General features: G+C 47.4%; 3 protein-coding genes and 1 non-coding gene across 6 annotated transcripts in view; 2 read left to right on the top strand and 2 right to left on the bottom strand.

The window, feature by feature from the left end:
- LOC149358182 (uncharacterized) overlaps positions 1-1,376 on the bottom strand; it is a 37,672-nt gene extending 36,296 nt beyond the window's left edge. For all 3 annotated transcript variants that reach the window (XM_089585098.1, XM_089585099.1, XM_089585097.1), the window contains exon 1: positions 1,074-1,376. The gene's annotated coding sequence lies outside the window, so the exon portion shown is untranslated. The remainder of the gene's footprint in view (positions 1-1,073) is intronic.
- Positions 1,377-15,759: 14,383 nt separating this feature from the next.
- LOC149358181 (uncharacterized) lies at positions 15,760-26,442 on the top strand. Its single transcript, XM_089585096.1, has 5 exons — positions 15,760-15,962; positions 16,844-16,879; positions 18,555-18,695; positions 23,256-23,398; positions 24,423-26,442. The coding sequence occupies exons 1-5, from the start codon at positions 15,848-15,850 to the stop codon at positions 24,531-24,533; spliced, it is 546 nt and encodes a 181-aa protein (XP_089441222.1). The 5' UTR covers positions 15,760-15,847; the 3' UTR covers positions 24,534-26,442.
- A 3,814-nt stretch (positions 26,443-30,256) lies between these two features.
- Positions 30,257-37,218, bottom strand: Ggamma30A (guanine nucleotide-binding protein subunit gamma-e). Its single transcript, XM_089585095.1, has 2 exons — positions 36,844-37,218; positions 30,257-34,181 (listed from the first exon to the last, which is right to left on the bottom strand). The coding sequence occupies exons 1-2, from the start codon at positions 36,930-36,932 to the stop codon at positions 34,076-34,078; spliced, it is 195 nt and encodes a 64-aa protein (XP_089441221.1). The 5' UTR covers positions 36,933-37,218; the 3' UTR covers positions 30,257-34,075.
- Positions 37,219-41,962: 4,744 nt separating this feature from the next.
- Positions 41,963-42,104, top strand: LOC149358179 (U4 spliceosomal RNA). Its single transcript, XR_016291955.1, has one exon. It is a non-coding gene; the product is annotated as a U4 spliceosomal RNA (small nuclear RNA).
- The last annotated feature ends 29,276 nt before the right edge of the window (positions 42,105-71,380 follow it).

Here is a 71,380-nt window from a genome sequence, read left to right as displayed (position 1 = left end):
TGTAAACGACACCGTTTTCCCATTTTGAGGCGAAAGCCTTGTCTCATGAGTGTGCGCAAGATCTGTGGGCAGGAAGTGTCCGCTCCACCTGTTAATCAAATCAGAGGTCACCCAAGGTCACCATTAAACACCAATTAATCAATCAATAATCAATCAACAGTGATTTGATGGTAGTCAATTAAACATCCAGTTAATTATAATTAATAATTAACTGTACAATGGTGCATGTCGTAACTCGAAATCGGTTATAACGAACACACCGGATATAAAGAAGCTGCAGAATGTCGTAACTCGAAATTAACCACAAATTTCACCCACCAAGTCAAGAACGCGGAGTGGATGCATCAGAAGAGACTCCGACATCAAGAAGAAGCGTCTGGGAGTCAACCACGAAAGCCAGACTGACCCAACACAAAGCCAAGAACGCAGAGCGGCTGGCACAAAGGCTTTCGCCTTGCTGGACGTCAGGTGAAAAGTGCTCCCCCTGAATTTTTTCCGGGGCTATGGAGCATGCCATAAGCTTCAGATAATTTCGACCATCTGAGGTTCATTAAGTATGACATCTCTGACCGCACAGAAACCTTTTCTTGTACTCACATTCCTGGACCTGTGTGCGGAACTCCGCGAGTCGAAGTTATCAGGCCCGAGAGGCACAGAAAGCCCCACAATTTCGTCGCCACAGTACGCAGCGTGGTCAAACGCAGCGTCCAGCAGCGACCCCGCGAACGCCCAGAAACGCGTCCGTACAAGCCACGGCGGACAAAGGTCAAGAAGCTGCAGTGGTCGGATAATGTAGCCCGGATGCGCCGTGCAGTGTTCCGTAGGGTATTCCAGAATAGCATACACACGGTCATAAACGCGATGTCCTGCGGGAACTGAAGGAGGAGTGTCAGCCAGCCACGAAGACTGGCGCTGCGCGTGGCTTCTAGAAGAGTGCTAATGCACGTATCTCAAGACGCTTGCAGACGGTGCATTGCAACACCAGTGCTGGCACGAAGAGCTTCAGTGCTTCTGCCAAAGGCTACATTACGGTGCAGGCAGAGTGCCACGTGGGAGGCATGAGCGCCGCTTACCCTTGAGTGAAGCCTCAGGTTGTGGTCTTGAACGCCGATGCGAAAGCCCAGGAGAACAGATGCCGAGCCAAGGATGTGGTGTCCCTTTCTTGTTAGTGTCCTTGTTGCGCCAGCGTTCATTTCAACATGCACCAACTCGCCCCCCAGGCGATTCTTCTGTAGACAGACGACGTTATACGGAGACTGACGTTCGCTTTCTGGCAGCGATGATCATACCATGACCGACCTCTAGCGCGGACTCGCCTTCGTGGTCACACAGGATTGGTCCGGTAGTTCTTGATCTCCCTGCCAATGGGGTTGCCTTTGTTCTTGTTTTCTTGATTTCCTGACGATTTTAAGGCGAAAGCCTTTAATGGCTCATGCTCGCGATGTCCATCCGTGCGCTGGAATCGTGCAAGCCTCTCCTCCGCGCAGTGGCGCAACCTCCTCTCCTCCTAAATTTCCTCCCCTCAAATTCATTTTCTTCATTACGGCCCCTCTTTCTGTTTCTTCTTTCACTCCCACTTCATCTACAAACGGATGAAGGATGTCCACCGAGGTATGCGAGACACTTACTGCATAATTTTCTTTCCTCAAATACAATTTTCATTTTCTTCACTACGGACCCTCTTTGTCTTTCTTCTTTCACTCCCACTTCCTCCCTTCCTGCACAGTGCGGTTCGGGTGTCCACCGCGACGGTTGCTAGGCAACGGCTCATACAGCCGCATCAACAACACAGCAGCGCGATTCAGGGAGCCCACTGACCCAGGGAGCCATTTTGTGCACCTCCTTTACTTAAATGATTGGAGAGTAAAACGCCAACGCCAATGAACACAATGGACGCCGGACGGGCAACGGCGACGCCGCGAAACGGGCGCCAAAGAGCTGCGCTCTCAAACACTGCAAAAAAATGCCCAGGCTTAACTTGGTTAAGCCAAGAATGCGTTGCATATTGCGCGGTCTTTTTGCGGCACTCGATTTTCTCAGCAGCTTTTCCTTCGTGACGTATGGATGGCTGGATGGATGGATAGGAGCGCCCCCTTTGAAACGGGGCGGTGGCAACCGCCACCATGCTCAGCTGTCCTTTTCTTGTTTTTCTTTTTTTTGTTTTTTTTTTTGTTTTTTCCTTTTTGTGGTTTGGTGACGTCACGTCACCACCACGTGACGTGACGTCACGTCACGTGGTTTGGTGGCTGCCCGGCCGCGCCCAAGGGCTGAACTGAGTGATTGCAATATGCTACGCATAAAAAAAAATTGGCGGTGGCTTAGGTAAGGTTAAGGCTGGATATCTCGAAGCGAAAAGCTGCGGCGTGGAATACGTTTATTTGCTCTATTTTACAGTATTTTTTTTTTTGCGGCTTCAGATCGAGTCTTCCATCTTCTCTTCAGGGTCGGTTCCCCTAGTCCAGGGCTCCGCTGAGGGTAGCTACCCTGCGTGCACGCCTTACTAGTCCTTGTTGGGCTTTCAGGATGTCGCTGGATAGCATCCTCTCCCACTGTTCCGCACTCGGGTTTTCTATTATGGCTAGCTCGTCTATTTTCTGTCAAGCCCATGTGGTATTGTATAGGGTTGGTTTGTCTCCGCACCACGGGCACTCGCTCTTGTACTGCGTGGGGTAGATTTTACTTAGCATGTTTAGGCACGGAAATGGTTTGAGTGTGCACCGAGATATGTGTGTTTCCTGGCGCACTGTTTGTCTTTGCTTGTTTTTTTTTTGCGCCTCTCCTGTGACGTCCCTAGGTTCTGGGCATGCGCAGCTGGGGCTAATTCTGATCACGGAGCATACGCCAGACTCGAGTTTGACTAGCCTAGTGAAGCTTTTCGCTTAAAAAAAAAAACGACCGCATTCGCCAAAGACAATAAAAAACGCACATATGCGAGCAGCCCGCCACACGCCAAGCGGTTCGGGGAAGCGGCAGTGGGTTGACCACAAGGCTTTCGCCAAGCACACTTTTCAACTTCCAAAGTGTCTTCGGTAATTTTTAAACGGTCTGCTCGAAAAATTGTTGTTATTGCGACTGAAGGAAGGATGAAAAGTAAAGTACACGTGCCTGCCCATTGGCTCAGCTGAGCCACAGTCGCTGCCACGTGCAGACAGAAGAGTGTTGAAAGATGCGAGAGGAACGATATTTGGCGTATTGGTTTGTTGGGGTCTAACGTCCCAAGGCGACTCAGGCTATGAGGGACGCCGTAGTGAAGGGCTCAGTATAATTTCGACCACCTGGGGTTCTTTAACGTGCACTGACATCGCACAGCACACGGGCCTCTAGAATTTCGCCTCCATCGAAATTCAGCCGCCGCGGCTGGGATCGCACACGCGTCTTTCGGGTCAGCAGCCGAGCGCCGTAACCACTGAGCCACCGCGGCGGGGCAGAGGAAAGATAGAAAGAACAGACGCACGTCGGAAAAACCGCGTCCGCCGAAGCGACGACGCCGTTTTCGAAAAAAATTCAGAGGGCACTTTGGCTCTCTAAAGTGCTGCAGGGCGAAAGCCTTTCCTGGCGCACTGTTTTTTTTTCATATTTTGTTTCTTTTTATTTTATTTTCTTTTATTTTGTTCCTTTGCTTATTTTTATTATTTTTTCTTTTATTTCATTTATGAAACCCATGCATTCACTAGATGCGCCTTTATTCATGCTTTAACCCTGAGCCTTTGTGGCGGAGTGGTAGCGTCTCCACTTCAAATGCCGAAGGCCTTGGTTCGATTCCCAACCTCAAAACAGTTTTTTTAAAGCAGTGACGCCGAAACGCGGACAAACTTGCTAACACAAATTGGTCACGACAATATGAGGCATAAAAGGCTTTCGCCTTAAAACTGAGTCGTACTGTTCGTGGATACAAAATGAGGTGACGATGAAGGGATCAGATTAAGGGAGTGGGTTTATTGATAAGTAAGTTTCTCCAGTACCCCTCATGCGCAGGTAACCGTGCTCTTGGCTGGATGACGACAAAAAAAAATCTCTGCCTCTCACGTAAACGAAAGTAGAGTAAGCATGAAATGTTTACGGGCCTAATGTCATCTCGGTGGACACCCGAACCGCACCGTACAGGAAGGGAGGAACGCCACCACCCGTTCAGCGCAATGCCTTGCCATTTGAACGCAAGGTTTTTTGAGGAAAGGAAATGGCGCAGTAATTCTCTGCCATCTCGGTGGACACCCGAACCGCACCGTAAAGGAAGGGAGGAACGCCACCACCCGTTCGGCGCGATGCCTTGCCCTTTGAACGCAGCGCTTCTCCCCCGGATCACGTATGACAACGAAGTGTAACGTGGCATTTATGTGCTTTTTGCACGCGTTATTAGAAATCGGAAATTATAATTCCGTGCATTATCAAACCCACAGCTCCACTGATATCTTGATAAACATTGAGAAGGCACTGACAGCAGTTATTTTTTGTCTCATTTGGAGACCAACTGGCGCATGCATGCCGGTCGCGTAGGAGGGCTTAGAGAGTCTCGTTAAATCTCGTTAAGTCTCGTACGGTGCCCGGATGTTCTCGTTTCAGTGCCCGGATGACTGGAATTCAGTGCCCGGATGAGTGGATTTCAGTGCCCGGATGACTGGAATTCAGTGCCCGGATGAGTGGATTTCAGTGCCCGGATGAATGGAATTCAGTGCCCGGATGACTGGAATTCAGTGCCCGGATGAGTGGATTTCAGTGCCCGGATGACTGGAATTCAGTGCCCGGATGAGTGGATTTCAGTGCCCGGATGATGGCTCTCGGTCTCGGCGTGACGTCACCACACTGCCGACAACGGGAGCTAAAAGCATTTCATGCTTAAAAAAAATTCGCTGCCTCTCCCGTAACCGAGAGTAGAGTAAGCATGAAATGTTTACGGGCCTAATGTCATCTCGGTGGACACCCGAACCGCACCGTACAGGAAGGGAGGAACGCCACCACCCGTTCAGCGCGATGCCTTGCCATTTTTGAACGCAAGGTTTTAAGCATGAAATGCTTTTAGCTCCCGTTGTCGGCAGTGTGGTGACGTCACGCCGAGACCGAGATCCACTCATCCGGGCACTGAAATCCACTCATCCGGGCACTGAATTCCAGTTATCCGGGCACTGAAATCCACTCATCCGGGCACTGAATTCCAGTCATCCGGGCACTGAATTCCAGTTATCCGGGCACTGAAATCCACTCATCCGGGCACTGAAATCCACTCATCCGGGCACTGAAATCCACTCATCCGGGCTCTGAAACGAGAACATCCGGGCACCGTACGAGACTTAACGAGATTTAACGAGACTCTCTAAGCCCTCCTACGCGACCGGCATGCAAGCGCCGGTTGGTCTCCAAACGAGACAAAAAATAACGGCTGCCATTGCCTTCTCAATGTTTATCAAGATATCAGTGGAGCTGTGGGTTTGATAATGCACGGAATTATAATTTCCGATTTCTAATAACGCGTGCAAAAAGCACATAAATGCCACGTTACACTTCGTTGTCATACGTGATCCGGGGGAGAAGCGCTGCGTTCAAAGGGCAAGGCATCGCGCCGAACGGGTAGTGGCGTTCCTCCCTTCCATTACGGCGCGGTTCAGGTGTCCACCGAGATGGCAGAGAATTACTGCGCCATTTCCTTTCCTCAAAAAACCTTGCGTTCAAAAATGGCAAGGCATCGCGCTGAACGGGTGGTGGCGTTCCTCCCTTCCTGTACGGTGCGGTTCGGGTGTCCACCGAGATGACATTAGGCCCGTAAACATTTCATGCTTACTCTACTCTCGGTTACGGGAGAGGCAGCGAATTTTTTGAGGAAAGGAAATGGCGCAGTAATTCTCTGCCATCTCGGTGGACACCCGAACCGCGCCGTAATGGAAGGGAGGAACGCCACTACCCGTTCGGCGCGATGCCTTGCCCTTTGAACGCAGCGCTTCTCCCCCGGATCACGTATGACAACGAAGTGTAACGTGGCATTTATGTGCTTTTTGCACGCGTTATTAGAAATCGGAAATTATAATTCCGTGCATTATCAAACCCACAGCTCCACTGATATCTTGATAAACATTGAGAAGGCACTGGCAGCCGTTATTTTTTGTCTCGTTTGGAGACCAACCGGCGCTTGCATGGCGGTCGCGTAGGAGGGCTTAGAGAGTCTCGTTAAATCTCGTTAAGTCTCGTACGGTGCCCGGATGTTCTCGTTTCAGAGCCCGGATGACTGGAATTCAGTGCCCGGATGAGTGGATTTCAGTGCCCGGATGAGTGGATTTCAGTGCCCGGATGAGTGGATTTCAGTGCCCGGATAACTGGAATTCAGTGCCCGGATGACTGGAATTCAGTGCCCGGATGAGTGGATTTCAGTGCCCGGATAACTGGAATTCAGTGCCCGGATGAGTGGATTTCAGTGCCCGGATGAGTGGATCTCGGTCTCGGCGTGACGTCACCACACTGCCGACAACGGGAGCTAAAAGCATTTCATGCTTAAAAATCTCTGCCTCTCCCGTAAACGAGAGTAGAGTAAGCATGAAATGTTTACGGGCCTAATGTCATCTCGGTGGACACCCGAACCGCACCGTACAGGAAGGGAGGAACGCCACCACCCGTTCAGCGCAATGCCTTGCCATTTGAACGCAAGGTTTTTTGAGGAAAGGAAATGGCGCAGTAATTCTCTGCCATCTCGGTGGACACCCGAACCGCACCGTAAAGGAAGGGAGGAACGCCACCACCCGTTCGGCGCGATGCCTTGCCCTTTGAACGCAGCGCTTCTCCCCCGGATCACGTATGACAACGAAGTGTAACGTGGCATTTATGTGCTTTTTGCACGCGTTATTAGAAATCGGAAATTATAATTCCGTGCATTATCAAACCCACAGCTCCACTGATATCTTGATAAACATTGAGAAGGCACTGGCAGCAGTTATTTTTTGTCTCATTTGGAGACCAACCGGCGCATGCATGCCGGTCGCGTAGGAGGGCTTAGAGAGTCTCGTTAAATCTCGTTAAGTCTCGTACGGTGCCCGGATGTTCTCGTTTCAGTGCCCGGATGACTGGAATTCAGTGCCCGGATGACTGGAATTCAGTGCCCGGATGAGTGGATTTCAGTGCCCGGATGAATGGAATTCAGTGCCCGGATGACTGGAATTCAGTGCCCGGATGACTGGAATTCAGTGCCCGGATGAGTGGATTTCAGTGCCCGGATGATGGCTCTCGGTCTCGGCGTGACGTCACCACACTGCCGACAACGGGAGCTAAAAGCATTTCATGCTTAAAAATCTCTGCCTCTCCCGTAAACGAGAGTAGAGTAAGCATGAAATGTTTACGGGCCTAATGTCATCTCGGTGGACACCCGAACCGCACCGTACAGGAAGGGAGGAACCACCCGTTCAGCGCAATGCCTTGCCATTTGAACGCAGGTTTTTTGAGGAAAGGAAATGGCGCAGTAATTCTCTGCCATCTAGGTGGACACCCGAACCGCACCGTAAAGGAAGGGAGGAACGCCACCACCCGTTCGGCGCGATGCCTTGCCCTTTGAACGCAGCGCTTCTCCCCCGGATCACGTATGGCAACGAAGTGTAACGTGGCATTTATGTGCTTTTGCACGCGTTATTAGAAATCGGAAATTATAATTCCGTGCATTATCAAACCCACAGCTCCATTGATATCTTGATAAACATTGAGAAGGCACTGGCAGCAGTTATTTTTTGTCTCGTTTGGAGACCAACCGGCGCTTGCATGCCGGTCGCGTAGGAGGGCTTAGAGAGTCTCGTTAAATCTCGTTAAGTCTCGTACGGTGCCCGGATGTTCTCGTTTCAGAGCCCGGATGACTGGAATTCAGTGCCCGGATGAGTGGATTTCAGTGCCCGGATGACTGGAATTCAGTGCCCGGATGAGTGGATTTCAGTGCCCGGATGACTGGAATTCAGTGCCCGGATGAGTGGATTTCAGTGCCCGGATGAGTGGATTTTAGTGCCCGGATGACTGGAATTCAGTGCCCGGATGAGTGGATTTCAGTGCCCGGATGATGGCTCTCGGTCTCGGCGTGACGTCACCACACTGCCGACAACGGGAGCTAAAAGCAATTCATGCTTAAAAACAGAATTGTTTTATTGTTTTAAAAACAATTCTGTTTTTAAGCATTTCATGCTTAAAAACAGAATTGTTTTAAGCATGAAATGCTTTTAGCTCCCGTTGTCGGCAGTGTGGTGACGTCACGCCGAGACCGAGAGCCATCATCCGGGCACTGAAATCCACTCATCCGGGCACTGAATTCCAGTCATCCGGGCACTGAAATCCACTCATCCGGGCACTGAATTCCAGTCATCCGGGCACTGAAATCCACTCATCCGGGCACTGAATTCCAGTCATCCGGGCTCTGAAACGAGAACATCCGGGCACCGTACGAGACTTAGCGAGATTTAACGAGACTCCGTAAGCCCTCCTACGCGACCGGCATGCATGCGCCGGTTGGTCTCCAAATGAGACAAAAAATAACTGCTGCCAGTGCCTTCTCAATGTTTATCAAGATATCAGTGGAGCTGTGGGTTTGATAATGCACGGAATTATAATTTCCGATTTCTAATAACGCGTGCAAAAAGCACATAAATGCCACGTTACACTTCGTTGTCATACGTGATCCGGGGGAGAAGCGCTGCGTTCAAAGGGCAAGGCATCGCGCCGAACGGGTAGTGGCGTTCCTCCCTTCCATTACGGCGCGGTTCAGGTGTCCACCGAGATGGCAGAGAATTACTGCGCCATTTCCTTTCCTCAAAAAACCTTGCGTTCAAAAATGGCAAGGCATCGCGCTGAACGGGTGGTGGCGTTCCTCCCTTCCTGTACGGTGCGGTTCGGGTGTCCACCGAGATGACATTAGGCCCGTAAACATTTCATGCTTACTCTACTCTCGGTTACGGGAGAGGCAGCGAATTTTTTGAGGAAAGGAAATGGCGCAGTAATTCTCTGCCATCTCGGTGGACACCCGAACCGCGCCGTAATGGAAGGGAGGAACGCCACTACCCGTTCGGCGCGATGCCTTGCCCTTTGAACGCAGCGCTTCTCCCCCGGATCACGTATGACAACGAAGTGTAACGTGGCATTTATGTGCTTTTTGCACGCGTTATTAGAAATCGGAAATTATAATTCCGTGCATTATCAAACCCACAGCTCCACTGATATCTTGATAAACATTGAGAAGGCACTGGCAGCCGTTATTTTTTGTCTCGTTTGGAGACCAACCGGCGCTTGCATGGCGGTCGCGTAGGAGGGCTTAGAGAGTCTCGTTAAATCTCGTTAAGTCTCGTACGGTGCCCGGATGTTCTCGTTTCAGAGCCCGGATGACTGGAATTCAGTGCCCGGATGAGTGGATTTCAGTGCCCGGATGAGTGGATTTCAGTGCCCGGATGAGTGGATTTCAGTGCCCGGATAACTGGAATTCAGTGCCCGGATGACTGGAATTCAGTGCCCGGATGAGTGGATTTCAGTGCCCGGATAACTGGAATTCAGTGCCCGGATGAGTGGATTTCAGTGCCCGGATGAGTGGATCTCGGTCTCGGCGTGACGTCACCACACTGCCGACAACGGGAGCTAAAAGCATTTCATGCTTAAAAATCTCTGCCTCTCCCGTAAACGAGAGTAGAGTAAGCATGAAATGTTTACGGGCCTAATGTCATCTCGGTGGACACCCGAACCGCACCGTACAGGAAGGGAGGAACGCCACCACCCGTTCAGCGCAATGCCTTGCCATTTGAACGCAAGGTTTTTTGAGGAAAGGAAATGGCGCAGTAATTCTCTGCCATCTCGGTGGACACCCGAACCGCACCGTAAAGGAAGGGAGGAACGCCACCACCCGTTCGGCGCGATGCCTTGCCCTTTGAACGCAGCGCTTCTCCCCCGGATCACGTATGACAACGAAGTGTAACGTGGCATTTATGTGCTTTTTGCACGCGTTATTAGAAATCGGAAATTATAATTCCGTGCATTATCAAACCCACAGCTCCACTGATATCTTGATAAACATTGAGAAGGCACTGGCAGCAGTTATTTTTTGTCTCATTTGGAGACCAACCGGCGCATGCATGCCGGTCGCGTAGGAGGGCTTAGAGAGTCTCGTTAAATCTCGTTAAGTCTCGTACGGTGCCCGGATGTTCTCGTTTCAGTGCCCGGATGACTGGAATTCAGTGCCCGGATGACTGGAATTCAGTGCCCGGATGAGTGGATTTCAGTGCCCGGATGAATGGAATTCAGTGCCCGGATGACTGGAATTCAGTGCCCGGATGACTGGAATTCAGTGCCCGGATGAGTGGATTTCAGTGCCCGGATGATGGCTCTCGGTCTCGGCGTGACGTCACCACACTGCCGACAACGGGAGCTAAAAGCATTTCATGCTTAAAAATCTCTGCCTCTCCCGTAAACGAGAGTAGAGTAAGCATGAAATGTTTACGGGCCTAATGTCATCTCGGTGGACACCCGAACCGCACCGTACAGGAAGGGAGGAACCACCCGTTCAGCGCAATGCCTTGCCATTTGAACGCAGGTTTTTTGAGGAAAGGAAATGGCGCAGTAATTCTCTGCCATCTAGGTGGACACCCGAACCGCACCGTAAAGGAAGGGAGGAACGCCACCACCCGTTCGGCGCGATGCCTTGCCCTTTGAACGCAGCGCTTCTCCCCCGGATCACGTATGGCAACGAAGTGTAACGTGGCATTTATGTGCTTTTGCACGCGTTATTAGAAATCGGAAATTATAATTCCGTGCATTATCAAACCCACAGCTCCATTGATATCTTGATAAACATTGAGAAGGCACTGGCAGCAGTTATTTTTTGTCTCGTTTGGAGACCAACCGGCGCTTGCATGCCGGTCGCGTAGGAGGGCTTAGAGAGTCTCGTTAAATCTCGTTAAGTCTCGTACGGTGCCCGGATGTTCTCGTTTCAGAGCCCGGATGACTGGAATTCAGTGCCCGGATGAGTGGATTTCAGTGCCCGGATGACTGGAATTCAGTGCCCGGATGAGTGGATTTCAGTGCCCGGATGACTGGAATTCAGTGCCCGGATGAGTGGATTTCAGTGCCCGGATGAGTGGATTTTAGTGCCCGGATGACTGGAATTCAGTGCCCGGATGAGTGGATTTCAGTGCCCGGATGATGGCTCTCGGTCTCGGCGTGACGTCACCACACTGCCGACAACGGGAGCTAAAAGCAATTCATGCTTAAAAACAGAATTGTTTTATTGTTTTAAAAACAATTCTGTTTTTAAGCATTTCATGCTTAAAAACAGAATTGTTTTAAGCATGAAATGCTTTTAGCTCCCGTTGTCGGCAGTGTGGTGACGTCACGCCGAGACCGAGAGCCATCATCCGGGCACTGAAATCCACTCATCCGGGCACTGAATTCCAGTCATCCGGGCACTGAAATCCACTCATCCGGGCACTGAATTCCAGTCATCCGGGCACTGAAATCCACTCATCCGGGCACTGAATTCCAGTCATCCGGGCTCTGAAACGAGAACATCCGGGCACCGTACGAGACTTAGCGAGATTTAACGAGACTCCGTAAGCCCTCCTACGCGACCGGCATGCATGCGCCGGTTGGTCTCCAAATGAGACAAAAAATAACTGCTGCCAGTGCCTTCTCAATGTTTATCAAGATATCAGTCGAGCTGTGGGTTTGATAATGCAAGGAATTATAATTTCCGATTTCTAATAACGCGTGCAAAAAGCACATAAATGCCACGTTACACTTCGTTGTCATACGTGATCCGGGGGAGAAGCGCTGCGTTCAAAGGGCAAGGCATCGCGCCGAACGGGTGGTGGCGTTCCTCCCTTCCTTTACGGTGCGGTTCGGGTGTCCACCGAGATGGCAGAGAATTACTGCGCCATTTCCTTTCCTCAAAAAACCTTGCGTTCAAATGGCAAGGCATTGCGCTGAACGGGTGGTGGCGTTCCTCCCTTCCTGTACGGTGCGGTTCGGGTGTCCACCGAGATGACATTAGGCCCGTAAACATTTCATGCTTACTCTACTCTCGTTTACGGGAGAGGCAGAGATTTTTTATGACGATGATGCTCGAGGGGATACCCTTTGGGACTGGGCAGCTATATAGGGTGGCTCGATCCCAAGCCAGTGTTTTCAGTGGCGCCATAGAATGGACCAGTAATTTCACTCGACACCCCCTTGTTTTGGGATCTATGGATGTATGGATCTATGGATGTAAATCGAGCTGCCTTTCAAGCATTATGTCCCACCTGCTAGTCAAGTCGTTAGAACTAGCTACCTTTACTTATCAGTCATGGTAGCCAACCATAGGTAAAGCCTGCTGACTTCCTTACCCTTTCTTTCTCCTCTTGCATGTGTATTTTACAAAATTTTTTCAGCATTTTTTTAAAGGAAATGCTAGTTGGTGTTGAATAGACAAAATTTTTAGCATTTGACAATGTTCTATACTCATTTAAAGCGTGCATCGAAATGCATGTTCTCAAGTAGCTTAAGTTTTTTCATTTGTTTTCGTGGCATCTTGTCAACTCCTCTCAGTGATCAGTACTTCTGGCGTTTTGTTGTTTTTTTTTTTTGCTTTCACTCGCTTTAGTTTTCCTTTTGCTTTGGTCTGCTTTACGTTACATTTTGCACTTGCCTTCTATTGACTTTTCAAGCTACGATGAACTTTCTCCGGTTTTCCTTCGTGTAATGCCTTCGGGCAAAAGTCAACTAAAAGTGTATGACCATAAATCTATGTATTGTCTATAGACTGTAAGGCGTAAGGTTTGTATTGCCTATAGACTAGTCTATAGGATTTGTCTGTATAAAGTGTATAGAGTTTATAGGCAAGTCTATGGATACTGTATAGACAGTCTGAAGAAATTTTCTTTTGGGAGTGGTTATGGCGCTCGGCTGCTGACTGAAAGGCGCTGGTTCGATCCCGGGCGCGGCGGCCGAATTTCGATGAAGGCGAAATATGCCCGTGTACTGTGCGATGTCAATGCACGTTAAAGAACCCCAGGTGGTCGAAATTTCCGGAGCCCTTCACTACGGCGTCTCTCATAGCCTGAGTTGCTTTGGGACGTTAAACCGCAATAAACTAAACCAAACTAATTTCGTGGAATTTGAAACTCTGCCGAACACAATGCCGGTAGGGCCAGCTTTTCATCCCGTGTGAAAACCCGCCCGAACGGAATCAGAAGGTATTCTTGCGGCTCCATCCTGTGTCTGGAAAGCAGACTGGCCACAATGTCACTCCCACAAACAATGTGTCCGTGGCTGTTGATGTTTTTCAACGAGATTGTTTGCATCGCAGGAGCGCCGTTAGAGAGGAATAAAATGATGAGTTAGACTGGCACTTCTTCGAAAAATAGGGCTTTACGCGAAATCGTAAAGGACTCGTGTTGCAGAAAAGCCGGTGTCGGCGTTGCCGTCGGCGTGACGGAAAAATCCAGACTGGTCGAAAAGGTGGCTGTTACAAGAGGCTCCCATAGATGGCGCCAGCCACACCATCGGCGCATCGGAAACTCCTGAACCTTGGGTTGCGAGTCGACACGCTGCCGCTCACCTCGCAGACACGTTCATACGGCTTAGTTAAAGCGGGGCTTTATTGCATATATGTCGTGTGGTCTTTCACGTATTGATTGTAAAAGAGGAAACAGTGGCCAGGTCTGTCCCTGTCGCGTCATACCCTTGAAGGCGGAGCTTAAGTGTCCCTCCAATTTTTTGACACGCAGGCAAGCCTTTGGAACGTTGGGTTTAACGGTCCGGCCTGGGCCGCTGCTCGTAGCCAAGCAGCTAGGACAGGACACAGAAGGTCACATGACACGAGCACCGTCGATTGTCATGTAGTGGTGGGCATTCCTGCGTATGCAACACCGGAGAGCGCTTCGAATGGAGAATGCGATGGCCAGAATACGTTGTGCTATGCCGCCGATCGTAATCGCCTTTTCGAGATTCTAAAGACTGTTATATGGCTACTGCTAACGGTGAGCTCCAAATCTTGATTTACAACCAGGTATCTGATTTTACTAGTTTTGGATTTTAGAATTTAGTTAGCCAGCTCGCTGATTATGATGATTCATCGGTTCTCTTACTATGCCGAAAAGCTATCTTTGCAGTTTATACCTCAAAACATAAATTTTAAAATATTACTTGCAGGCTTCGCTGAAGCACCCGGCATGCATGTCTTGTAGCCAGCCATGACCCCGAAAGATGCGAGTTCTATCCCGGCTGCGACGGTCGAATTTCAATGGAGACCAAATTCTAGAGGACCGTGTACTGTACGATGTCAGTGCACGTTAAAGAACCCCACGTGGTCGAAATTTCCGGAGACCTTCACTACGGCTTCCCTCATAGCCTCAGTCGCTTTGGTACGTTACCCCCCCCCCACGCACCACGCGCGCGCGCACGCACACACACACACACACACACACACACACACACACACACACACACACACACACACACACACACACACGCACGCACGCACACGCACACGCACACGCACACACACGGACACGAACACACACACGCACACACACACGCACACACACGTACACACACACGCACGCACACACACGCACACGCACACACACACACGCACGCACGCACGCACACACACGCACACGCACGCACACACACACACACACACGCACGCACACGCACACACACACACGCACGCACGCACGCACACACACGCACACACACACACACACACGCACGCACACGCACACACACGGACACGAACACACACACACGCACACACACGCACACACACGCACGCACACACATTCACTAATTCAGCCAAAGGCATGAGGCACGTGACGGAACGTAACGAGGTTTGTCATGGGACAGCAAGACGTTTTCATACGCTGGATAATGGATATAACGCATGGATGAAAATTTCCGCGTACTTGTTCCTGGGCAGACGAAAAAATAATCGAATGCTTTCTAAGAAAACCACTTCTTGACACTCTGCTGGCCTAGAGGCGTTATAACGGCGCTGCCCTTTAAGCGTGTTGCATTTGAGTGGACCTCTCGTAACTTTCACTCCGCGACTGCCCGCCTGTCGATGGGCGCAGCAATGTGCTTTCTAGATCGCATGCGAGAGCATTTACACAAAAGGTACATTATCTAATCCGAGCTCTCACATAGACTTCAACGTGCCCAATTCCCCCCCCCCCCCCCTCGTCTCATCGGCTTTTCCGTTTGTCTTATCGAAGGCAAAAACAATAGATGATAGAAAGACCATTTCGTGGAAGTTGCGTGCAGTACAACGAAGGCCAGGATCGCTCCACGTCTATATAATGGCGAACATTGATAAAAAGCCATACTGCGTTCGAGGAAGTTGCGTGCAGTACCACGGCCGCTAGATACAAAGCGCAAAGCGCCTCGCTTTGCGCTTTGCATCAAACGGCCGTGGCAGTACAGTGAATTCCAAGATCGCTTCCTGTCTATATATACGGCGAACATTATTAAGATATATCGAAGGCTCTCCCACCAGCCACCCGGCCAGGTCTTTCTCCTCTCTCTTTTTGTGTTTATTTTGCCTCGGAAGGAATAAGCCTCTTGTGTCGCACTTGACAAGCGGGGACGGGAAACGGTCTCGTCCGGTCGCGGTCTCTCCTTCAGACAGACAGGCTCTCTACACAAGCAACTACAGCCTTTATCGTACGGAGGGCTGCATTTCCTCTCGAAACAGCGATTGTGACACATTTCGCGTTTGCAGTAATTGCCTCTGCTGCACGCTACTTACGGCGAGGTGGAGCTTTGACGTACCTTAGGCCACGTTGCAGTCGAAAAGGTATAGGCTGGACAACTCCTGCGGACAGTGGACGCAGAAAGCATAGCTCGCACGGACTGCAAACGCGTGCAGCTACGAGTCATGGCATCGTCGGTGATTTGTTCCTCCGCTGTGCGAGGATTTATATTGGGAGTGATCTTAGTCGTTGCCTGTCACCTGTCTGCCACGGATGCCGCGGAAAAGCCACCAGGCCAAGGTGAGATTACAAGGACGTGCGTAGGCGAGAACGAAGCCATTGGTTGCTTAGTGGAATTTTGGTTTGGTTTGGCTTGGTTCAGGGGGTTTAACGTCCCAAAGCGACTCAGGCTATGAGGGACGCCGTAGTGGAGGGCTCCGGAAATTTCGATCGGATGTCTTCCGGCCGCGGTGCGACAGACTGCCTCCCCGGACGCCTGCGTGCGGACCCGGATGTGGCTGCCGCGCCATATTCGGCGGAAATAAATGTTCTTCCTCCTCCTACGACCACCTGGGGTTCTTTAACGTGCACTGACATCGCACAGTACACGGGAATTTTGCCTAGGGTTATGTGGTATGATAGTAGTGGAGTACCGCGGTTTAATTTCGACCACATGGAGTGTTCTTACATGCGCCAAAGCATTATTAGTGCACGGCACTTTTTCATTGAAAATTTGAAAATTGGTTTTGGGGAATGGAAAGGACGCAGTAACTGTCCCACATATCTCGGTGGACAACCGAACAGCGCCGTAAAGGAAGGGAGAAAGGTGGGATTAAAAGAAACGAAGAAATGGTTGCCAGTGAAGGGCTCCGGAATAATTTCGACCGCCAGGGGATCTTTAGCTTGCACTTACATCGCACAGCACACGGGCACCTTTTGCGTTTCGCCTCAGTGAAAATGCGGCTGCTACAATCGCTATCGAGTCCGCCAGCTCGGGTTCAGCAGCCGAACATCATGGAGACTGATCCTTTTTAGTGGGCAGAAAAAGGCAATGATTTTTTGTCTATGTTGTATACTATAGTCATTGAGGCTTACCAGGTGCCTTCAAATAGTAGTCGCTGGAAGTTGCTAAAAATGTGTAAGAGTCGCTTCTACTTTCTAATACGAAGCCTTACTTACAGGTCTCCAGTGCGATGGGTGTGTGGCTATCCTGCAACGTAAGTCTTGCAGCGTCTTGATAATCTGCTTCTGTTCCGAGAAAATTGCTTGGAAAGTTAATGACGATCTACACAGGGATAAATTATGCGCAGCTTTCTTAGTAGCGATGCCTTGCGTAAAAAGCAAAGAACATAATTTAAAATACAAAAACAAAAAACAAGTTGAACCAACAACTAGCAAGAAAAAAACAGTAGGCAGGACTAGCGCTATAAGTGGGCATCCATTCGTGAGCAAAACTATCCTGTACTCTGCTTCACTTGTTTTTAGACGGTAATATCGATCTTCTGTGATGGATAGAGATTGGTGCATTTATTCGGCTTGATACCATTTTGTCCGTGGGCTTTAACGTTTATCTTCTTTCGTGTTTTCTAAAAAAAATGGTCACTGGCGATATGTAAGTTATGTGCGTCGATAATGGAATAAACGAAGGGGGCTCGCCCAATTCATGAAATATACTCGCTAAAAGATGTGCAGTCGCCCGCCAACCTTGTGCAAACACGAAATACTTGCTTTTAGCGTGAGCTATGGGCCCAGGATGTGACAGGCAAACGTAGATGACTTCGCCATGACGAGCCAGCCATAGCCCGCGCTCTGCACTGTCCCAGAAGAAATCCGGAACTCTCGCCAACGCGTTTAACGAAAAGTTCCTGAAATTGTGATGTTAAGAACGTGGTCGGCCCTATACGGGCGAGGCCAGCATATAGTGAAACCATTTCACAACTCACTTTAGGAATGTTCGGAAGTCTCTTCTATTTGTACGTTACCAGACTTGCAAGTAATTGATTACTTGTAATTAATTACATGTTCTTAACATTTTATACTTCTTTGATTGTTAAGGAAGGGAAAAGTAGGGGTCTATTGATACATGGAAAGAATTCCCCAACTTGAGCCTCCCTTTCGAAATAAACAGCTCATTCATTCATTCATTCATTCATTCATTCATTCATTCATTCATTCATTCATTCATTCATTCATTCATTCATTCATACTGCTTTGATGATTTTTGTAAGAGGTATTGTTCTCTGTAATTTAGCTACTTTTTTCAGTAACTGATACTAATAATGTGTTACTTTTTGTTCCAGAAACAAGTTGTAACCACTAGCATAACGTCGAGAACTCTAACTGGGTGCCAAACACTGCTTCTATAGAGTAGAAGCTTCCTGCGAGAGAGCGTCATTGGTCTGGCTGTGGAGAACCCGTGCGCACTGTAGGATATCTGGGCATGCAAGGCCGATATATGCCTGCATTTAGCTGGGCCCGTGTTCCGTGGTACAGAAATCGCATTTCATCATGGCGGCAGAACAGAATGACGCGCTTAGCTAGCGTGGATCTTGTCGCCTCAGAACGCGAACAGCAAAGCGCGGTCTCTTTTCACCGCGTACACCATGTACTCTTCAGTGTCGTTGCTTATGTGTCCACAAGGAAACGTAGAGAAAGTACGGACGAAAGTTTCTGAGAAAAAAAATATATATACTGACAGTGAAAATTAGCAACCTATAAGCTGCAATGAGCTATACATCAAGCAAGCCGCACTAACTCATCCTAGTCTGTGTATATCTGGGTCATTTTAATTAATGTTGGAATTAATACGATGTATATCGCACTGTGCTAAAATGATCTCGCGCACCAGCAGGCTTAGACTTCTGACTTTGCCTCTGTGGCTCGTATGCGTAGAGCTGCACCCGAAGCTGTCTGAGAGCCAGGGACGCAAGCGACTCATCGAGGGTGCGCTCAAGGGTCTGTGCAACGCCGACAACTTCGTCGTGTACAGGCACAGCCCACCCAAGATGCTCAAGGCCTGCAACTACATACTCGGTGAGCGACACTCTGATACTGCGCACAGCCGCAGCAAGGTTTAGGTTGTAGCTATAGTAGATGACGTTTCTTGTGTCGGAAAGTCTCCAGACCGGCTTAATTTGTGAATACATGCAGTGTTTTGCTATTATGGGACCCTGAGAATGTCGCCATGGGTACCGCCAATCGCACGGCATGAACCACCGGATTTGCTGCTGCTAAAATAATGTTCAAGCTCTCATGTTACGCATTCTACACAGTATTTCTGGTTGACCCCACCTACAAACTGTCATTGTTTGAATGCCTTGTGCTGTGTCGTTAGGATTTGTTCGCTTTTCACTTAGTAATTCAGCTAGTCAGCCAGCCATGCAGTCGGTCTTTTCTCAATCAATCAATCAATCAATCAATCAATCAATCAATCAATCAATCAATCAATCAATCAATCAATCAATCAATCAATCAATCAATCAATCAATCAATCAATCAATCAATCAATCAATCAATCAATCAATCAATCAGTCGATCAATCAATCAAACGATCGATCGACCAATCGATCAATTTTCACCAGGGATGATTGAAGATATCGTGCAGAAATACATTTTAGGAGTGTTATGACTTAATATGCGCTTGCCTGTCGGGAGCAAACGAGCTAGGGACGTTGAAGTTCGAAGTTAATAAACAACAAAAACTACTTAGCAGCGCCTGAAGCCGCATATATCATGACACGTACGACTTCTAATGCCATTACAACTGCACTAAAAGACTAAAAACAACGGGATAAAACCCTTGACGTTTACGGTCTCTCTTAACACCAAACATTAAATAATTTTTTTCTTATTATAATACGATGACGCCTCGGCACTTCAGCTTATTACGAATTCAAAGAAAATGAGGCACTGAAGGTTAGCAGTGAATAAAATATGGCAAAAGAAGAAAAAAATTGCAAATTAGGCGAAGGGCTTTATAGACCACGCACGCATGACCCTGACTGGCTGTTACAAAATTTGATAAAACAAAAAGAGCGAATGCCGTTTATACGCAAAATAAGTTATAAAACGCGCTGCAGGCGCGTAAGCAGTGTACCGACGGGACATGAAAATGCAGCATGGAAAGGCTTAGGTGTACCGAGCGATAAAAACTTGCGAGCTACCTCTTCTTTGTGCACATTAGGGTACCATATCTCGCTGGCGCAATATCACGTTTCATTCCTCTCGCTTTGCTCTGTTTCCACCATGTCTTTTAGCCTTCCATTCGGCTCGGAAGGTTTATGCCGGCCGCTCTCGTCCAAATTGCACTTAGCGTATAATAGAGGCTCTCCGAGCCTGCACTATGCCTTAATTCACTCACGTACCGCCTTTCGGGAAGGAGCGCTTATAGACTCAATGTCCTATGAGATAGCAGCACGACTTGGATAATAAGCTGGCTTGAAGAAGAGCGTTTGTCGGAGAACGAGGGACGGAGGACACGTACTTGTACAAAGCTATCTTGCGGAGGTTTGGACAAACATTCGGCAAGAGGAATGTCAATTTCCGCCTATGTTCACTCTGCGCGATAAAAGGGTATGGATCGGAGCTACATGGAGGTGCTGCAACCGATAAGCACGAAAGGATGTATAATACTCGCTTGTGATGCATTGGAAATAGTCTCGCCTACGATCTCTACAAGCGTTGTGTTCGTCCTTTCCGCCCTTCTTTCTGTGTGTTTTCATTTGCCTGGAGCCGTTGCGCTGTTATTCTATGAATGTGTCCCAACTACAGTCCCAGTTATCCCAACAATTAAAGGTGCACTGGAGAGGAATCTGAACTCGTATTTTTACCGCTGGAACTCGATCTACGCGTTCCTGGCGTTCTTAGAAACTTCGAATCATTGCCCTGTGCGGTCGGTTTCCCTAATTTAAATCCGATTAAACGCGCCGGCTTTCGCGTTTATTTTTTTTAATTCCCCGCAGGCGGTAGGAGGAGTCAGGCAACCTTTCAACCAGTCCCGTGGCGGCTTGCCGCTCTGCCATCGGCGGAGTGATACGTAGTTATCGGCAAAAGAAAAGAATCCACACGTATTTTTATTTCCGTGGACCTAATTTGCAGCAATGTAGTCTCTGACTACACCTATTTATTCACGGAAACCTAAAAAACAAGATAAAAGCGAAAGCAAAGCCGCTATGCGACTGCCTGAAAGGCACTCCATGCGTTGGTCGTCCCCCTCCCACCGTCTGCGGGGAATTAAAAAAAAGGCAGGAGCCGGACTTTAATCTGATTTAAATTAGGAAAATCGGCCGCACATGGCTATAATTCGCAGTTTCTAAGCATGCTCGGAACGTGTAGACCGAGTTACCGCTGTAAAAAAGATGAGTTCAGATTCCTCTTTAGTGCACCTTTAACACTTCCGAAGCACAATCTCTTTTATTGTTTTATTTTTATTTAAGAAGGAGGCGGGGGGTACACGGATGTGGTTAAGATGACCGAGAAACGTGCTTGTTAGTGTGCTGTTAATTTGGTGTGCGATTAACACCTCAGATTTTGATCAAAGGACTGATAAACAGAGACAAAAGTATGCATGTACTGGAAAGTGCGCATAGCTGTCTGTAGTTACCTTGTTTTGCTTGCAGTTAGAAATAGGAAGGTTAACAGACAGCGAGATAGGCTGGGCGTGCCTCATGTGTTTGACTGCTACGTGTTGGTCTAAACGACCGGGGTAATTAATGGCGCTCTCTCATGACACTTAGCGCAAGTGTTCTTTTTTTATGTTTTTACCGTGCACTGTTTCGGGTACTCGTATATAGTTCTTTTAACCTGTTATACATTGCTTTATGCTCTCTTAGAGCGCTCACGTACGCAATTGCATCCTTTAGGCCCGACATGGCTATGATCTCGGATCCGTTGCCGAAATGTATCCGTAGACGGAGCTAAACGCAGTAAAAATAGACAGTATAGCCATTTTTTTAGTTTTGGGACAGTTGGGCTAGCTTTATGCAAGGTAGAAACATTTAGCAATCACCGAGCGAAAGCGTCGTTTAGTGTTCAGTATTGGTTTTCTATGCCGTCTTAAAGGTGCACTAAACCGGAATCTGAACTCGTCTTTTTGCGGCAGGAACTCGATCTACACGTTCCAAGCATTCTTGCAAACTTCGAATTATGGTCCTGTGCGGCCGATTTCCGTAAATCAAATCGGATTAAACATCCCGGCTCCAGCCCTTTTTTTTTAACTCACCGCTGACGGTAGGAGGAGTCAACCAACCTTTCAACCAGTCCTGTGGCGGCTTGCCGCTCTCCCATCGGCGGAGTGATACGTAGCGATCGGCGAAACCAAAGAGTCCATGCGAATTTTTATTTCCGTGGGCCTAATTTGCAGCTATGTAGTCCCTGACTGGATATATATTTATTCACGGAAACCTAGAAAAACAAGTTAAAAGCGAAAGCGTGCAGTGCCTGAAAGGCACTTCACGCGTTAGTTGACTCCTTCCTTCTACCGTCAGCGGTGAGTTCAAAAAAGGCGGGAGCCGGGATGTTTAATCTGATTTAAATTAAGGAAATCGGCCGCACAGGGCAATCATTCGAAGTTTCCAAGAATGCTCGGAACGTGTAGATCGAGTTCCCGCGGTAAAAATACGAGTTCAGATTCCTCTTTAGAGCACCTTGAACTGTTCGATGCGATCGATGGAAACACTTTACCAGAAAGATTTTGTTGAAAGAATGGACCATTACCTTCAATATTTGCATAACAGTATCTTACGATTTTCCAATTTTCAAATTTTTTGTCCGAGAATTTTGGACATCTAAGTCGTGTTCGCTTTGCAAACTCGGGTGGTCCTACGTTTGGTCTCGATTATATGGACTGCCAGTTGTTCCACCTTGAATTGCGTGTCCTGAGAGAGTGAGCGCTGTGTACGAAGCCCACAAGTTTCTGACAATGACCGAAAGCTGTGAAATCCGGTGCGGATTCTTATTTATCGCAGTCTAGCGCAATGCAGACGACAACACTTTTGCAGAAAACATTACAAACTTAATCAATAGACTACGATCAAGTCTGAACAAGCTTCTCATGTTTCAAAACATAACAGTAGCCCCCATCCAACTGCTGTGATTCCACTCGAACAGACTGCCATGGCTGAATTGTCATTAGTTTGAGTATGTCCCTTTTCCTCTAGTTTTTTACGAAAGGTCCAGTTTAAAAACGTGCTCCGGAAATCACTTGACCAAGTTCTGGTCGAAACCACGGGTGATAACGAAAACCTACCGATAAATACGCTCGTAGTCAGCGTGGCGATTTATAGAAACTGTAGTATGCGTCATGCATTGGCTACATTGTGCCCGCCCGACCGTTGAGGATTTCTTTTTTACCGACGGACTATCGAAAATGGATTTGACCAGAACTTCCGTTGCTCATAGGCAAGGACCCCGGCGTTGTGAAGACGTGACTCAGAATTTGCACAAAGTCTGATCATATCCTTCCTTGTACTGCCCGCAATGACAGTTCAATTAATGAGTGATTGCGAGAGGTTGCTTGGGAAGAGCAACCGCATGGTCTGAAAAGCTAAACCACGCTAAACCATCCGCCATTTTTTTTTGTTTTCGTCCCTGTAGACAACTACAAGGACGAGCTGGTCGACAGCTTGCACAGCTTCTACAAGAAGTACAAGGTGAAGGACAACCTCAAGCTGCAGGCCGAGTTCTGTGACGAGACCATCGAAGTCTGCCCGCCAGGGTATCGGGACACAGACATCAGGGTAAGGAGAACGACGCCAGCGAGGCTTATGTTGGAACGTACGTATAGAAGGAACTCCACTAGGATGTAGACTACAAGGCACCCTTCTTGACCGTGTCAACGCACGAAGGGTCCTGAATTTCGACCACAGGCTTCGGCGCTATGATGTTAAGAACCGGAACCGTATACACGTCTGCGCCAACCTTCCTCTTTAATGAAATCGTGCAATCTACGATGATGTCTATGACGTGTGCGACAGCTGTTGTAGGTTCGTTTTCGAAACTACTTTTACAAGGGCAAGGGAACAGAAACGCACCTAATAGAAAATATAAAATGGAGGTGTAGCGCTTATAATTTGCACTGGAGTCGCAAACAGACGTACCTTTTAGTCCTACCTCGACAAGCACATCACAGCGCTATAAAGACATGCTTTGTGACAATATTAAAGTGCGCGGGCTACAGAAGGGCGATCTAAATGTGCCCTTGGAGAATGGCGTCTGAATGTTTCCAACAAAAAGAGCTGCAGTAGATGACTTCATCGACAGTCACAGGTCATGTTAGCATTGTGCTCTTACAGTTACTCAAATCATCGTCTGCATACTCTGTTCATATACGTCAGTCCAACTATGAGCAGAAAATGGAGTCTCACACAAGTGCCACTGACTGTGAACTCTTTTTAGTTCCGTTAACAAGGACAATGGACTAAATAACAAACTTTGAAACCTTCTTGTACCTCCTCCACTGATTTGCGTTCGCTTTTCACTGAACTTTTCGTCTGCTCATCATCAGGGCACTTAACTTCTCGCAAATTTTATAACCTTCTTGCATTCACGTTTGATGTGTAATCACCGCAATTCAGTGACCTCATATTTTCTTTATTTTCTGGTTCTTTCATTTAACTTATTTTCTGAACCCTTTTCTTTCTGCCTTTCTCTCCCTAAAAACCGACCACTCCCCAACACAGAGTAGCATGTAGCGCTTTTTAATCGGTTAAAATCTTTGTTCTTCATTAAACACCCCCAACCTTTCTCTCTGCATCATTTCAGATGAACCCCGTAGGCATAAGCGTCGATGAAGCGAACGAAAAGCTGGCCCAAGACTTGAACTTCAAGCAAGAATTAGTCTCCGAGCCTGAAATAGACAGGGACGAGCTGTGACATGCGCGTTGACTGCTGCGCCTCAGACGAAACGAGCCCAATTACACTACATGGTTAAATACACTGTAATTCCCGGATGCAAGCTGTGCACATGGAAAGACCCCACCTATGTGGGCGTCTGCTGCAGGTGCCTTGCGAAGATCGTACGTGAGGAAGACAAAATGTGGCGGAGTTAATGAGACACGCACAAAGCAAGCGATCAGATGTATATACCAAACACACTTGTACGCCTAGTAAAAACATCGGCATGCACACGCACTAGAGTTATTTTATTTCTTTTTTCCACCTTGGTTGCATGACACTTGAGGGGCGTTTCGCATAGCTGGAGTCAAGGTGGACAAAGTAAGAAGGAAAAAAAGGAATATAATCTGCGGTAGTGGAACTGAAGCAGCATTTTTTTTACTTTTTACGCAAGACAGAAGACGCAGAGCCGCGCAACTGAATGCCCTCCATCTAGTGGGTTCAGTTAGCTTCCATGGCAACCGTAAATAATTAAATTGCCGAAATAATTGGTAATGACTGTAGAAAATCGCAATTGCTATCTCACTTCTGAATGGACAACTCAAACGGCCCCTGAAGTAATGAAGAAGGGAGTTAAAAAGGCAGAGAGGAAGAGGTACTGACGGGGTCCGGGATAATTTGGACCACCTGGCGTTCGTTAACGGGCACTGACATCGCGTAGCACACAGGCACCTTTTGCACTTCGCCTCGATCGAAACGCCGCCGTATTTCCCCAAAAGTAACTGTACTTTCAACAAATTCGCCCAGCTTTTCCCTTCGATACCATTATTTATGCTAAGTCTTATGTAGTTACTTATTCCTGCCAGCCCCCTCGCTGGTGCCTTATTTCCGCCGATTGATCTGCATCCGGAAGGATTGATACGAGGGAAACAAGCGGCTGTTCCCTTGGCCAACAGACATCCTCTTACTTCGTTTTGTTTATCAGTTATTTGATAGAAGAAAAACAAGGTCCATCCCTTGTACGAAGGGCAGAAAACTGCACGGGTGCACAGTTGCGGATAGAATATGAACCACACTTCCGTGTTCAAACTCTTCTGTCGAGTTGAATAGAAATGTTCGCCGCCCTGGTGTGCAGAGGCAACAGTAAATACTACTTGCCATGGCCTCCGAGATCACCTGCTTGCGCTCGTAAACGGATGACCTCGGAGGCCATGCACTTGCACATGCATCAAATGTCCTTTACTTTTCGCCAGACGCGTCAGAAGACTTAGCCAATGCGTGGCCCATATCCTGTCCACGACTGCAGCTGCGCAAATTCAATGGCGCCGGGGCGCACAGGCAAAAGTGGACCCAATAATGACTTTTAGTTAACGAGCTTGATCTAGCATCAGCGCTCTGTACGCGCCCGCAGCCGTTTCGACATCGTTTCGACTCTTTGGACATCGCGCCCGCAGCCGTTTCGACAGCGCAGTTGTTGCGCTGGGCTAAGCACACGCCAATATCCCATTAATGCTAGAGCATTATATGGTTCATCGGCGCGAAACCTGGCGTTTCTGTCCCCACGAAACGGCCCGAAAACTCCAATGACGTCATCATGGTCTCGGATGACATCGGTAGTAGACCATATGACATTAAACGAGACAGTAGTAGAGAGTGATAGTGGCATCTTTGATGAGGATGGTGAGGGTTAGTGATTAAGACCTTTAGGTCAAATGCCTTTATGGTAAAGGCCTTTAGGTCAAAGGATGCTTTCGCATTCGCAGCACGTAAGTGCCCCCGTAAATTTTGATGTCTTCTTTGAAGTGAGGCGGTAGGGAACGCAATTTTTTCCAGTAAACTAAAATGTATAATTTTCGTACTTTTTAAAAATTTCGAATTCCATTCCACCTCTTCTTTACCGCTGATGCGTTAGTTTTGCTTTCACTATCAATAAAATACTGGGCTTGTGGATCATGTCCTCTGAAATGTTTGGATCAGAGTATGTTTAATGTTCAACATCCTAACAAGGGAACAGCAGTTCGCAATAGGTAGCGAGGTGCTGTAAGTAGTAAGAGAATGTGTCTACTTAGGGCAAGTATACCGCAGATCCGGATCATGAGAGGGAAATAACTAGAAGAATAAGAATGGGCTGGAGCGCATATGACAGGTTCTCTCAGATCATGGATGCAGTTTACCAATATCCCTCAAGAGAAAAGTATAGAAAAGCTGTATATCTTACCGGTACTCACCTATGGGGCAGAAACGTGGAGGCTAACAAAGAGGGTTCAGCTTAAGTTAAGGACAACGCAGCGTGCTATGGAACGGAAAATGATAGGTGTAACGTTAAGAGATCGGAAGAGGGCGGAGTGGGTGAGGGAACAAACGCGGGTTAATGACATCGTAGCTGAAATAGAGAGGAAGAAATGGGCTTGGGCAGGGCATGTAATGCGAAGGCAAGATAACCGCTGGTCCTGAGGCTTTTGCCCTGCAGTGGGTGTAGTCAGGCTGATGACGATGACGACGACGATGTTTAATGCCTTCCAGATTGCCCCCACAGGTTACACACATCTTCCATCTGACTGCACTAGTTCCGTGAGGTTCCGCGGCGGTGCCGTCAGGGTGCAGCACCAGTTCAGGCAGTTCAAGTACAGATTAGCACTGGCTGCTTCCAAACCGAACAGTCGAGTGCAGGCTTGCTCGTCTGCTTGCCTTGTCGTTGCCACCTAATTATAGCCAACTGCGTGCCACCGACATCACGGCCGCCCAAATCCCGAACAGCGTGAAGACTTTTCAAGCAGTAAAACTCTGTGAAGTGTTGCCATCAACCAGCCCCAGGAAATCGCCGTTCCACCGAAAAAAAAAAAGCTTGGCGGCCAGTTAGGCAGCGCCACCAAGCGCGCGACTTTAATGGTGTCTTCGACTGGTCGTTTCAGATCGCTCTAGAGCGCTCTGAGATGCAGCCGCACGTTCGGCTGGTCGAAATCAAGCGCTCTGACTACATTCGGCTGGATCTTTCAGAGCACCCGCCTCCAGCTCAGAGCGCTCTGAGGCGCTCCGAGAAAAAAGTCGGAGCGGCCCCGAGATGTGTTCACGTGACAGAGCCATTTCCGCCGTTTCGCGGAGACGGATGCGAAGCCAGGGTAGCCAGGACACACCACGACCGGTCTGGCGAGGCCTAACGCGTCGGTTTTTACGCATCCGTTCAAACAAGTTTAGGCGCTTAGGTATTAGACGCATTTAAAACGTCCCTGCTGTGTGGCTCTGTGAGGCGAAATGTCGAAAAAAACACGAATCATTACGTTGGGTACGCCATTACGGAAGTTACGTCCTTTTTCTGCTTCGTGCGCTTTCGCTCTGAAAGCTTGCTGACCATTCGGCTTGACCGGTCTCGCTATGCGCTCGGAGCTGGAGCGGCTCTCATTTTGCCAAATCCGAACCGGATCGTGGGAGCGACCAGTCGAAGACACCATAAAATAGGCGCCAGGCTCGTGCGAGGTTGAGCGATTATTTCAGACTCATGGAGGAAGGAAAGGAAGGAAAGACCATGGAGGAAGGAAAGTTTTCCTTCCTCCATGGTCAGACTACTAAATCAGCTTCAAGGACTAGAGTCAGCAAATTTCGCTTGCATGTTTTATTCCGTCAAATGATTCCTTAGACATAAAAATACATGGATCACCTAGTGATATTCACTTCCGACCACTATAGCTTATGACTGAATTTCTTATTATAGCTGTTTCGGGACAGGGGGGAAAGTCAAAATCGGCAATAGAACTGCTAATGTGTTGTTGTCACTTCAACTCTTGAAGCAGTCTAGTTTAAGTGCTGTAGTGAGTTGAAACTACTATCAGCGTTTATACGGGAAGTTTTTGATGCCTCACGTGGCTTAAAGGTGCACAAAGAGGATTCTGAGCTCGTCTTTTTACCGCGGAAACTCGATCTGCACACTCCGAGCATTCTTAGAAACTGCGAATTATGTCCTGTGCGGCCGATTTAGCTATTGAATGAAATTAAACTCGCCTTCGAAAAGAGGAGGAGTCAGCCAAAGTGTAAAGTGTCACCCACCCACATGGAGCGAACAGACGCTGCGAATTTCATGCGGCGCGGCGGGACGCCGACGCGCGTTCGCCGTGCTGCACCACATACGGCGAAAAACAGGCGACCGCCGCCAGACAGCAGCCGTCTTGATACTGTAAACAAACCGACTCTCCTCGTAAGCCTAGAAGTGGGAGAACTCTCACTCTAAATAAAAAAATAAACCAAATTTATCGCTTATACGTTTTCTTGTAGGCAAGCTGAGACGAAGCGAAAGACCGGTGCTCTATTTACGGCCAGTGAACGCACTGAAAAAGGCAGCAACAACGAGAATTCAGTGCGAAGCTAGGGATGGGGTCCGGCTTCGAAGGGCGCCGCCATGTTGGTCGCCGCGCGGCGGAAATCGGGCGGAAGCTAGATGCGGGAGCAGAGCGCCCTCATTGGTCCGCGCTGAGCTTGCATTCGCCGCTTCCAGTGAGCGGCTGACCGCCGGGCGAACGTATCTAGCCCTGCTTGGTCGGCGGCCAAGCGGCCGCCGCCGGGCGGCCGTTCGCAGGTTTTTCGCGAGAAAATTGCTCCATGTGGGTCGGGCTCCCAGTCTCGTGGCGACTTGCCGCTCGGCCATTGGCAGATTGATACATAGCAATCGGCGAAAACAGAGTCCACGCGTATTTTTATTTCCGCCGGTCTAATTTGAGACTATGTAGTCTGCAACCGAAACAATTTAATCACAGAAACCTAAAAAACAAAATAAAAGCGAAGCCGTCACGAGACTGGCTGAAAAGAACTCCACGCGTTGGCTGACTACTCTTTTAGAAGGCGTTAAAAAAAAAAAAGAAAGGCGGGAGCCGGGACATTTCATTCATTTAATAGGGAAATCAGCCGCACAGGACAATAATTCGAAGAATGCTCGGAGTATGTATATCGAGTTCCGGCGGTAAAAAGACGATCTCAGATTCCTTAGTGCATCTTCAAAGATCAACTATACATGTCACAGCCATTGCTCGGTTGGTGAAATCGAAACTCAGGCAAGGCAGAATAAATTCAATTACCAATTAGTAAGCGGCCGTAGATGAATACCACGTGGTGATCTTTGTGCACTGTTGTATAACCCATCATTTCCAAGAAAAAAAACATGCAACCAAAATTAGGTGTCCATAGTCCTTTATATGACCGCAGGCACTCAATCCTGGAAACTCTGCCGAAATGTCAATGTGTTTATGTTTTGTATGTTTTTATTTTCATCTCTGACCTCGGCGAGTGCTGTTTTCTTCACTATTCTGCAAAATTTGTTATGTATCGCTAGTCAAACCTCTCACCTTGTTCTGCAGATGCCGGCAATATGCAGCTACACTCCATCTCACAAGTTTCCAGCACTGTGAAAGCTGCGGCAATCGCTGCAACACGTGCGCTGCATAACATGTTCCTCTGTGCGCGGATGTCATGTTTACGAATGGCAGCGCACCACTTCATGGCAGGCTTCCACAGCGCTGTGCTCGTGTGACACCCTCTGCTAATTTAAACAGTGAATGAAATGTTCGCTGCACTTTCAAAACACCATCCTTAACTACCTTTTCTATTACTTCAATAATAGCAAAATAGAAACACTGCTCAAATATCTGAGAGACTCTTAGCCCCGATTGGTCAACACAGTGCTGCAAACAGTTTGTGAGACAAAGTATACATCATAATCATTATCATGACGCACTTAACACTATAGCATGCAACCTACTGATATTCAGAAACCAGAGGAAAAAAAAAGCAAAGTTTATTCAGATACATTTGCATCAGCCAATAACTGAGTAGGAAGAAAATGTAGCTTCACATATCTCCATACTTGCTCTTTTTTTGCAATGCCATAAACATGGTCTCTGTAGAAATTTGTTGCCTAGTCAGGACTGCTGTATCCCTGCTGTTGAATGGTAGTGCTGCTTTAGCTGTGTTTGCATTCATGGTGTTGCAAGATGGTAGCAACAATGATGTGACAACACAATAACTTATGCACTAAAGCAGTTGTGTACCTGGCGATTACGTTTCCGATGTGCAAAGAAAGAATTTTAAATTTATATTCACACTGCGCAGTGTCACATGTAGACAACTATGACCGCGTTCTGGAACAGCTATTGTACCCTTATACAAGAATGAAAAAAAAAAAAGTTTGTAGTGCAAATTTTTGGAAATTAAACCCTGTACAAGCGGTAGCTTTCACATGAAACAAACCAACTGTTCCTGATAATAGTCACAGTGTATAGCATGAGCTATATAGTAAGTTCTTGCTGCTTGTACCAGGAAAGTAAGCTTCCAAAATTATGCACACTGTTGAAAGACTAAAGAATCCTGACTTTTAAAGAGAATAAAAAGATGAGAGATACTAGAGCGTGAAGTGGTAGGTGCTGGAAAATGCTGAAATTGTTGAACAGCTGGCAAAATCACTCGAGTAACATCATTTTGTAATTAAATGTAGACGTCTATATCTGCGGAACAGCAAATTATTACAGAAATGGTTTAAGCACATTTTGAGAGCATATTGCACAAAAAAAATTTCACAGCCTGCCCATAAAATTCACAAAAGATCCCTAAAAGAAAGACTGTACCTTTGGCTATATAACTGTCCCAGAAGTGACTAGCTGCTCCACAGAATTCAAATTTCTAAATGCACCTAGCACTGTATGCTGAAGCATTACATAAGTGGAAAAGCACGCACCCTACAAGTTTAAATATGTGTAACACTGCTTAAATTCAATGGGCAGTGAATCTGTTTTCATACGGAAATTGTAAAGCTTACAATGACAGCACATCATACAAGGTTACTCGAAAAGTTTAACAATAATCTGTCACCATGCTGCAGATGCAAAGTGTTGGTGTCTCGAAGTGCTTCACATTGCCAGAGAATACAAAACATGCATGGTCTGTAAATTTGAGTAAGATTTTCATTGTGATAATACAAGCAGATATAATGCACACACTGTCATCTCAGACCAGCACGACAGGGCCTAGTGTAGTTAGATAATGTTATGCGTGCAGCACTGACTATTACATGAGAAGAAAACCAGCTGCTGATCGGTAAAACCAAAAAAAGCTGCAAGCACTATGGAGGCAATATGTAAAAGTGTCAACATCCAATGTCCAAACCAAAAACTGCAAAAAAAATGTGCGTCATATCATTAACTACCAAGCATAAACCCCCGAATGTTGCAGTGTATGCGACTAATGCTGCGATACTTTGAAACACACAGGAACGAGCCAACATCAAAGATAACAAAAGTACCAAAATTCAAAAATAAAAGTGAAAAACTTGATAAAAGGCGAAGTGTTCATCTATTCCGTCATAAATAACAGAGAACAAAAGCTTCACCTTAAGTGCAATTATAGTTTTGCCTCTCTGTGCTCTAAGTGGACGACCGCTCTCTTGTCAAGAGCAGCTTGATGAGCTGCGCGTGGTAGCTCGGACATGGTTTTGATTTTAAACACATCTCATTTGACCAACTAAGTGAACTGCCATGACTAACCACAATTTTTAACAGGTAATGATCTCATTAATATATGATAAACATAATGTTGTGCAGCCTATAGGTTATAAATTTGGTAGGCTAGAAGCACCATGGTGATTATTCACACAAAAGCTTCAGCAAAAGGGACATAATAAAGGGTCACATGGTCTGCGATCGCAGCAGTGGCAGTGTCATGTTTAAAGGTGTTCCGCTCCTAGTGACCTGTGCAGTTATTCAAAGCGCATTTTTTTTTTTTGCCTAAGCTTTGTGGCCTGCCTCCTCACGTCAGTACCTGTTTGGCTCCTAAGTTCAATGTTTGATAATGTGGAAGAGCTGAGAACTGGGGCAGAATCTCAGGAAGGAAGGAAGGAGAGGTCTAAAAGAAGGCAGCTACACGCAATGTTGCATTCTTTGATGATTGGGCAGCCTAAGAAGGCATGTAAAAAAAGCCTGATGACATGATAGCACACTGTATCGAGAAACCTTGACAGCATCAACGAAAAAAAAATGATGAAACAAAATTTGGATTAAACGACGAGAAAGATTACGTAGCTTTTTAAAGAAGCTTAAAGAACCTGTGAAGACAAAACCCACTCTGAAGCAGATTACGTGACTAGCGTTTGTCGGAAGCACCAGCTTTAAAAACAGAGAGGCTACGAAATGAGATAATGAGAATCGTTCGACTAAAGTAGAATACTGGACTTTTGCAAAAGTTGTTTTGCGAACCAGGAACGGCTTAGGCAGTCAGCCCACCAGCCTTGATACAAAATGGCAAATTTGACAATGCTATCAAAGTTGCAATCCGACATACAAAATAAGGTCGACAAAATGTGTTCCATCCTCTGAGTAAACATAAACTAATTTCAAAGCTACCCATAATATAACAAAAGCGATACTACAATAAATATACTAACATGTATTAAATATCCAAACTTACAGCAGCACAATCTATATCAACGCACCAAATGCAAACAGATCATTCCTCCCACCATGGCCACTTAGGCGCAGTAGACTAGCTCACAGACAGACAGTATGCATAACATAGGATGCAAATACTTTGTTCTCTTTCAGACTGAACTACTTTGACTCAATGTAAACAAAAATTTACTATTAAAATGCCTGCCTTCCAATGACAGCTTTACTGAACGAAACAAAAGGGTGTTTCTACACCACAAGCCATTCCTCAGAAGAAATTACAATGGGCGAGTAAAAGAAATAAGAACAACATTGCCCAGCCCGCACAGATGCTCCTAACCGACGCAAAGCATGCTAACATATTTGCACCAGGCCTAGCGGCTTCCGTACAAACTTCAGTTACAAAAAACCGCTCTGCGAAAAATGGCATCTCACTTGCACTTATAGGAACAGCCCTCTAAAGGCCTGCCCTACATTATTTTCCCCTGTGAATTTTTTTTTAATGAAGGTACACCAATAAAAATTAGGATTCTCTCTTTCGAGCATTTGCAGCTTCCCTTAAAAAATGAAACATGCTGAACAGAAAAAGCTTGTACCTAAATCAACTTGCGGTATAGCCGCTGTTATAGTTTTCGGTGAGGCTACTATATTTAAGCTAAATGGTAGCACCATTAGCTCCTAGTAAGCTGCTAATCCCAGATGACTCTTTCAGAGGAAGAACCCAAAGAGCAATTATTTTTTCACAAAAAGAACAGGCAAATGTCACTTGTTTGCAGTAGACTTACTCAAATGCCATAAAAAAGAACTGTTCCAAATATGTTACCACTTGACACAAGTGATGACAACACTTAGGGCCAGTGCTTTCTTGCAGCAAAAAGAGTGGCAGCATGCCATGGGGGAAGAAGCTTCGTCAGTTCAAGGAATTTTCGAAAGGGTGCCCCAATCTTGACACCATTCCGAGGATTTGGGGCCTTACGAGGTGAGGCTGCCCGCTGCTCTGGTACGGGGAACAGTGCTGCTGCTGCTGCTGCAAATGTTGGGGGGTTGTTCCGTCCACTCTCCTCCGCTGGTGCCTCAGGTGAAATAGTAGTACGGCCAGAAGAGGACCAGCAAGAGAACCAGGAGGCCGGCAGGCGGAGTCAGGAGCGCACTGATGTCCTCGGTTCACATGATGAGACATTTGCCCTTCTCGGCCCAGGGGTTGCTCTTCTTGTCGGGGGCGTGGATTAGCGGGTCTGTCCGCTCGTTCTCCTCAATGTACTCCCGCAGCCTGCAGCGGGTAAGTGAAAGGAAAAAAGTTCGGTATGAGGTATGCGGAGTTCAATCTGATATCACCCGGATTTCACGCAACGAAGACACACACAAGAAAAAGGACAACACGCGTGTCTTTGTTGCGCTGAAAATCCTAAAGATATGTCCGAAAACCAACTAGCTCAGTGGGTAACACTCTTAAAAGAGTTTAATGTTCCGAAGCGATATATGGGATATGAGAGACATCGTAATCGACAGCCCTGGATTGATTCAGATTGCCTGCGGTTCTTTAATGAAAGCTGACAATGCACAGAACATCGGCACCATTCGCATTTTGCCGCCAACAAAATATGCTGCGATTGAGATTGAACCCGTGACCCTGGCAGCCAAAAGCTTTCAGTGATGAACAAGGCATTTTACAGTTCAACCAGTATAAGACAAAACTTTCAGAGGCCGAAATTCTATGGCTGAATTGATGATGATGATAATGGCCTAATGGTGCAAGGACAGCTTTGGCCAAAGTGTCAAGGAACGATCATCGAGTCTTCACAAGGTGGGGTCAAAGATTCATTTCCCAAGCATTTCACCCTAAAGGAGCCGAGCACCAGGCCAGTACGAAACTTGTACCCATTGTTTCATTGGTGGGTACCCAGCGGCACTGAGGATCGAACACCACTGAGCTGCATTCGAGGTGGATGGTCACACCACTAGGCCACAACTGCGATTCTATGGCAGAATTAACAGTGAAACTTAGCGCACAAAAATGGAAGACATGAAATGTGCAACATTTGCACATGCTCCTAAAAGGGTGACGTGACTAAAGAGCATCAACACTGTGTATTAAATGACAGTTATTAAGAAACGGAGTGTGTCTGAGCCGGAAGTATTCCATGCACGTTCCGAATGTCAAGGAACATCTGATGAAAACTGCACGAATGCTTATTTTTTACAAGGGGCTGCTTTCTAAATCACAGATGTGCAAAACGCAGAGTAGCAGAGTCTTGGGACAAGATTAAATAACACTACCTAGCAGACGGCAAGTGAAATGCTTTAAGAGAAGAGGATGATTGGCCAGTGTCTTCAAGATGAACGAGCCATGCACAATGACTGAGCAGAAGACTACCTATCTATGAAATAACTGACTACACCACAAGAGATGTGCTAAACCTGTAAAAAACTGACTCTTAATCTGACATCTTCTGCTCTAGCCTAATTCAATACTGGAACAGAGTTCAGTTAAGCTGCTATTCATACAGCTCCTAGCAGCAATTACAGACTGATTTCGTGATGCAGTCAGTCAGCTTTTCTACAAGGATGGGCTTTGGTGTATTGCCGATACTTTACTGCTACTACAGGAGAGCCTCATAAAAGGGAACAATGCACTTCTATTTCAGCTATAAGCTTATCCAGAGGTAAGAGCTAATATAATGCTTAAATATTATTCCAATTTTAATGGCTTTTTCCATCCTCTACCACAGGCTAATACCAAGCTGTTCCAAGTAATTAATCTGCCACCTTGAAAAAGAAATATACATTAGGATGCATTTCTAGACTTCTGCAAAGTTCTAACAGAAGCTGCTGTGACGGCCTTTTTGCATAAAACGTGAGCAGCAACATTCTGAGATAAGTTCATCACAAAGTGCAAAGTGAGAACATTTGAACTCCGGTAATGAAGAAAAGGTCAAAATATCCAACAGACTGCTTTCCCGAGAAGAAATGCGTGGCACTTTTTTCTCTTTGGAGCAACGTCATAGGTCCACTTCCACGAAATGTACGATCACATGCAAAGTGCTCAGCAAATGAGTTCGCCAGTTGTGCATTTCCGATGAAGCCAAAGTCGGAACAGGGCAAACAATAAAAGCCAGTTGATGAATAATAGAAGCCCTATAACTTTAATAAAACGGTATCCCAGGTCAGCCATCCCACGAATTAGGACCACGTCCTTTAAATCTAATTACGCCGCCAAAGTCGCGCAACCATAGACACGACGTATGGCTTCGCCGCACGATTCCAGAGCCTTGCGACGAAGCCGCCTACGGAATCCAGACGCCAGCAAGCGGCACAATCACGCTTGACTGAGCGTGACTTGCGTGGTCCCACCAGTCGCAAATTCATTATGCATGCTTCCAGACGAGCGCCTTCTCAACACGGCATAGGCATGACTGCAGCACGAGCGACAATAACACGACATGACAAGGCCGGAAGACCGCTAAGTTTCGCGAACGATTCGCCGGTGCATTTTCGAGCTGCGAACACTGCGCACGCACAGATAAAGCGACATCGAAGCGAAAACGGGAACACTAAAAATATATAAAAAAAACTAAGGAGCGACAAGCATTCGTCCATGCCTAAACAGAAAACTGTCGCCGCGTGGTGTAAAACAGCAAAGAACCGACGATCAAACAATCAAGATTAACGCAGCCCAGGAGTTCGTTCGTAACTGAGCTACGATTCTTTATCTTTTTTTTTGATACTGCATTCAGATCGAGAAAGGATCACCCAAATCTACGAAAAATGGCGCTTCCAAGGGGTGCCCAGCCAGCGCTAGCGTGCTCTGGAAGGCATTAGTCCGCCCAGCGAACTAAAAGTAGCCGCTACATTGCTATGCGCAGCATACGCAGCAAACACGCAATGCAGATTGTCTCCCGCAAGCACAAACAGGGCGCAAAAGCGGTACTCACGCCTGGATAGACTTGGACAGGGGCCATCGCTCCATCTGAGCCTGATACCGGAGGTTCTCGATTTGCTTCTTGATGCTTTCTTTATCCATGGCGGCGGTCGACGCACTGAAATCGTTCGGATACGCCTCTCGTGCGTTTCACCCTAAGCAGCGGATGGCGGCGGAGGCCGAACTCGCGGGGCCGAGATCGCGGGCACTGCTTGCGACACGGGCGTGGCGCACGGGAACAGGTGCGGCTGACGTTTCACCGATGCCTGTGGCTGGCGCAACCTGCCACAGATTCAACAAAATGACCCGGCCGGACGGACGGGACGCACGGATTGGGGGCAATGGCGCCGCTAATCCACTAAAAGAGAGCGGGCAGCTACAGCAGTGGTAGCGGAATGCTCACGATGGAGCCGATGGAGCAGTGGTGGCGACCATTGCGCAAAACAATAAATTTTAAATTAAATGAGCTTAACTTTACAGAAATAATAATTATTGGTCAAGATGCATAACGTCGATAGAACAGCCCCACCAATAAAACAAATGCAGTAATGGTTGTAAACATGAATTTTAAAAGAAAAAGTAGACAGCTTTCTGGCACCACCACTAGGTGGATGGGTAGATAGATAGATAAAGCTCAACGTGCTGAACCATGGATATATATAGATATACCATGAGTGACCCCTTAAATCGGGTGGTGGCTTACGCCACCTAGCTGTTACTCATAAAAGATGTCAAATTTTTTTTTTTAGCGGCACCTAACGGCACTTTTTATTACTAGACACAAAAGTGCTTGATATCAAGGAGAGGGGGCGACACGCTACATAGGTAGGGTCAGGGACCAGGGTGCCTCGATGACGAGTAATAACTATGTTATTTCGCTTCAACCTTTATTGAGGTGTAAAAATTGAAGCAAAAGGAAAATGGGTTGTCTCCGAGCGGTCCAAGCCACGATGTTAGGTTGGATGGTCCGAGCCAGCCAGAGTAGTCAGCGCGTGGCCGCGATAGGCAGCATATACACACAACCGGGAAATTCGAACTCATAGGAAGCGCTTGTATCGGAAAACTTGGCGAAAGGTAAAAAAGAAGTGCATTTATGCTCTAGTTACTTCATTCTTCAAATTGCAGGTATTCAACATTTCAATGGCACATCGATTACTACTCGGGAGAGTGAATTTTAAAACTTTTCCTTTTAATTAGCGTCGTTGCATTTTCGCGGAAACACGCGCATATGTCTTAGCGTTTCTAAATGGAGAAAGAGTGGGCACTAGGCTAGCCAAAAATGCATTCCCTTTTTTATCCGTGATCATTTCTCAAACCATATATTTCTGATCAGGGTGTGTTGCTGGGCAAGTTGGTTTGACATCCTGAACATGCAGCGCTGGCAGACGTCTCTCCTGTGTCCCTCGTCTGCCAGCGCTGCATGTTCAGCATATTTCTGACGCTGTTAACTCTCACAGATGAATGTCTTGTTGAGAAGGCAGCATACAGAAACGAAAATGAGGTTTGGGGAGGGATTCGAAAACCGAACTTGACAAGTCTCTTTCGTGTCGTCGTGACAGTGGATGCACAATTAGGAGGAAATCCAGATACAGGCAGTGGCTCGGTGCCACATTTACTGCACACACAGAAGGAACCTAATTGATTGATTTGATTTTAGTGCATTGGACAGCATTTCGGGTATTTGTTTTTTTCCGGTGAAGTACTCGTCTTTCTACCAGCTGACAACTGCAGACTACGTGGCAGGTTACATGCACGCATCCTGTACAAATTTCGGACACAAGGATTTTTCCTAATAGATTAATTTGATTGATTTGACTTATTGGGGTTTAAAGTCCCAAAGCGACTCAGGCTATGAGGGACGCCGTAGTGAAGGGCTCCGGAAATTTCGACCACCTGGGTAACCTGCACTGACATCGCACAGTCACGGCCGCTCGATGCTCCTCCCAAGGGAGATCGAGCGGCCGTGGCACAGTACACGGGCCTCTAGAATTTCGCCTTCATCGAAATTCAGCCGCCGCAGCCGGGATCGAACCCGTGTCTTTCGGGTCAGCAGCCGAGCGCCGTAACCACTGAGCCACCGCGGCGGGGCATTTTTTTTTTCCTAATAGCTACATCTGAACGAAATAAGTCGCTCTGGGAGGTTGTACCTGCTATGCCGATTGAAACGTTCGCCTCTCCTCTGTAACACTCGTGTCTCTTTTAATACTGACGTCTTCTGTCAAATGCGAGAAAATTAAAAGCAAGTCCTACCAGCATTTCAGGGGACTTCTCTGAACCAGAACTAAAAAAAAAAGGAAAATGCTGTGGGGTTATGCCAAAACTCACAAGTGTACTAATGGAAAAGCGCATCTGAAATACGACGTACTTTATTTTACTAGCGCCCAATACATACAGAACGTTCCGTATTTATATGTCTGGGTTTTAAAAAATTCTGCGCAAACCATAGGTCTTTTTTTTGCTCAAGCACAGACCACAGGGTAGCTTAAGGTAGTCTGCGTTTTTCGATAAACAATTTAACATCGGAGCTTGCCTGGACTGTCCGGAATAGGGAGGATAACCTAGAGTCGTCTGCACGCAGAATTTTCTTAAAGGCGATCGGGATAGCCGATTTGAGAGGCTGCGCCGTCTGGCGAACTGCGAGGCAACCAATATCCCTGATCGGAGCTGGGGTAGCTCTCAAGTACCCCAGACGGCGCAGCCTGTCAAAGTTCCTACTCCACTCGTCCAGACGAAATTTCTCCGCGCAGACTACTGTAGTTTTTCGCCTATTACGGACAATTAAGTCAAGTTTCGATGTTTAAATTCTTATCAAAAGACGCCTTTGTACTCTGCTTGAGACGAATAGACCAATGGTTTGCATAGGATAATTTTTACAACTTGGACAGATAAATACGGAACACTCTGTATATGACAAATCTCTGGGGAGAGGGGGGCAGGTGGTTTGGGCTATTTGCCAAATTGAACCTAAACACTCTCTCTTATCATTTCTTGTTCTAAACTGCAGAAGTGCGAAGAACAAAGTAGACGAGCAACGTGGCCTAATTGACATGACAAGACCGTATGTTGTGATTGGAAGTGAATCATGGCTGTATGGTGACATCACTGATAGCCAAGTTTTTCTCAACAAGTACGTCAGCTATCGAAATCATCGCAACAGTGACGGCGGACGCGTATTTATTTCGGTAGGCGTCTTGGTTAGTTCTCGTAAGATGGAAATTGATGTCGGGACAAGTGAGGGTGTGTGGGCTCAAATATGACTTCTTAATGGTAAACAGCTATCCGCATGCTCGTTTTCCAGGCCACCTGGAAGTCAGTTTAAAGGTATAAGCGACCTAACTGACATTGTTGAAATTGTTAAAACTGCCTGTTTTTACCACAAGGTTACTTTTTTCTCACCACTTGCACGTGGTAATATGCCGCTGCGGTGGCGCAGTGGTTATGGCGCTCGGCTGCTGACCCGGAAGGCGTGGGTTAGATCCCTGCCGCTACGGTCGAATTTCGATGGAGGCGAATTTCTAGAGGCCCGTGTACTGTGTGATGTCAGTGCACGTTAAAGAACCCCAGGTGGTCGAAATTTCCGGAGCCCTTCACTACGGCGTCCCTAACAGCCCCAGTCGCTTTGGGACTTTAACCCTTTAACCCAGTAAACCATGGTGTTCATGCGGACCTCCTTGCCTAGGAACCAGCTGTTCAGGAGAGGCTGTGAGTTTGTCTCTTGAATGGATTCAAGTCCTCTACGGCTGTGACTGACACACAAATAAGGGGAATTAAAATGCCTTCCCACTGTAACTGGTATATACCTTTGGGAATGTCCTTCCCCAAGGCAGTACCCCCCATCCCCAATCCCACTCATTCTTCCTGGGAGGCTGCTTTACGGACCGCTCAGCCCGCCGGCCAGAAATGGCTGGTGGATCGGGCTTAACGTGAAGCACAAGCCCGTGGACTCCTGGACCAGTAGGGGACCACCCTGGAAGATTTTTTTTTTGTAATAAAGTTGTTTCCATCCATCCATCCATAGCTGGGATGCTCGGCGACTTGATGCCTGCGCAAGCCCTTGAAATCCTTCCTTGTGGAAGTCTGTTCGCGACCTCGGTTAATCCATCATTGTATCCATGTTTTCCGAGCCGGAGAAGATATAGATATCTTCGCGAGCTCAGAGGTGAGAGTGAGACATTATTTTTCTGCTTGCCGGCGTGAAGCAGACCCCTTGCAGACAGCCGAGGCAACCAGCCACCCACCATCGTTTAAGACGGTGAACTCGTCGCATAGATTTCCGCAGTAGCAATAAACCAAGAAAATGAAAGGAACGCACGATAAGCTAACAGCACGCCTATAGCCTATAGAGCCACAGAAAAAAGCGATCAGAAAAATTCAGGGGGGGGGGGGGGGGGGGGGGGTCTTTGTTGACCTAAAGTGAAAAGAAAATTGCTGAAAAGAAAATTGCGGTAGTCATTTGGGAATCGAACTCACGGCCCTTGGGCTTCAAGTCAGCCACGCTAGCCGTAGGCCAATGAGCAGGCGTTGCACTGAGGCACGTTCGTTATTTCCTCTTTGGCGATGTATCACTTTGTCTAGATGCTTACTGGCGGATCCTAACGAATATTTGTAATTAAATATAGGGACTAAGAAGGAAAATAGCAATAACCTTTAATGATCATGAATTTTTTTTTATGAGGTTTAACGTTCCAAAGCGACTCAGGCTATGAGAGACGCCGTAGTGAAGGGCTCCGGAAATTTCGACCACCTGGGGTTCTTTAACGTGCACTGACATCGCACAGTACACGGTATCATGAAAATATTTATTTTAGTACATGCAGAGGTTGAGGAAGAGGAGGGTGGTGTCCTTAGTCCGGGACTTCATCATTATCATCACTGGCGTAAGCTGCTACCCACATTTGGGTGCGCAGGCATGTTTACAGTGTACATGAGCTTACTAACGCAGAAAATGTTCTCCTGTTGTGTTGTTCTCACTAAAGATTTTATGTAAGCAGAATGTAATAACCGTTTCGTGCGACCCTCGTATCTTTATTTCAAGGAATATGGGTGCTTCGATTGTTTACGATATGTGTTTAACCCGTCCACGTTATAGGCATGGCGAGAAGGACGTCTTGGCACTGCAGCTATGCACGGTCAGCTTTGCGCAGAGGCAGTGTCGCATCCCATGAAGTCTCGACTGAGGAGCGACTATTGCTAGTTGAAAACTTTTCCCAATACCCCGCCTGGACGACGTGAAATACCGTCGGCCGAGGCAATTTTTGGCTGGCCCTCCGGGGCCTCGTAACCAAATACAAAAGAAAGATATCAATGCAAACATACCCACCAGCCCAGTTGGTGCACTCTACTTACCTAGTCCTTCGTAGTTTGCCGTATCGGCTTATGTATGTTGGTAGCATTCTGACGCCGGCTTCAATCCACCACGACAAATATTCAGGGGGCCACTTTGTTGACCTAAAGTGCGGTGAGGCGAAAGCCTTTAGCGCGGTGTTACTGCTTGTGTCACTGATGTCTGGTTAAGATGTTAATTAAGTACACAATTGTTTGTGAATCTTAAATGCTGGAGACACTGGAGGGCGCTTGTGAGGCATCTGTCTGATTCGACGCCTTTCTGCAAACACTCTCCAGCGTCCTAGACAAGGAGAACTACATATGCGTTGCAAGGAAGTTGCGTAGCCTTTAGCACGCTCGGCTGCGGGACTGAATATTGGTGGTTCGAGTCCCATCGTGCGCAAACATTCTTTTTCTGGCCTGACTAGAAAAACGTGACACCTCTGCTGACAACCTTCTGTCGACAACGATGAGGCATTAAAGGCTTTCGCCTTAAAAATCGACCATGTACAGTGTCTCGCTGTATGGATGCATTTTGCACAACTGTCTCTTATAATCATTTAAGGCGCTTGGTTCACTCTGCGGAAGTTCACTCTGCGAGCCCGTTAGGTTTTGGAATCAAAACGAAGGGATGCGAAAATTATTCCTCTCCTTTCAGTCCGCTTGTTTAGAAGTACAGGTGATAGGAGGAACGCGGAAAACGTCGTCTAAGCAGTGTGGCATGCTCACGCATGGTGAAACTTGCGCGCCTAAAACAGTCTTGATATCACTTCATCTAGACGGGCCAGAGGCAGACGATGAAAATAAAAAAGAAAATAGTCTGGCAGCAGGAAACGTGACGACGCGCCGTCTGCCCATGGAAGCAGCATCGCGGCGAAGTGCACTGTCACTGTTCCCGGCCGCTGCACCCACGGGATGGTTTCTATCGCTGATAAGCGCGACAGCGCAGACCGCTCCTGGAAAGTACTACAGCCGGGAGTAACGTGCATGGGCAAGCAGCTGACTGGTGGCTGAAAAATTCGACCGCAGACGCGACCGTCAGACAGTCGTTGTGGTCGTTCAGCCGCGGAACTTACTTTCGGCGCACAGGCGGCAGTGCTTCTAGACGTGAATTTGTGGCCGTTGCCAGTGGTTTGCTCTCGTCTTCACCGTTCAGCGGAGACTCGTAGGAGCCGTTACATTCACGACCGACTGACGACTGCCTTGCGGTACACCGAGCCAGGCCGCCGGCATCGAGGGTGAGTGCGGGGCTAAGTCTCGCGGCGAGGGTGACGTGTCCGTGAAACCTGCTCTGGTATATTAGAGCGAATTTAAGGTTCACTCCAACTGTTTCCGCGAGCACTGAATGATAATCAGCAAGCAACATGCAGCGTAGAGGAGAGGCTTCATGAAACGTCGCCATCGGGTTTCTGTTCAGGGACGGAAGCGTGGTGGGCTAGGATTCGCGATGCATACAGCTTGAGGCTTAGTTCACTATAGGCAGGTCAGCTGTAGGTATTAAACCAGCGAGGAAACTACATATACAGGGGGTTCCGTATTTATCTTTCTGGGTTGAAAAAAATTACCCAGCGCAAACCACAGGTCTATTTCTGCTCAAGCGCAGACCACAGGGTAGCTTATGATAGTCTGCGTTTTGCGATAAACAATTTAGCATCGGGACTTGCCTGGATTTCCCGGAATCGTTGAAAAACTAGTGTCGTCTGCGCGCAGAATTTCCAAGGTGAGGGATATAGCCGATTTGAAAGGCTGCGCCATCTGGCGAACTGCGGGGCAACCAATATCCCCGGTCGGAGCTGGGGGTAGGTCTCATAGTCACCGAATGGCGCCGCCTGTGAAAGGTGCTTCGTCGGCTCGTTCAGGCGTAAATTCTCCGTGCATACAGCAACAGTTTTTAGCCGATTCCGGACAATTCCGGCAAGTTCCTATGTTTAAAATCTAATCGAAAAACGCAGACTCTCATAAGCCACCCTGTGGTCGGTGCTTTAGCCGAAATAGACCATTGGTTTGCGCAGGATAACTTTTTACAACCAGGACAGATAAGTACGGAACACCCTGTATGCCCCGCTTTGCTCGCTGCCTTAAGGGGGGGGGGGGGGGGGGGGCTAGATACGCGAGCCCGCTGCCGTTTGCGTCATTGAACAAAACCCGTTCCGAACGGCGTTGCGACCAAGCCACCATGTCTTGCCACCGAACGCCCACGAGTGGGTGTGCTCTTGGGCGACATGTGGTTTGTGGCCGCAACGGCGCTCGGATATTCTCGCCAGCATCGTCCAGCAACTACGAAGAACGGACACTGCCTACGGTCTGCGGCACATCGTGTTTCCGCTGCAGCCAAGGTCAGTACTTTTCTATTCCTACTTTGTTCAGCCCCGCGGCGTAAGGCTTCAGTCGCGCCCGCTTTGCTCCCACGGGGAGTATATGTATACAACGGCGATATGCTTGCGTGTCTGTCAACTTTTTTTTTTCTTTACAGATGTGATCACTCCAGCGTTCTCATGCTTGATCCAACGCTACTGGTGCATCGGCCCACAATCACATCTGGCCTGATAAGGCAGTTGCAGGTCGTGCAAGTTCCTTTCGTGCACCCTCTGCCTCCCGCCACAAGCGCTGTATTGTCAGAAGCTTTGGATATACTTTATCGAAACGAGAAGACTGGCATGACTGCACATGAAAGCGGTGCCACCAAAGTGTGTATCAACACGAAGTACCACTGAAGAGGGTCGAGGAAGCAGTTTTATTGAAGTCCTGAATAGAGCTGCCATCTTCATCTGTCCCTCTGCGCAGCTATCAACGACGCAAGGCGGTGCGTCGTGACCTTCACTGCCTACCCCAAGTAAGAAAACGGCTTTTGCATTCTGGTTTCCTCTGTTAGGCCAAACTGATTAGCTATTGATAGGACACGCCCTCTGTTCTGTTTGCCATGTGCGCATGAGCTCAAATTGCGAGTTGTGCATTGTATAAAATGTGTCGTTTGCAGCCGCCTTGTTTTATTGATATTTTTCTTTCGGCTTCCATGCGTTCGTCTCCTCGAGGTTCTCCCTACCTTGGAACCGGATCGTCAGCATCGACGCCACAACTTTCCTGTTATTTGTGTGCGTTTTTTCACTCACCCTTTCCCTACGTGTTTTGGTCTCCCCACAGTTAGGTTAGAATTATTGCTGCGATTGATTATTTCATTTTCATTCGATTGCAGACTAAGCCCACTCCAAAGGGCTTTTATTTACTTTGGTTTCTTTTCATTTCTACTTGTCAGCGCTAGCTGTTAGGGTGTCGTTCTGAAAGATCGCGTCGTCGTTCGCGCACGTCCTTACATCCCTGTAATGCAAATACAGCCAGCGCAGCCACCACTCTCAAGGTCAACCTGAAGCACAAAATCTGATGCACCATAAAACACCAATCAAACCCCACATCCCTAGTCCCTACGGTTGACTGTTTACTGTACCTGGGTAGACATATGTTATGGACGGATGAGCGATAGTGCTTCACTCATGCCTACCGTACCCCAGCGCCGCACCGCTGCCTTTTGTCACAGGATAAACGTCCGGTCACTCGTCGTCGGCCACGCACGCCAGCTATCCATTAAATTACCACATCCATTAATTACCACAAGGGCCAATGTCAAGGGGACCTCCTTTTTTGTTAGAAAATAATTTTGCTGAGCCTTTAGTAACATTGGTTGGGTGCTGTCAGAGTGCGCGCGCGAATTCCCTGCTTGTGTCATTCTGTTTACATCGCCTTTTGTGTCTGCAGGTGCGCTGGCTCTGGCTTTCCCGTACTGCACACGCCAAGTGGACAAGCTATTTCGTGTATGGAGGCGTGGCCTCTTCTGACTTCGGATCTGGCCCTGCAGTGATAGCCGCGTGTCGTGCCAGAGTTTTCTGTTCCTCACAAGCACTGTGATAGGCCAGGAGAATCTCGTTGTCCACCTCCATCTGGAATGTGCACCGTGTCTGCATTAACCTTGCTCATCCCATGAACGGCATATATCGCCTTCTCTGCGGCGTTAAGCGTATTCTTCGAGCAACGTGCTCCACCGCCTTCACCTTCCATCGTGATACCTGACTCTGAAAAAAAAAACAAAAACTGTGCTTCCTTACGCGGCCTCTTTCAAAACAATTGCCAATAAATCCTTTGTACAGCAGTTTCGTACGAGCTTCTTGTCGTCTCGTGAGTGCTCACCGGCGCCAGCCGGCTTGAGCGCGTTGTGGATGATGCGACGATCACGGTTATTAATGGTTTGGTTGTTTTGGTTTGGTTTGTGGCGTTTAACGTACCAAAGCGACTAAGGCTATGAGAGACACCGTAGTGGAGGGCTCCGGTAATTTCGACCACCCGGGGTTCTTTAACGTACACTGACATCGCACAGTACACGGGCCTCTAGAATTTCTCCTGCAAAGAAATTCAACCGCCGCGGCCGGGATCGAACCCGCGACTTTCGGGTCAGCAGCCGAGCACCATAACCACTGAGAATGCTTCCTGGCGCTGCAGGCAGAATGCAAATCCACTCCATAATCTCGAAATCTACAAGATAAAAACCTTTCCATTTAGGACACCCTGGGCGTCGCCACATTGTTCGCTGGGCTGTACTGTGCACTTGGCTGTAGCATGGTGAAATCGACTGCGGAGAGGGCGCCCAGAGGGAGCGTTTCGTGCAGCATAGACTTACTAGTTAAGTTAGTCTAGTTCGCGGCAGGGATTCGTACCGGCGCCCTATGTTGGGCATGTTAGCGCTCGATATTCGATCGCTGCCTCCGCGTCGGCTCATTTTTTATCCCACGCACATGACTTGCGGCGACCCTGGAAAGCTATATGAACTATATGAGCTGTTTCGTCCCTGATCCAGTGTCAGAGGCTCCAGATTGTGACCTGTTATCAGTGGAGATATGAACTGGGAAATAAAGCATGCTGTCGGCGGAAATCCCTTTTACATCTCTCGGCATGAGAGCTCTGAAAAGCAGACGAATGAAGCGGAAGGAAATCAAAAACGGCCACAGTGCTCACTAACAACCTAGTTAGCGCGTCCTGCGTTCTCTATAGCTACTGTGAAGTGAAACAAAAAAAGTACCGACGATTACGTTACTTCCTAATGCGAAATTTGAGCGCAGCAAATAAGCTGTTTCACCTTTTCGATAGATTGAGGCAAAGAAATCGAGCAACACATGTATGCGCTATCACGGATTTTTTTTTTATTTTTCACACGTATTCGCAATTCCGGCTCGGGCGGTGCACATATACAGATCCGCCGCCACCGATCTGGCTCTCTGATTGCCAAGCACAGGGGTTGCATTGGAGGAGGAGCGAAGAAAGGAATTAAGTTCGAGCCGGCGCTTTGACAACCGGAGACTCGCAGGAAGAGGGGGGGAGGGGGGCGGCGTGTACACCCAGCGGCAAACGATGGGGGCAGAAGCGCGCGCAGCAAGCGAACACGATAAAGGGAGGAGGGAAGAGATAGCAGCGACTGACTGATGCCGCTGACGCCGATAGCGCTGGGGGGATGAAAGGGGGGCGGAGCTGGTTACGAGGCCGACGACGACGCGAAACCCAGGAACGGACGCCAAAGAGCTGCGCTCTAAAAGGGTTCCACGGAACGGGAAGTTGTGTGTATTTATGCAAAGCAAAAGAAAAAAATATGACGGCAATATTTTCCTCTATGTATGTATACCTTCCGCAGTGATGCGTTAGCAATTAAACGTGGCGCGGTCTTGAAACTAAGAAAGAAACAAAGAAAATAAGAAAGAAAGGATGAAAGAAGTGAGCAGATCCTTCTGCAAGCGCTGGTGTAGTACAGTGTACCAATACACTGCACACTGATGTATCAGCCGATTCCTGCACTCGTTAGCGTTTTCTTTCTAACAAGCAGGCGCGCGTGTAGGGCAGGTTTTGAGCCGCAGTTCTGACAAAGTGCGAATTCTGTTTTGTGCATGATAGGAGAACAATGCTCATTCTTTAGCGAGCCGTCGACCTTGCCGCTTCGGGAATGGCGTTGTTGTTGTTGCTGCCCATACCTGCGACCCGTTTGAGCGTCTTCTTTGAGAGCGCCAGTTTTCACACTGTTTTCGTATTGCCGTTAGAAGCAGAGTTTTTGTGCTCAGCGTTTACGCAAGCTTGTTTACTACCAGTGGTCGTAACGGTGTTCCTTGTTCCAGCGGTATCCCTCTGGGGCTGTGATTTCAGCTATTATTTCGGAATTTGTTTTCTCTTATGCGACGTATTACATTATAAACTGGCACGTGTGTGTGTGTGTGTGTGTGTGAGAGAGAGAGAGAGAGTGTGTGTGTGTACAGGCTTTCCAAAAAATAAGGGGCCCAAGGAATTTGTTCTGTAACAGCAGTCGGGGAGAGAGAGAGAGAGAGAAAAAAAGATGAGCGAAAGAAAGGAAGGTGAATTTTCTAACTATAGTGTGAGGGGAGGTGAAGATTAGAGTTCCTTTAAAAAAAGTAAGGAAAGCGCTGGGTGATCTCAAAACTCGGAAATAAGAAATTCGAGACATCGCTCACAAAAAAAAGAATCCTAAAAGCCAAAACCCTAAACTAGCTGGAAATCTTGAAGAGTTGGAACGATATCAACGTTCCGGTAACATCGGAGTGAAAGGCGCCCTTCTAGAAGGGGACCAGTCATTAAAAAAAATCGGGAATGCTGCCGCAGAAGAGGTCGACAAACATGGCATTGATATATGCCACAGAGTTGCAACTTCCAAGCACGACGAATCCAACATTGTTTTTCGTAATGTGAAAAGAAGCAAAAAGATACCTTGCTCACCAATGCAAGAAAGATGAGATTAGAACCAAAATGCTTGGATTCGATGACTCCGGGCTTGTGTTTGTGAACGAAACTTCAAGAAAGCGCACCAAAGAGCCTCCTGCAGCTGCCTTCAAGGAAAAGAAAGGTTATTTGGAGATTTATGTACACTTATGGAGGCAAAATATCTGCCGGACAAAATGAGATATCTGCAGCCCTGCGCATTATGTGAGAACGACCTCGGTAGCATCAACCTTTAAGCCAGATTTGCTGCTCAAAACTAGCAAAAAAAAAGGAAATGGCTGTCAACGTAACCCTAAATATGCCTGGTGATATCACGTGAAAATATTACGAATATGTTTCATTTAGTGATAAATACGCAAATCGATGCACACAAAGTGAACAAGGGCAGGGAAAGTTTCAAGGTGCTTGCGTGTTTTTCGAAAATAGGACTTCTTTGGTCACAGCGGGCCGAGCTGGCCTATTTCTATTCAAAGTTTTGCAGGTCGGCCGGTTAATCCTCTTTAGCAGCCATCATGCCTGAACAAGATTCACGCTCCCCATCCTAACAACCTTTCAACTTCCCGCCCTCCTCCCCCTCACTGGGCCTTCCTCCTCGGAGTGAAGGCCCGATGATGAACGCTCTGCCTAGACAAATGCAAGTCCTCTTGTCGAAAGTGCCCTGAGGCTTTTTTTTTCTCTCTTGTTCCCTTTGTACGCGTCGAGCCCATCTGCCTGCCCTCTCTCTAAAATATACACAAATATATGTTTTTCAATACTGCATCTGAATGCGCGCAGTATGAAAAACAAAGGTGATAAATTACTAGGTATACTTCAAAATATTGTTCAGTTTGGTGCTGTGCTTATTTCAGAAGTCTCGTTAAAGGAAATGATAACCCACCGCATCTCGAAACTACGCGCATCTTTTAGCCCAGGAGACATCCAGCTTAATTTTTGCTAAAATAAAATCTAATGAGTGATTGGTTGCTTGGAATTCGGGGCGTGGTAGGAGCGTCGCTATTTACGTACGAATGCATTTATTTCATGCAGTAGTTCATGAATTCTCTTTTATCGAGCAAAACATCGAGTGCCTGAACGTTCGCTTGAAATCAGTCGTCGTTTCAGTGGTATACCAGCCACCGTGCGGAAATGAAAGAAATTAGTTTTGCCGATTATATGTTAACGTATCTAAACAACAAAGAGGTTAAGTTTGTTATAGATGACAAGATTGCGAAAGCGCTGGCCGACGATATGTATTCTTGAACTCTTGGCGATATAGTGAATTTATACGCATGTATGAATCTTGTCTCCGCAACCACTCAGTCAAGCAGAATGTCGAGCGTAGTGCTACATTATTAGACGTTTTCTTCACAAACGTGGATTAGCCGCTCGCTTCCTCTGGTGTATAAAATCTCTTCAATTAAGTGACCATATCTCCGTTTTTTTTTATGAAACGACAAAAATTTTTGTTACACATGTTACAGAAAGTAAATAAGGAAACCATGGATAGCTCAGTACTCCTAGGTCAGTTTGAACGTAAACATATATAATGTCAATCGTTTATAAATACTCGTGAAGCCAACAAACCCGTTGAATTAAAAAAATATCGTGACGGACGTAATAACTTTTTTTATTTATTTATTTTATTTATTTATTTACGGAATACTGCAGACCGAATCGGTCCAAGCCGGAGAGGGTACATACATTGGTTAGTAAGTAGGATCAGCAACAATAGTGAAGTTACAAATTACAACAAGAAAATATAATAACAAAAATAAACAAGGTTACAAAGCAAATACACTATGTGAGAGTACATGCCCCAGACACAGGCACGTAGACAAAGAGCACACTATGCACTGTTAATAAATAATCATCATTTCTAACCATACAGCCAGATACTCGTATATGGGCTCTCAAATGGTTGAAGACAGGAGTGTTGAATCACGAGGCAGAGAATTACAGTCGGATATTGTTTTCGGGAAAAATGAATATTTGTAGAAATTCGTGCGGGCAAATATTGGCCTGATGCTATGACTATGTTTATGTCATGAAGGTCTGGTTGTGTCCCTTTCGAAGTAGTCCTGTGGCTGAATGCCTAGCTTCTGGAAATACAAAGAATGAAAAAAAATGCAGCCGGGCAGCCTTTCTTCTTCCAGCCAATGGCTCAAGGGCTGCCTGATGTACCATGGCGGACGGAGAATCCCTTCGCTTATACCGGTTATATATGAACCTTACTGCTAATCTCTCGATTTTTTCTAATTTTTCTAAGTTGACTGTCGTGTGTGGGTCTCATACTATGCTGGCGTATTCAAGAGTAGGTCTAAAAATTGATTTGTACGCTTGAAGTCTAAGTTAGATAGCTATGAAATGTTATTCACGCGTGTTTCCAACAACCCTAGAAAATATGGCAAGAGGTTATAGAACCTAAGTTCTGCAGTCCTCGTACCGAAATTACCCATGTTTCCTTGGGACAAGGAAACCTTAGTTACAGTATAACTACCGATTGACTAAAAAACCATTACATAAACACCGGAAATACACTCCCGGTTGCTCACCTGGACGAGGGCTTGTTTTACATAAACCTGCTATCCTGTATTCGTTATAAGCGAAATGGCCAACTACACGGCTTGGAATTGAGAGACTGATAGCAAATACTGACAATAACACAGTGGCTGGCTTTGGTGACATCAAGTCAATTTCTATAAAACTATTTCCGATCTAATATCTGTCGTTCTATCCCATATTGGTAATAGTATGCTTCGTACTGGGATATTTCCTGATGAGCTTGAAAGAGCAAGAGTATGCGCGTGATCGCTGAGCTAATAATTTGCGTCCTATATCAGTGCGCCCCATTTTATTAAAAGTTGCCGCTGCTCTCATAAACGTAAGACTATGGCTTTATAAAAAAAGAACGCAATATATAAGGTAGAATTGGGTTTGCAAAAAAAAAGTCAACTGAACAGGCATTATTGAACAATGAAAACGAAACAATATTCAACATGAAGGAAACACTGTATACAATAGGAATATTTCTGGATCCTAAAAAGGCTTTTGATTCAATGGACTAGGAATTAATAGTACTTAAGCTTTATGTAAGTGGTATATGAGGTGTTACATTAGATGTAATGCGATGTTGTCCATGTCAATATGTTGCAATAAAGGAAGCATATTCGTTAGCATTAAATGCACTGCATGGCGTGCAACAAGGATCAGTCCTTGGACCGATATTGTTCAATATGTACACCAATATGTCCAGTATGCCAAGTTCATCAAAATTAATTATGAATGCTGATGATACCAATATTTTCGGGCAGATTACTCACTCCACTTAAATATAGTGTGAAAAACTCACTGATTTTTTCACTGGCTGGATGTATAAGGTTAAGATTAAATACTAATAAAACTAAATATGTAATCTCTGCACCAATAAATGCGCCTCTGTGTTTCTGAAACAGTGATTTGGATCTGGTAATGGCGGAGATGTATGGTTTTAAAGCAATTATTTTGGAATATACATGCCAGCCGTCTAGCTGGGGAACTAAGCAAGGCAGCTGGTTATGTGTAAAATATTAAGGCGAAAGCCTTTAATGGCTCACTCTCCCGTCCGTCCGTCCGGCGTTACATCCAGCGCCTGGGGTGACTCATCGACGAGCGCAGCTGCCGAAAGGTGACGTCATCTTCATAGACAGGTGGAGCTGTCGGCGCTGCTCCGTCGTCAGTCGGTGTGCGGCAGCTAGTGGAGGAGGATGGCTCCCAAGCGGTGCCGCCGTAACAAACATAGGCAGTCATTGGCAGTCGAAGTAGCGCGACAAAGGCTTTTCGCCTAGGGCACTTTAGGCTGCCAAAGTGCTCCCATATTTTTTTTAAAAACCTCGTTCCGCTTTTGTTAAAAAAAATTCTGTATTATGCTCAGTTCAACTCTCGGCTCTCTTATTGCGCACCGCTCCGGGGAGCTGCTACAGCTCAAAATTATGTTAATTCCATTGGAGAAGAAAGCCCAGTTAAAATTTAAAACTTGTATGGCACACCTCATCTTCTTCCCACACGTCCGATGTTTTTAGAACATTTACAATGAAAACAAACTCTGTCTATTAATACAGGATATTGCAGTACATAAAGAATAAGCATCACATAACTACAGGTCCTAAGCGAAATTTACAGTATTGTCTTCGCACAGAACTCAGAAGGACGCCTACCATAGGAACAAACTGCGGCCGGCAACATACAGACTACCTAGCACCTTTTTGTTGAATCGTGTTAATGCGTTTGCAAATTTTAACGAAATAGACACCAGAAATAAGCGTCAAGCCCGTTTTCTCAAGCATGACATGGCATTTTTTATAGTCACGTATTGTTCATTCTGCTTTGATGTACTTGAAAGTGTATGGTTTCTTTGGGAACTGCTGACATAACTACCGGGCACCAGATTTTTTTTATTAATATCGCTTATAGCGCTGGTTTTATTTTCGAATATATTTAATTTCTGTATTTTTGGTCATTGCAAAGCAATCAGCAATGTTCCGTTAATCTTATCCCATTACGTTTCTTGTTTACTTGCAAAGTTTTCGTTTTAATTTTGTCGTCTTGAGCGACCCAAATTTAATGCGACCAAATTTTTGTATCTGCTATTTTTATGTACGTTTTGAAGGGCTCTTGCGGAATGAAATTCTTGCGCGTTTCTTTACCTGCTCGCTGAATGTCGCTCGGAGCAAAAGATTCTATCAGGCATTGTACCTTTAAAGCTTTGGCTCCGACTTTCTGAAGTGGAAAGGGACAAATAAAGACAACGCAGCACAACCGGGAGATCTATTAGCTAGTTTTCTGAGTTGAGTCGTATTTCGATGGTTTCGAGTTCAAATGATATCTCTCTTCACGCCACTTGTTTCTCGATGATTATTTCTTTTTCCTAAATGCCTTCACAATCTGAGGGCAATGCCTATTTCTGGAGTTTGTCAGGAAATTTTTGTGCGGGGTTCAAGACCGTATTATATACTGTCTTTTGTCCGCCGCTGGAGCATTTTATTAAGAGATGAAGTTATGAAGTCTAAGCTTAAAATTCTGGAGCCTAAGTAGCAGGTCACCTTGGTCAAGTAACACGTGCTATGTTTTGTTTCTGGGAGTATCAAGGCGAAGAGAAGTAGCTTCGAAACTATAGTGTCGGGCCTATATCGATGATGCATTCTCCAGAGCCCTTGAACAATATGCATACAAAAGAGAAGACAGCACGAGCAGTTTAAGTTGCAGGAACAGCAGGTAGGTATAATATTTATTGCGAGGGTCGATCGCATTGCCCTTTAATAATTTTGTGACAGCGCGGGGAAGGCACAAAAGTTGCATTGTTCCGGTTTTGTCATGTGCCCTTGAGATGTGCTGCCGCCCTACAATGATTAGAACTAGCTCTTTCATTTTAATGCCTTGTTGGTGGGCACTCTGACGCACGTTGCTCGCCATAAAAGCGACAAAATACGCTCGACCTACAAGCGACCTCATGTCCAATCTTCTTTCCAGAAAAACAGCCTCGCATGATGCCCCCCCACACACACACACCAAAAAAAAAGTAATAAGAATGCCATTTTTTGTTGTGTAAGGTAAAGGAAAGTGTTGGGAGACCTGATTTTGGAACAGTTTGGGGAAACATATAGTGGAGAACATCTTAGTAATATGGTATTCGCTGATGACATTTCCTTACTAAGTAAAGCATGATCGATGACTTGGCCCAAGCAGAACGGTAGGTATAGAAATTAATACGCAGAAAACCAAAGTAATGTTAGACAGTCTCGGGAGGGGACAGCAGTTTAGGGTATGTAGCCAGGAGGTGGAAGTGGTAAGGGAATACATCTACTTAGGGCAGGTAGTGACCACAGATCCGGATCATGAGAGTGAAATCCCTAGAAGATTAAGCATGGTGTGGCGCGCATTTGGCAGGTACTTTAAGATCCTTAATGCCAGTATCCGTCTAGAGAAAAGTATATAGCAGTTGTGTCTTAACGGTACTCGCCTATGGGGCAGGATCATGGTGGCTAACAAGAGGGTTCAGCTTAAGTTCAGGACAACGCCGTGAGCTATGGAAAGAAAAATGGGAGGTGTAACGTTAAGAGGTCGGAAGCGGGCGGAGTGTTTCAGGGAACAAAAGTGGGTTAACGACATTATAGTCGAAATCAAGAAGAAGAAATGGGTGTAAGCAGGGCAGGTAAAGTAAAGACTGGTTTCCAACAGACTGCAAGCGTAGCAGGGGGCGTCAGAAAGTTGGGGGGGGGGGGGGGGAGATTAGGGAGTCAGAAGAGATAAGGTGGTCGCAGCTTGAAAAGTACAGGGTTAATTGAGAGGTATGCGAGGAGGCTTTGTTCTGCAGGCTGATGACAGTGACCAAACAGAAGAGTATCCTCACGTAGCGAGATCACCGCCGGAAGCATATCGATTACCGCGTTTCCTTACGTATGCGTCCAGAAATGATTGGCGGCCGTCAGCTAAGTGTGGCCTCGACAATTTTCGTTTGCTGCCTCCTACATTTAAACAGTCGCACCTTTTTCGTCTTTTCTTACTGGTGGCACGGGCCGGGGAATATTATTTTTAAGTCCTTTTCACAAGCCCCAACATATTTTTTTGTACTTTCGTGCATCAAGGGCGCTCTGAAAATGTATACGCTACAGCACTGACAGTTTGCCGAAATTCATGACACCGAATCTTTCAGAGCAATGTCTACATGGCGCCATGACTATGGCGACAATATTTCTAACGGCATTATAGTCCATGGATTTGCCTTGTTTTGAAAGGGAACCTGAAGCACTCATTCATAGTTTAGCGATTTGAATTCTGGGCTTAAGGGGCTTTCTGAGGATTAGGGATATAGCGGTACTAATTAGCGCGGCAAGATTCAGATGTGCTGATAGTTCTAAAATGCCCTGTTTGATGGACGGCCTCAGGATAGTGTGATTTGGGTGTATCTTTTAGTGCGAAAGCACTAGTTCACGAGGCCAAAACGGCTCGCCGAGTTTGTGTGAAGCTTGACCTCGAGGGTGACCTTGGCCAAACCGTAAATAAACGAATAAAATAAATACTGGCGCGACCTGGATTCGAACCCGCGGAGGCGCGAAGAGATCAGCTTCGCTCGCCACTGCACGACAGCAGTACATGTATAGTATATGCTGTCGCCGCAGCCCATCACGCCTCGTGTTAAATTGCAACACATTGTAGCGCTGTGCATTGCATGTCATGGTCTTCATCAACTTCATCTTCATCATCAAGCAATTACCGTCCAATTTCCATATTACCAATTTTCTCAAAAGGAATCGAAAAATATTACACATAAGAATTTCTTCATTATTTTCGCAACACAGTTTGTATTCTGACTTTCAGCATGGTTTCAGACGGCACCGATCAACTGAGGCGGCCCTTGTAACACAAAAAGAGATCATTTTAGAAGCTTTTAGCAAAAGAGAGATTATAGCAGGCATCTATATCGACTGTACAAAAGCGTTTCATCTTGTAAATCATTTCATCCTTCTTTCCAAGCTACACAGATACGGAGTCCGCGGCATTGCTCACACACTGCTTAAGTCATACCTTAAAAATAGAACTCAGTACGTTGACATAAATGGCAGTAAATCTTCCGTGCTGGCTGTATCAACTGGAGTCCCGCAAGGAAGCATACTTGGGCCACTGTTATTCATCATCTATGTCAATGACATTGTTCGATGCGCAGACAGCGCTCAGTTTGTCTAGTTCGCAGATGATACGACGCTTTTTGTTAAGGGCAAGACAGAAGCAGACATTGAATTGGTATCGAATAAAGCGCTTGGTGATTTACACCAATGGGTTAACGCAAACTGTTTAAGGATAAACCCGTCTAAAACACAAGCAATTTTATATTAATCAAAAGGAAAACATCAGCTGGCGTCATTGAATCTACGTCTAGGTGCAGATCGCATCCAAATAGTCGATACAGTGAAAATACTTCGTGTTCATTTCTCAAAGCATTTAACTTGGAACAAACACGTTAAGTACCTTCAATAGAAAATATCCAGTAGTGTTGGTGTTATTGCGAGACTGACAGAAATTTTGCCTACCAAGGTTAAAATTATTCTCTATAATTCCCTAGTATTATCTCTTCTTCAGTACTGTATTATTGTCTGGGGCACGACTGGTATGACTGAAAAAAAACTACACTTACTTAAAAAAAAAAGCAGTCCGGTATATCGCTAATATGTCTTTTTTGCATCACTCGGCACCCCCTTTTCGAGAAATATAATGTTCTCCCAGTGTTTTGCCTATATAACTATAGGTTAATTCTAATATATAAATCTTTTGTGAAAGAAAAAAGTAATTTTTTAATATCTTTAGCCCAACTAGAAGAAAACGCCAGACCTCGCCTTACGAGGCACAAGGAAAAATGGCTTGTACCTATACCTCGCACCTCATACAATACGCCATCTTTGAAATATATTACTCCCACATTACTCAATAGTTTAGAGTCGTCGAATTTCGATCCAGCATACGAACCTAAACATACCGTCAGTCTGTTCTGTCGGCAGAAATTATTATAGTTTTCTTAGATCTTGTAATGTGAGGCGTTTTCTGTGCTGTAATTATTGTACACATGTCCCTTGTAGAAATTTACTGTCGCTTCAATTCGTTACATACTGTGTCCAGAATGTCCAACACATTGTACTTCATCTGTTTTTTTCTTTGTTTTCTTTTTTCTTCTGTGTCTGAAGCGTTACAAACTGTTGTTAGCCTCGCAATGTTGAATTTGTATTTATTTCTTGCGCTTGAACTATATTGTCTTTGTAATATGTATCTTTAATTATTTTTTCTTTGTTATGGTGATGTTGTTTCCGACACGCTGCAGTGCCACCATGTAGGGGGCCGGGGCCCCTGTCAAGCTGTTTTTACAGCTTTTAGTCCCGGCTCCTACCTTTTCGAAAGGAAAGGAAATAAAGAGGAAATGAAATGAATTGATTGTAAAACATTTTATTCGCCGGGAAGAGCTTGGCAAGAGGTCGCGTTAAGTGGTCGAGAGTACTGTGGGGACGCCTTCGTCCCCTGCGTTCACTTTCCCGCACTGCACCCCACTGTTGTTAGCTGCCCCCGAAAAGCCCTCCCTTTAGTTTGGTTACTCTAGCTAACAGGGGAGGGCGCTCGCGTCGCAGCGACAGCAGCGCCACGGATGGCGTGTTTGGCCGCTCGCGCGCGGGGGAAAGGCGAGCTCTGTTCTGCTCGGCATCGGGAAGCGTGTTGGACGTTCACGCGCAAAGCTCCGCTCCGTGCCGCGGGCCTCTCGTGGTTGGAACTTACTCCCGCCACCTCGTCCCGTCGGGCCTCGGAGCTTCCCTTTGCCCTAGCGTGGGCGGACGTTCGCTCGTAGCCGTGCTGGTGAGTCGGACATCCTAGATTCCTCAGTGTATTTTGTTGCTAGCTGGCGTTATTGTTGTTATAGCAATAAATGCCTTGTTTGTGTCAGCCAGTGTGTCGTTCCTTTGTTCCCGCAGAGCAAGGCCCGCCGTGGTCGGCGTGCGCTCAGTAGCGTACGCGACCACGGGGTGGGGTCCGCGCGGTTTTGAACTGGCTCAGCCGCGGTTAAACGGGGAGAACGGATATATCTCCCCGATTTTAAACCCCACATCTGGCAGCCCAACGTGGGGCCTGCTCTTGGAACATTGGACGACAGTCTGTTCGGTTCAAGGAACGCTCTTTGTCCGGACTTGACAAGTGGTAGGCCTAGTGTGAATTTTGATCGCTAGGACCTGCGGCATGCTTTCTTGAGTGCGAGGTGTATTGCGCTGCAGCATGTTTGAACTTTTCGACATGCTCAGCATGTTTTTTTGTGAAGTTTTCTTCCTGAAGTTTCTTCAAGAACCACTTGGTCCGCATCGAGGGAGCGCGAGGCCTAGCGCCCGCGGAGTTGCCGAGCCCGAAGCGAGTGAGTACGGAAGCCGCGTGGGTGGTCCGAGTTTTCTGTATATATTTTCTCGCTGTCTCTTTTTCGACTCTGGGAGTCGCGGCTCAGGGAGCCGGGTGGCCTGGGGCCACGGGTGCCGTTACGAGCTCACTGGTATTGCAGCTCGGCACCGGGCGTTCCGACACCGTCCGATACGGTGGGCGCCGATCACTCAGCAGCTGCTTCGTGCAGTGAGCGGGGAGGACCACCCCACAACGCTGATGTCTCCTCGCGGCTGCGCGCACGAAACCCGTTTCGGGTCTTTCTTTTGTTGGGGGTCATCGACCGCCACGATGGTAGTGAGGCCTAAGGCTATTCATAGCTGCCTGCGCCATGTCAAAAGTGACACGACCACCGGACCGTGGTGTTGAGAGGGGGCGCACTTTGCTGGCCACCTGTTCTTTTTTAACCTCGCATGAACCGAGCATTCTCGTTCAACTCAAGAAAGGGCTTTGTTCACTCGAACTTTTGCGTTGCACAGCCGCCCGACACGTTTTGCTAGCGATTTGAGCATTGAGCCACGAGGCTCTTGTGTACGCCGTTTCCCCTCCCGTGACCTACGTTAAAGGCATGCGGAGTGTGTTTTGACAATCTTTCAGATCCAGTGGAGCCACTCCGGCTTGCTGTCCCGTGCACATCGTCTCGCTGCCGCCTGCTGCGACGGAGCGGCCTGTATCCTGTTCGCCGCATCCATCCGGGGCAGCCGTGGCGAGACCAGACAGCAGCCACCTCTGGCTGCTGTTCCCCTGGCGACTACTGCGGAATCTTGGCCTGCAGTGGTCAACCGGCCCTCCTCTTCGCGGGCCTGCGGGCACGTAGTCCGCGGGCCATGCGAGTCGTCCCAGCGGAGACCTTCACGCCGCCTTCGGAATACCGCGGAAGACTGCGTGCACTCTGTCGGCGTGACCTCCGCTGCACGACCTGCCTCAAGTACATGAAGACCAGGAGACTCCTCCATAGCATGTAACTTGCAGGCGCGTGGGTCTATTTAAGGTTGGGGGGATATGGGGACGCCTTCGTCCCCTGCGTTCACTTTCCCGCACTGCACCCCACTGTTGTTAGCTGCCCCCGAAAAGCCCTCCCTTTAGTTTGGTTACTCTAGCTAACAGGGGAGGGCGTTCGCGTCGCAGCGACAGCAGCGCCACGGATGGCGTGTTTGGCCGCTCGCGCGCGGGGGAAAGGCGAGCTCTGTTCTGCTCGGGAAGCGTGTTGGACGTTCACGCGCAAAGCTCCGCTCTGTGCCGCGGGCCTCTCGTGGTTGGAACTTACTCCCGCCACCTCGTCCCGTCGGGCCTCGGAGCTTCCCTTTGCCCTAGCGTGGGCGGACGTTCGCTCGTAGCCGTGCTGGTGAGTCGGACATCCTAGATTCCTCAGTGTATTTTGTTGCTAGCTGGCGTTATTGTTGTTATAGCAATAAATGCCTTGTTTGTGTCAGCCAGTGTGTCGTTCCTTTGTTCCCGCAGAGCAAGGCCCGCCGTGGTCGGCGTGCGCTCAGTAGCGTACGCGACCACGGGGTGGGGTCCGCGCGGTTTTGAACTGGCTCAGCCGCGGTTAAACGGGGAGAACGGATATATCTCCCCGATTTTAAACCCCATAGTACATAGCCCTCGACGACTTTGTCAGCCCACTCCACCGCCAAAACTTGCGTTCTGGGGTCAGAGCTAGCCAGCACGGTCTCCCACCGCTCGAGAGAAGGAGCTGTAACTAGATCACCCGGAGGTGGCTCTATTTTGCAGTCCCACAGGATGTGATCGTAGGTAGCACGTTGGCCACAGTGTTTGCAGTTTGGGTTGTAAAGATCTGGATAAATGTGCGCGAGGAGTGATGGGGTGCGTATCGATCTCGTCTGTAGACGACGCCACGTAACCTCTTGTTCTTTAGTAAGTCTTTTTTCTGGAGGGGGGAAAATTCTCCTCTCTAATTTAAAATGATTGGTGAGATCATGATATGTGATCATTGAGTCCTTCGTGAAATTCAGGGAGCCAGACTCATCGACTGCCTGGTCGACGAAACCTCGGGCTTTATTGTGGGCTGCCTCGTTCCCCGGATTCCCCGAATGGGCTGGGACCCATATCAGCCGGCAATATGCCTAGGTGTCCGTAGATTGGCAAAATCCGGCTTCAGCAGGCACTGGACAATGGCCCGGATGTCGTCCAAAATATTCGAGCCCGAAGGCTGACTCTTTCTGCCGAAAAGTGGCTTCGAGGCGGGAGCCCATGCGAGACACGTCAGCACAGCTCCGTCCTCTTCCTCTTCTCCTCGAAATGAAATGAAATAATAGTATGGAATTAACGATCAAATTATGGCGCTGTGCATTGTACATCGTTTTCTTCATCAACTAATACTACTGGAATAAAGATGATGGTCATGAGCCCAAGCCAACGAAGACCAAGCTTTTGGCTTTTTAGGTGGCCGGGTGGCACTCGTGCTGGAGAACTGCTCCTCGTAAACCTGCCTCTCCCCCTGCTGCTTATTCGACTACTTGTGTGAGAGTCCTCGTACCCTTCCCAAGTCCCAATAAACCACCCTTCACTACTATCGAATACTGTCGCCAGACGTGCCGACGACCTAGCAAAGCAAAACCAGAGTCAGCCAGGCCAAACACATGCTTTCGCACGTCTCCTCGGTTGAACTACGTTAAAATCGTCCACATTTTTTATTTTTGTGTGTAGACTCAGCACAAAATTTCGCTAAAAATTTAGCAGTGGCTTAGCTCGGCCGTCTCGCGGTGGGATATTCACGGCGTTCAGCCAGTCGTTCGGAGCGCTGTTCTTCTGTTTCCTGTCCTGGGTGATTCGTTTCCTCTTCATCTCGTTCCGATGTCGATTCCAGGCCTCCTTCTGCTTAGCAGACTTGTCGCCGTCCTTACTGCCGCCTCAACTGTGGTTGTGGCGCACGCGAGCTCCCCTTTTCAATCCTCCGACATGTTATCAGGCATGCGACACAGCTGGCAAAGCGAGCGGAGGCGAGCGCAATGACGAGGCAAGCGGTGTGACGTCATACTAGACGGCGGCGACGACTCCGCGGGGAGGCGCGCAGTGTGACGTCATGCCAGATGGCGCGGCGAGCGCGCGGCGTCCGGCGGTTGCTATACAACGGCTCAAGGTAGTTCTCTGTGGTGCCTCCTCGGAGCACAGCGAAATCGCAAGTTCGCGGCCAATGTAGCTTTCGCTACAGAAATTCCACCAATTCAGCACGTAGAGGTCAATCAAACGCTATTGTGCTAGTGAGATAATATATTTTAATATTTTCAATAAAAAAAACTAAAGTACCACATTTGTCGGTTAGAGAGGAGGAATTTGACCACAGGATAGTGGTAAGAATGTAATGCGATAGCGTTGCTAACTATACGTAATGAGGCGGTCACATAAAGCCCCTAAACTATCGCACCGAACGAATGTTCCTGAAGGGTGTAGGGACCGCGCCCCCCGCGTTTCGACAGAGGTGGAACGCAAAAGGCGCCCGTGTGCTGTGCGATGTCAGTGAACTTTAAAGATCCCCAAGCTGTCGAAATTAACCCGGAGTCCTCTACTACGACAATTCTTTCTCTTTTTCATCTTTCACTCCCCCTTTTCTTCCTTCCCTCAAAATGGGGTTCAGCTGTACATTGAAAAGTGATACAGTTACTGCGCCTTTCATTTCTTCAAAAACCACTGTGTCCGTGAAGGGTGCTGGGAACGTGATCGAACCGAATACTGCAAGCGGTAGAAGGCCGAGTATGCACGTGAGCGTATACACGCCAAAACGGGCCTGTGAGACGCCCAACTAGGCAGTCGCCTGCGAAACCTCAAAATGGGCCTGCCACTCCGCACCTCCCAACCGCTTATGACAGTCAGGTTTCGCTAATTAAAGCGCTAAGCCGGTAAGCTTGGATCTAACAGTTTTTTTTTGCACAGCCCCAGCTGTCGCTGAAGTTGGCATTATCGCACGTACAGTGAGCATTTTAGATTAGATATTCTGCGCATGCTTTTAACACACATATCCACTGTCTGTATCGGCTGAATTTTGCCTTAACATAAGCGTGTTCACGTGAACTTTTACAGCAAATTCGGTGATAACGCTAGATTACAGTGAATGAGTTTCAACAGAGCGTTACTACAGAGGGTTGTGTAAAAGAAGGTAGCAGTCGTTGTTAGTTCCTGGGTTTATGGGACGTGATTTTTTTCACCGTCTTCTGAGAAGATTGTGAGAAAATCTCATCTTTTTAGTTCAGTGAACACTCATTCTCGGCGTGTTGGAAGCTTTTATACAGCTTCACAAATATTTTTGTACGGACTCTGTCGGAGACACACAAAGCCTCCCTTTAAACAAGGCGAGCGAACGTACCTCGGTGACCTCGGATGACCTCCCGAGTACCATGGGTTCTATTCCTATCTCAATCCAACGATCTTTTCAGTGCAGTAATTTAATATACATTCTGACATGTCATGATTACACTCAACTTGTGCCATGTTGCGACTTTGTATTAACAATCTATGCGATGTTTTAATCACTTTTCAAATCCGCACTCAACGTGTGACGCCACTGTTTTCTTGACCAATATTTTTCTCTTACCGCCGGCACCACCAGGTTCTCCACTGAACGGAAGGCTTAACGCTATCGAGTTAAAACTTTCTATCTTACGCAAATATACAATAGTGATAGCTTCATTTGTTTTATTTAACTTACGATAAGTGCTATTCCGCCGCCGCGGTGGCTCAGCGGCTATGGTGCTCGGCTGCTGACCCAAAAGACGCGGGTTCGATCCCGGCCGCGGCGGCTAGAATTTCTTTGGAGGAGAAATTCTAGAGGCCCGTGTACTGTGCGATGTCAGTGCACGTTAAAGAACCCCAGGTGGTCGAAATTTCCGGAGCCCTTCACTACGGCGTCTCTCATAGCCTTAGTCGCTTTGGGACGTTAAACCCCATAAACCAAACCAACCATAAGTGCTATTCCTGACAAAGAACGGTGAAGGTTATCTACAAGCATACAGACCGTTACAGCAATCTCCAAGAAAATATACTTGCAATGCAGTCAAGCCCATAGAAACAGCAATACACAAAAACGTACAGCTGCCAATCCAACAATTCAAGCAACAGAATGGAGAATTCCTCGTGGCATTTTGGACATCCATCCTGATTATGCCGCTTATTTCAATCTTGCGCTGTTTGAAAAAAAATCATGGTGTCTTTTCAACACATTAGTATTTTTTCCAGTTTTTTTTCAGTGAACGGGTCAATAACGAGGATGTGCTCCTAGTTCAAAACCCTTATCTGACCTTTTCATTGCCTGGGCACTGCAAGGCTAAATAAGTGAGGAAATGGTTGACTACTCTGGGCATATTAAATGATTTCTGTGAGTGCAAGTAGCCGACTTCAAGCAATTTACAACGTTCTGCCTGAGTCATCAGCTTTCTTTTTTTTTTTCTGGAGCATAAGACTGTGACCCTCGTCAACATTATTTTTCGCTAGGAAAAATGATCATAATGCTTTCACCAGCCTGCAGCACGAGCAAAAAGCAAGGACGCAAAGGAAGGAATACCCGATGACAAGCGCACGTCATTGCCGTTCTGTGTTCCTTTCTTCGTGTCCTTGGTACTCCTTCGCGGTGAAGCCTTTCCAAGAAGTGTTTGCGGGCTTCGGTTGCCGAGAATGGCATTTTGTTCTGCGATTATCAATTCTGAAACGCTTGAAAACGCACAAATTGTATCGGCGATGGCGTAAATGTGCAAGGAAGGCCATTTCTCCCAACCAGTTCCCTAGAGTATTGAATAGCACTCCATCATGCCTATGTGCGTCACATGCAGAGCAGTTGTGTGTTTTATACTTTCGAAAGAACTAGAAAATGTTCCAAGGCGAAGAAGAAAATGTGTTAAACAGATTCACAACAGCGCTACGGAACAAGGACAGAAGGAACACGAAAAACACAGGACGGGCGCTGACTACCAACTCTTTATTGCGTGAAAAACCAGCACAGATTTATACTATTTCCTGGACCACGTGATGCACTGTCAGCCACGGGACACAGCGAAGGAACGCTTCGCACGTTTGGGGAGTCATCGCACAGCTCGACAGAACTCATAAAACGTGCATGCACTATCAAAAAATATAGCATTACCAAGCTAATGATAAAGGGACTAACAGATACAAAGATGTGCATGGACCAGCTACAGCCAATGACAACTGCAGCTCAGATAGGCAAGAAAATGAGTACTTCAAAGCAAAGCGGAATCTTTGGGCTACGTAAAAAACATTCAAGAGAGCGAGAAGGCGTAAAAGCATGAGCAAAATGGCGATGAAAAAAGTAAAAGTTGCTAGGCAATAGGCACAGTCAGCAGGCTAAAAGCGAAAACAAGAAACCGACACCAACAATTAACACGGTAAGAGTAACAATCGTTAAAAAGGGAAACTAAAAGAAAGAACAAAAACATGAACCACCACCGGCCAAGCAATGAAGACGGTAAAACAACTAAAAGTCTTTAAAAGACAGAGGAGCAAAGTTCCGCATAAGGTCAACAAACAAAACAACGCAAAATAAAACACTATAAGGTGAGATGCAGGAAAAACCGTTTGTCAGGATGTCTAGCAGTTAAAACGCAAGAATCGCGTCCGTTCAAGAAAGGACCTTTCTTTCTCCTGTAAACAGACAGATGAGCTGCTGATGCACTCGTCCCCAGCCTTTTCAATCAAAAAACCTTCAATAATCTCCCTTTCTATTCTACTCCTTGCGGTCGCCAGAAACTTGGTGTCTGAAAACATAGGTCGACAATCGTGACGGGGTTGGTTACAATGTAGTGCCATGTGGCTCCCAGACTTGTTTTTTACGTTCAGGAAGTGTTCGCTTGCTCTGTCATTGAAGCAGCGTCCGGTCTGGCCGATGTATACTTTTCCACAAGTGAGGGGAATCTGGTAGACAACTGCGGATCGACATTCGGTGTACTGACGGGAATGTTTTTCTGAGTCACGGCCGGAAGCTACGTCCGCCCCTCGTGAAAGTCACGAAATTTATGGAAGACAACAACCTAAATGTGATGCAGGCAGACAAAGAAGGCGGATTTGTCGTAATGCCGAGTGGTGTTTTTAATGACAAGGCACTGGCTGCCATAGCAAAGAATTTTAAGAACGTAATGTCTCGAGAGGCAAGGAAGAAATCAGCCGCGATCCGTCTTTTAAAAGAATGTCATTTGGAAACAGTAGCAAAAAAAGTGGAAAAAGCAAAAAGTGGATACCTTGAAATGTTCTTCTCAGGCAAGACCCACAAGCCTGATTGTCCGCTACGAAGTATAGTTTCGGAAAAAGGCACCTGGCAGGAACACCTTGGACATTTCCTTCGTGACAGCTTGAACCTTTTGACTGGAGCTGACCCATTTCAAGTACGCAGCTCTTTGGAAGTTGTCGAGGACCTACGCCAAGGAATGCAAGATGCTGCTACGGCCTTTTCAATTGACGTAGAAGACCTTTTTTACTCCATTCCACATGAAGGACTTTTCACAGCTGTTATCCAAAGGATAGACGAGATCGGAGCCATCAGCTTTCAGAATGCAACCGGAATAGGTCAAGACAGGTTCATCACCCTACTTCAGTTTTACCTGCAATCCACAGTAGTGTCGTACAAAGACCAGCTCCTGATACAAAAAATTCGGGAATCTGTATTGGTTCCTCCGTTGCCCCGGTGCTCTCGGATATTTTCTTGTCCACCATGGACCGGGCAGTTCAAGAACGTCTACATGACAAGCACATCGTCAAGATCTATCGGTATGTGGACGATTTCCTCATAGTGTTAGACAGTGCTGCTGCTATTGACATGCCACAAGCCGTCAGGGACATCGTCGGAGTGTTCAAGGACTATTCTGGTGGAATGAACTTCACGTGGGAAATGCCAAAAGAGAACAGGATCCAGTTTTTAGATCTGTTGCTGGTTTTTAGTGGTAAGCGAGTGTGTTGGTCGTACAACGTTAGATCGAAGAAAGGTTTACTCCCCTTCGAGAGTGCGCATTCCAAACTTGTCAAGCGGGCAGTCGCAACTAGCGCACTTCATGCGTCACTAACAAAAAGTTGCGAGCACATGGCTGATTGCAGCTTTGATAACCAGGTTGAACGCCTTCTTTTAGCTGGCTACCCACCTTTCCTCATAGCAGGCCTGTGCGAAGCCTTACTACAGAAAATGAAGCTAGGAGAGGGAAGGAGAGAGCCCAGGGAAAGGAAACGTGTTGCCGTAATTCCTTATATCCATAAGCTATCGCACAATGTTAAGAAGGTTGCAGCCAGGTACGATGTGAACGTTGTGTTTTCTGCCCCATGTAAGTTGGCAAGAGTGTGTCCGATGGTAAACCGGAAGAAGCGGGCGACCTGCTCAGTAAAACATTCCCGTCAGTACACCGAATGTCGATCCGCAGTTGTCTACCAGATTCCCCTCACTTGTGGAAAAGTATACATCGGCCAGACCGGACGCTGCTTCAATGACAGAGCAAGCGAACACTTCCTGAACGTAAAAAACAAGTCTGGGAGCCACATGGCACTACATTGTAACCAACCCCGTCACGATTGTCGACCTATGTTTTCAGACACCAAGTTTCTGGCGACCGCAAGGAGTAGAATAGAAAGGGAGATTATTGAAGGTTTTTTGATTGAAAAGGCTGGGGACGAGTGCATCAGCAGCTCATCTGTCTGTTTACAGGAGAAAGAAAGGTCCTTTCTTGAACGGACGCGATTCTTGCGTTTTAACTGCTAGACATCCTGACAAACGGTTTTTCCTGCATCTCACCTTATAGTGTTTTATTTTGCGTTGTTTTGTTTGTTGACCTTATGCGGAACTTTGCTCCTCTGTCTTTTAAAGACTTTTAGTTGTTTTACCGTCTTCATTGCTTGGCCGGTGGTGGTTCATGTTTTTGTTCTTTCTTTTAGTTTCCCTTTTTAACGATTGTTACTTTTACCGTGTTAATTGTTGGTGTCGGTTTCTTGTTTTCGCTTTTAGCCTGCTGACTGTGCCTATTGCCTAGCAACTTTTACTTTTTTCATCGCCATTTTGCTCATGCTTTTACGCCTTCTCGCTCTCTTGAATGTTTTTTACGTAGCCCAAAGATTCCGCTTTGCTTTGAAGTACTCATTTTCTTGCCTATCTGAGCTGCAGTTGTCATTGGCTGTAGCTGGTCCATGCACATCTTTGTATCTGTTAGTCCCTTTATCATTAGCTTGGTAATGCTATATTTTTTGATAGTGCATGCACGTTTTATGAGTTCTGTCGAGCTGTGCGATGACTCCCCAAACGTGCGAAGCGTTCCTTCGCTGTGTCCCGTGGCTGACAGTGCATCACGTGGTCCAGGAAATAGTATAAATCTGTGCTGGTTTTTCACGCAATAAAGAGTTGGTAGTCAGCGCCCGTCCTGTGTTTTTCGTGTTCCTTCTGTCCTTGTTCCGTAGCGCTGTTGTGAATCTGTTTATTAAGCATGAACCAACTAGTCCACACCAGAATCCTCTAAGAAAATGTGGCTTCATTGTCGCATTTTACATTCACACCTGTCTTTTGCTCTGCTTGGTGATGTACAACCGACCAGCTCATTACACGCTCTATTATTATAAGTTCACACTCTTCCCATCGTGACCTTTGCTTGCAGCGAATTGGGGCTATTTGGGACGGTTCGTATGTGATGTAAGGTACAATGAATGACGCAAATGACGCCGGTTTCACCCCAGGCTGTATGTAATGCTGCGCAGTCATTTGAAGTGTCGCAACCCGTGCGAAAGGGATTTGTATTATTACCCAACTATGCCTTTTATTTTGTGTTGCTGCTGTTGTGCCTCAATGAGGTGGTGGTGGTGGTGGAAACATTTATTGCCAAGCAATGCGAGAAAGCAAGTCCTGCCCCCCCCCCCCCCCCCCACCCCCCCTTAAAATGCAAAGCACAGCCCTTGAAGGACTATCCGCTTAAAGGCGTCGGTAATCATCCGGCGCTGGTCAGCAGCAGCGGAGCTGGCCACGCCCCGTATCACTCCGCCATGGTTGGTGATGGAGGGTGTGGGAAGGTAGGGCATGTGAGGAGGATGTAATTAGTCTCCCGGTTTCCCGCAGAGCTTACAGAAGGAGAGGAACTGATCGGGGTAGCGGGCATGAAGAAGAATAGGGTAAGGAGCAGTACGGGTCTGGAGTCGACGCCAGTGGGAGGCCTGGGTTAGGGTTAGGGAGGGAGCCGGCGGCGCGTAAACGAGCCCGTTATCTCGGTAGTGGGTAAGAATATCTCTGAAGGTAAGCAGACGCTCCTGGGATGGGGGAGGGGGTCCAACTCCAGCCCGGGAAGTGAGACCTCGAGCGAAGGAATTGACCTCCTCGTTACCCGGGAGGCCTGCGTGTGCGGGTGTCCAGATAAGGGTTACAGGGCGGGTGGGGTGCCAAAAGCGTAGAAGCCGAGCCGCGGTGCGGGATATCAGGCATCTGGCGAAATTGGATAGGGCGGATATTGAGTCGGAGGGAATTTTGGTGGCAGAGGTGGAGATGAGAGAGAGCGCAATGGCTGCTTCCTCTGCAATTTCTGCGCAGTCTGTGGTGATGGAGTCTAATACGAGTAATCGGGCCTCATTGTTAGCGAAGGCTAACAAGCGAAGCGCATTGTCATGCGGGAGCCTGACGAGTACGCTGCCACGTCCACGTAGGCTACCTCAGAAATGTCGCCGTACAGCTTGTGCAGGGCTTTGGCGCGGACTGCACTTCGTTTTCCGTCGTGATCGGGGCGCATGTTCTTAGGGATAGGAAGGATGCTGAGATGGGAGCGTAGCTCTGAAGGTGGGGGACCCCTTCGGTAGGATGCGTGATCAGGGCGATGCCTAGCTGACAGAGTAAAGTGCGACGTGCCGCGGTACCCGACAGGGGAGGCGAGTCAGCTGTGCTCTTAGGGTGGCTTCTGCCAGCGCCTCAAACGTGTTGTGGGTACCGAGGTTGAGGAGCCGGGCAGTAGAGGTGCTGGCGGGTAGGCGGAGGGCGAACTTCATGCAGCTCCTGAGGAGCGCGTTGATGCGGTCCCGCTCCTTCTGGTTTAGGGAGAGGTAGAGGAATGATTGCTCCTTGCGAATTGAATTGGAAAACATTTATTCCGTCAAAAATGCAGATGCAGACGGTCCGCGCTAGATGGCCACGAAACCATGGCTGGCGGCGACCTGAGCGGCCCACTCGGTGGCCAAGGCTTGAATGCCCGGGTCCGAGCTGACCAGCATGGCCTCCCATCGCTCAACAGAAGGAATTCGGACTAGAACCTCCGGTGGAGGTTCTTCTTTACGTTGCCATAGTATGTGGTCATACGTGGCTGTTTCGCCACAGAACCTGCGCTCGGGGATATAGTCATCCGGGTACATTTTTGATAATAGATAGGGGGTGAGAAAAGACCTCGTTTGGAGTCTAATGAGTTGTAATATCATGAAAAGATGCCAGCGCCTCCTTGGAGTAATCCATGGATACGGACGACCCACCGACTCGGTTGACGAAGCCTCGAGCCATGTTGTGGGCCGCCTCGTTTCGCGGATTCCCCGAGTGAGCCGGCACCCATATCACCTCAATTTCTTTGTAAGGTTCCTTGGTCAGTTTCAGTATTCGCTGTGCCGCATTCGAGATTCTGCCCCCCGCAAAACTACGGACGGCCAATTTGGAATGCGAGAAGATCGTTTCCGCGTCAGTGCTAGCTATGGCTAGCGCCACAGCCGCCTCTTCCGCTGTTTCCGAAGATTTTGTAACTACCGACCCCGAGGCCCGCAGCCGCCCGCGCACGTCCACCACCGCCAGTGCGAACGCTCCGTTTGATGTGTATTGTGCCGCGTCTACATAAACAGCTCCTGCGTCCGTATCGTATTTTTTGTGCAGAGCGAGTGCCCTAGCTTTCCGCCTTCCTTCGTGGTGGGAAGGGTGCATATTCTTTGGTAGTGGTTTGATCCTCAGTCCCTTCCTAATGAGTTTGGGTATCTGTGTTTTCGCGTCCGCGGGTGTAGGTTCCACGCCTATGCCTAGGCGCTCTAGTATGGTTCTGCCTGCCTTGGTGCGCTTAAGTCTTTCTATTTGCATCGTGAGATGGGCCTCCTTGAGCTCCTCCAGAGTGTTATGTATCCCTAATCCAGAAGAGTCGTTCTGTCGACGTGAAGTTCGGCAGTCCCAAGGCTGCCTTGTACGCTTGCCTAATTATCGCCTCGGCTTTGCCTTTCTCCGCGGCATCTAGCTTAAGGTATGGTAGTGGATACACATTTCACATTTCACACATTTCATTTTATTCCACATTTATCCTGGTACATCCTGGTACCATCCTGGTACCATCCTGGTACCAGGTATCCTGGTATCCTGGTACCATCCTGCTCAGAACAAATGCCTGCACTATCCTACAGAGGTCTCTTTCTATGACTCCCCTTTTGCGGTTGGCGATCCTTCTGATTAAGCTAATCGACATATTAACTGATGTTTCCAGCTTTTCCAGGGTTTCTTTGTTTTTCCTGTTGGTTTGTAGTTACAGCCCCAAGATCCTTATTGACTGCACTTCCTTAATGAGAAGTCCCCCCACGCACACGTTAAGTGGTGGTGGGAGCGCTTGTCGCCTGGCACC

Source organism: Amblyomma mixtum, chromosome 3 (assembly GCF_055824585.1).
Source record: "Amblyomma mixtum isolate Tamu chromosome 3, ASM5582458v1, whole genome shotgun sequence".
Lineage (NCBI taxonomy): Eukaryota > Metazoa > Arthropoda > Arachnida > Ixodida > Ixodidae > Amblyomma > Amblyomma mixtum.
The sequence above is the reverse complement of the archived record's forward strand: the minus strand, read 5'-3'. Positions and strand labels throughout refer to the sequence as shown.

What these genes read in the sequence shown, in the direction of transcription:
- LOC149358181 (XM_089585096.1), top strand. Translation starts at nt 15,848, where the DNA reads ATGGCATCGTCGGTGATTTGTTCCTCCGCTGTGCGAGGATTTATATTG. An exon ending in GGAAAAGCCACCAGGCCAAG is followed by an intron (nt 15,963 to 16,843) that starts GTGAGATTACAA and finishes CCTTACTTACAG; the next exon opens with GTCTCCAGTGCGATGGGTGT. An exon ending in GTGTGTGGCTATCCTGCAAC is followed by an intron (nt 16,880 to 18,554) that starts GTAAGTCTTGCA and finishes TCGTATGCGTAG; the next exon opens with AGCTGCACCCGAAGCTGTCT.
- Ggamma30A (XM_089585095.1), bottom strand. Translation starts at nt 36,932, where the DNA reads ATGGATAAAGAAAGCATCAAGAAGCAAATCGAGAACCTCCGGTATCAG. An exon ending in CTGTCCAAGTCTATCCAGGC is followed by an intron (nt 34,182 to 36,843) that starts GTGAGTACCGCT and finishes TACCCGCTGCAG; the next exon opens with GCTGCGGGAGTACATTGAGG.